Genomic DNA, 72,089 nt, shown 5'->3' on the forward strand with positions numbered 1-72,089 from the left:
CGGCACACGGGAAGCAAAGGGAAGCAGTTTAACCTACTTCTTTTCTATGGTCTGGGCCCCTTTTCATCGGCCTCTGGGCCCTTCCCATTGTTTTAGGGGCCCTTGCCACTGGTCCCAGGTCCCTTCCCACTGGACCTATCCCATTGGTCCTTGGTCCCTTTCCACTGGACCTATCCCTCTGGTCCTTGGTCCCTTCCCACTGGACCTATCCCATTGGTCCTTGGTCCCTTTCCACTGGTCCCAGAGACCTTACCCCTGGGCACTGATCCTTGGGCCCTTTAGTCCTGTCTCGGGGGCCCTTTATTATGGACCTGCAGCAGAACCCTTTCATATGTTCTGCAGTGGGCCCCCTTCCTGCCCTCTTGGGTCCCCCCCCCCCCCCCACAGTGGTAGAACGCAAGCGCCCAGTTGCAAGTGTGACCCTGGTAGTTCCTCCACTGTCCTAATCTTTTACTTTGTCACTTGCTCTTTATGGATCAATGCCGCTATCCTGAATATCCGATCAGGGAGGGCAGGGAGCTTGCACTGTAAAGATCACACGATCACTCACATCAGCAGTACTTGACCCCTCATCCCCTCAGGCCTACCTATGTCAGCTATACCTATGGACCCTCATCCAATTTGATAAAACAGCGCATATATACCCTATCCCATGTTAAAGTGCCTTTGTCACCACATTATGGTCACATGATCGCCTTCATCCTTAGTGCCATGATAAAGCACATGGGTGCTCCGTCACAGGAGGAAGCATGCACGTAAGGGTGGCTCATTGCAAGGCAGTGGAGCCACCCTCAAATTAAAATGGAAAAAAGAGAAACTTCTAAGGCAGAATGCAATCAAGTGAAATGCTGTGGAGAGAAAGCAAAGACAAGCAAAGTCTTGTAGTGTGCTGCTCTATATAAACATTTTACATTGAGGGTTTAATACCACTTTAACCTTTGACATGCATTCATTGTGAAGACTTGTGTGTAAAGTGACCCTTTCTATACAATGTTCAAAGGATGCAGACTGGCTTCGGTTTATTGAGAGATGAACAGAACTTGGTGCAAATGTTCTGTGGGCAAAGAAAGACACTCCCTACATTGTTCAATATACGTACAAACTATTTTAAGTAATGGCTTATTTAAATTAAAATAAACAATGTAGTAAGGTCAGACAGAAATATGTCATGAATTTATGAATCTGCCAGTGTATAAACTGGATTTTGTACTGATTGAGAACCTTTATTTTTATCTCAGAAATAACAAAAACAAACAGTTTTAAAAGAAAAATCTAATTTATCAACTGCTACCTAACAGCACCATTGAATAAAGGCAAACGCCCATATGAGAAAGGCAGTACCGGTTACTGGTCGTGGTCCCAAGCCTATACAGACAACATACTGTTAACTTTCAGAAGCTTATTGCTGGCCTGTTTAGGGTATTCAACAATTGTCATGATTGAAGTTACATTCATGAGATACAGTCTATTAGAAGCCAGGGAATCTTTTAGGCACTTGGTATCAGGCCATGATGTTCAGGAGGGCAGAGGAGAGAGTAATACCAGAATCGCACTGGTGATGGTCCCATGACTTAGAGATCACATGGCCAATTAGGCAAGGCTTTATTAAACATACAGCTGCCTTGTGTAAGCTCCAAGCCAATCCTAGTTAGAGCTTACACAGGGCTGAGAACTCTCTTCCTGACACCATATGACATTGCTGATGTCTGATTGGCCAACTACCAAGCAGCAGCACTCCCATGTGGAAATAAGAGAAGTGCATACATGCTCTCCTATATCAGAAAGTACAGGTATTTCTCATCAATCCCAGCAGTGAACATGTCCAGAGTGTAAAGGAAATGTGAGTATAAGCTGCTTAGCTTCACTTTAGGCGTTGTGTCAAATGGGCATTTCTATTACAACACCACAAATAGAAGAATGACATAACTTCCATTATAATTATAGAAGTCATTCTGCTTCTGCCAAAGTAATTGCCAGTATTGGAGCAGAGATAGAGCAAAAAGAAAGGTGCTCCATTGGACATTATAAATTAAATTTAGCAATCTCGTCATTGATGAAGTGTTGTTGGGCAGAGAGCCACCTATTCCATGTGGGCTTTAAGTGCCAGCTCACCCAAAATGACATTTAAATAAAGTCCGAATGCCGGTTAGCTGAATCGCCAATGGCTTCTTTTGGGGATTTGGGAGATTGTCTTCCACCCCCTGAACCCCCTGAATGGCTTCTTTTGGGGATTTGGGAGATTGTCTTCCACCCCCTGAACCCACAGAGTTATAAAAGCCAAAATTCCTGCCATTTAAGAAATTAGATAATGTATTTAATTGGGAACATAAGAGACCTTCATCATGACCAACCTTTTGGATTCAACGGTTGGATTCAACTTTCAGGTCTCAGAGAACCCCTGTTAATATTTACCTTCTACATCTCCTGGTACAATAGTGTAATAGTCACAGGGAAGAATACTCCTAACACTTATGGTCATGGGGAAGAATCTTATAGGAAGCTAAAAAGATCATTGTGGCCAGTAATTACTTATCTGAGAGGCAGAAATTACTACTCACTCAAAGAATTCATAGCAACCTCTAAGGCAGTGGTTCTCAACTCCGGTCCTCGGGACCCACTAAAAGGCCAGATTTGCAAGATAACTGAAATACAGCACAGGTGATATCATTTGCTGCTCAGTGATTGCAGTATTAGGCCCCTTTCACACTATCCGTCCGTCGGACGGATTCCGTTTTTCTCAGCGGGGGATCGAGCCGCTGATCCCCCGCTGAGCAGCAGGAGGACAGCTGTGTCTCCGCGCTGTGTGCGGAGACACAGCTGTCAGTTCCCCATGCATCTCTATGGGGGGAATCGGTCCGTTCTCATCCGATCCCATCCGATCGGGTTTCCGTCCGTCCAGATTTGACGGATCAGTTCGGGTCGGGTGTCAGCGGACATGTCTCCGCTGCCATCCGATGCCCCATAGGGATGCATGGGGGGACCGTTCAGATCCGCCACAAAAATGGACAGGCGGATCTGAACGGTCCGCCTGTGTGAAAGGGGCCTTATAGTCTGCTTCTCCCCAAGGTAATACTTAAAATCTGGGCTGTTGGTGAGTCCTGAGGACTGAAGTTGAGAACCCCTGCTCTAGGGAACCCTATTTGAGAATGGTCGATCAAGGCCAAGGCAGAAGGGAGCAGACTTGGATTCTAATAAGAAGAGATCTTACATAAAGTATATAGTCACACATTTGCTTTTTTTTTTTGGGAAATTGAGACTCTACATGTGTTCACATTAATGCTTTTGCTCTTAGATTTTGTTTTCTAGCCCTTAGACCCATCAGATGTCATTTATTATAGTCAACACCCACCAGCAGTCAATCTCTATCAAAATTCTATCATACTTCTTTATTGACATCCACCTACTGTCACTCCTCTTTGTTAATGCTCACTTGAAGTAACTCATCTTTAATTGGCAGTTGTCACATTTCCTTTGCAAAGCTCATTTACATTTTACGACTTTCATTCCACATTCGTTTCATCAATTACACATTCTTCTAATCCTCCTTTTAATTGCTTTTCCTGTTTCCCTTTCTTTAACCTTTTTTTTTTATTTAAAAAATAAATCCCACATTTTCTTTGTACAGCATTCTGGGACCTAAAAGGTTCAGCAGATTAACAAGTGATTTATTTACATAGCCTTGATGCAATCGGCTGTGTAGCAAAAGCAGGAACTGATAGAGGAAAGCATAATGCCCTTGGTTTGGGTATACCATCTGGTGTTACATTAAGAGTCTTTTATGTTTAAGGCTGAGATGTACTACAGAATCATTTATATATTCCATCAGTGCCAGGAAGACTTGCAAACCCCTGCATTGCAAAGTACTACAAGTCTTCCTGGCATTGTGAGTGTCATAGACACACAGAAAGCTCCCTGACCTTACTTTTGAGGCAGTTTATTACAAACCTACAGAAAACAAGTATAGATGTGAATTGTGCTATTTTAAAGTTCAGAGGTCCTCCTGTGCAGGGTTATTCCAGAGTTGCGTCACTTGTGGAGGTAGGCATCAAACCACAGGTCCCCTGACTTTCTCAGAGATCTAAAGACAGAAGAAAAGAAATACTATTATGGGATCCTTTGCTGATCAAAGCATAGTAAGAAAAAAAAATGTCAACATGTAAAATACGAACACAAACATTATAGCACAAATCAGCAATATTTACACTGACATTGGGATTTAATTTGTTGCAGTGGGTTGATGTACCTTGTACATCATGCATCTGAGTGCATATTGCCAGCACACTATGGATCTTTAAAGTAGAACTATAGACAAAACTTTTTTTTTTTTATTTTGGATAGACTAAGCAAGGGTTATAACCCCTGTTAGATTTTTATTTTGTCATCCCATTGCAGAGATTTACCTTCACTTCCTGTCCCAGAGCCAAACAGGAAGTGAGAGGAAATCCCTGCAAATTAAGAGATATCTTTGGGGACGCTTAGGTCACCCGAATTAGTGTCTCTATTGGAAGATTTCCCCTCTATTACTTTTCTGGGGACAACCAAAATTTAGGACTTTATTTTACTTTAACTTTCAATGATAATGATAAACAGTGCAAATAAAGAGGAGAGGGTAAATCTCCCTAACGGGGATATAGGCAGCAATAAAAACTGACAGGTGTTCTAATCCCTCTCCACTCTATCCAAAACTAAAATAACATTTTTGCCTTTAGTTCTACTTTAAGATAACACCCAGACATGTATTAAAGTAATCATATTACAGTATTAAAGGTGCAATATTTCAGGACTAAGCAGGACCCCTTCATCAGGCATGTGATAAGTGCATAGTTCACTTCCGTAGCATTTAGCCCCTTCTCACCCACCCTGTTATCCATATACTAGGGTCTGCTTGCCCAGAGGAATGGGAAGGATCAGAGATCATTTGGTCACTGTGATTGGCTGATACAGTTGTCACATGATTGGGAACTAGTCCTGCTGGCTTCTGATCATAAGGTCAGACCGAGGACTGTCTTTGACAGCTTTGTCTCTGTATGCATGCAATGAGTGCACTGTCAGGAAAGACATATCAGCCACCCAGTGATGTATATGTGCAGCTAGTGGGTGGTAAAGCCCACTGCAGCAAATATGTGTTATGCAGGCAACAGGTTAAAGAACAATCCATCAAATAAAATACAGAAAAAAGAGACAACGTCAACTCCTCACCTCTGACATCGAAATTACATCATAAACCCGCCAAAATTAACGCGAAAAAAACACAACACTAATATAACTTTAGCCATTATTTAAAATACTTCAGACACAGGGCAGCAAGTGTAGTGGGCTCTAGGGGAATGTTAATGAGGTTCCTTAGACTGCAAGCTCCTGAGATTGCACAACATGCCAAACAATAAAACCCATTTTCAAAAAAATAAAACCAATGATCATTTATAATCATTTGTCCAGAATGCCATCATATTAGCATTATATGAAAATGTCACATGATATTGAAATATAATGTTAATATATTATGGTGGGGAGAAGTGCTGATATATACAATTATAGTCATAGTTGAGAAGTATTTCAATAGTGTGTGAATCCACAGGGAGCGCTAGAATCCTATAGAAGCATCAAAATCGGTTCTTATAAAAGCATGGAGCAGAAAAAAAAATTGGAGTGCCAGTCTACTGATATTTGTCCAGAATAAATGTTGTTACTTGTTACATTTATTAAAACCAGTCAACATATTTTGGGTGTTCAGAGGTCCCCCTTTAACAAGGATGTAAAGAAGCAGGAACTAAAACTTTGAAATGAAGGATAATTGAGAGTTCATGAACAGTAAGAAACAGATATAGCCCCTACACCTTTGCATTGTTATGTATAAATTATCTAGTACAGGGGAGGACTGGGCCAGGGGGCAATTGCCCCCTTGGCCGCTCTGATGTCCCATAAAAAGGCTGCCCCACTTCTGCCACAGACATGCCTAAAGGATTCCTGAGTGTGGGTTGAAGGCAAGGACAAAGCGCAGGCCCCCCCCCCCCCCAGCATGGATGGTGTAAACTGTGTCTGAACAGAGGCCAGTTCCATGCCCCACTGGAGACTCTTCTGCCCTGTCCCAGCCCTCCCCAACCTCCCCCTACTGGCCAGGTCGGAAACCCGGATTCAGCCGATAAGTAGAAAGTATCTGGAGCAAGGCTTCACCTTGGAATGGGGGGTCAGGAGGAGGATTGGGAGAGTGGGGGAGGGGGGGGAGGGAGAGTGGGAGGAGGGCCAAGTTGCTGCACCATGGGCCTCTGGTTTGTACTTGCCCCCTGGGCTGAAAGTTGCCAGTCTGCCCCTGATCTAGTATAATAGTGTGATGATAAATTACCTAAATGTAATGGGCTATCCTATGCCAATGGAAAAGGTAAAGATAATTCAGTAAAGCAGTAATGACACAGTAACTCAGGAAAGCCTTGGAACAGTTTTGTAAAGCTTTCCGACACATGAAATTCCTATAATACTTAATGGTTTATTGGCCAAATGCAGTTTTTCCCTGTTAAGTCAACTTTCAATCACAACAGGAAATAGCCTACTGACATTCGTTTTTGTTTGCCCCATTTGCACAGAATGAATGTACATGAGTTTTCATTGGGCAAATTGCTATGCAATTTTTGATAAATTCACCCCATGTAAAATTGAAATAAACAGCTATATCTTTCATGACCATGCTTCAACAGCTAAACAAATATTGGCTGCTTAAAGGTTTTCTTTAAGTGCCAACAGACTGTAAGAAACATGTTGGGCTAGGAGTCAAGACAAAGCAGTCAACAAATTTGTAAAACGAAGAAAAAGATTCTGACCCAATAATGTCCTTGAAGGCTTTCCACATAGGTTTTTCTTCGTAGAATACATCATACTTTTTGCACAAAGAACGTACAAAGGGAGCAATCTTGTAATAGTTGTGACGAGGCATAGTAGGGAAAAGACTGTAAAAAGGAGAGAGAAAATACAAAGTGAATTCATTATTTTAGCACATGACGCACAGGTACAGTGAGTTTTTTTCCTTTCTCCAAAATGGTAACACTATGCCCTATGAATACAGTGTACTGTATATATGAGCTTAGCACAGTGCCACTTCTATGACCCCCAGATATGTTGTGTGTGCTGCACAACTGCTAGCATTAGAGCAGTGCTGTATAAAATAATATAGACTATTTATTCCACGTCAAGCCAAAAGTGACCAAATATATTCCAAACCCTCATCCTGCACCTGCAACATTAACAGGTTTGGGCAACCATTGGGTGGTGTAAAAATTGGCCTTTTTGCCCAATCAACCTTAGCTAAACAAATGCTGCACAATATTTTACAGTTCATTTTCTTATGAAAACAGCCACCGCCAGAGTAGAAAAGCCTGTCCTGTGCCATCATGTTGAAGAAGGACCCTTGCATTCTTTGTTGACTCTTTGCAGAAGATATTGTGCTGGGTCAGAACTAGAGCTCTGCATCCATCAAGGAGTTGGCCAATTGTAAGTTTGCTGATTACAGATCTATAGGTCAGGCTCTGCAGGGGGGATGTTGGACCCCTTCATAGAGACCACTGTTTCTGCAAACTTACAATTGGCCAACTCCTTGATGGATGCAGAGCTCTAGTTCTGACACAGCACAAGATCTTCTGCAAAGAGTCAACAAAGAATGCAAGGGTCCTTCTTCAGCATGATGGCACAGGACAGGCTTTTCTACTCTGGCAGTGGCTGTTTTCATAAGAAAATGAACTGTAAAATATTGTAAACCATAAAAATGGTCTTTAAAGCCCCTTTCACACTTGTGCGACCTAAAAGTTGTGTGATTTTGACTGGACTTGAAACGATGCCTGTGTAATCTTGAGGTCTATGGAACTTAAAACACATCAAAGTCAGACCAAAGTACTACTACTAAGTCGCTGAAACTTGAAGTTGCACAGTCTCTCAACCCAGGGATGCTGGCAATACCCATTCTAACCACTGGACCCAAATCTATTTGTTCCACAGATATGAATGGTACTCATTGAAAATCATGGAGTACCAGTTGTCATGCGACTTTGCAGTCCCAAGTTGCAGGGCAAGTCACACAACTGTGAAAGGGGCCTTACTGCTGGAAGGGGACAGGCTTTCCTACTTTGCCTGTGGCTACTTTCTAAAGTAAACTACCCCTGACACTAGAGGAGGGACAGGAAGGGGTTATGGGGAGAGAAAAGTAATGGAACACTGGCAAAAGTGTAGATTAAGCACTTATCACATTGGATACATTTCATTTGTATCCAATCAGGTTAGCAATTGAATCTTATAAGTACATCTGTAGTCAACTAGCAAAAACAGCATGCGGAAATGTGAGAACCTCTGTCAGCTTTCTACTGGTGTCTGTATCCCAGTTTGGGAGATCTCTCCTCACTTCCTTCCCCACTCTATCCAAAACTACGAACAGGTTAGAGTGGAGTTGGCCTTAAAGATAAACTGAATTATTGCTGTGATATTGTGGCCTCATCTTGTATATGCAGTTCAGTTTTGGTGAGCAATCCTCAGCAATGCTTTAAGTGGCCCAAAAGAGGTGACGGTACTCTATTATAGCCTATAAATTTTGTCCCCCCCCCCCACCCCACATCAGGGTCCCCACAGAGCATCCCCCCTGGCCTGGGCTGGGACTCCAGAGCAGGGGGACTCACTGGTGGTGACTGATCTGGCTCTGGAGAGGGAAATATTCTGGGGGGGGGGGGGGGGCAATTGAGGGCGCAGATGTCCAAAATGAGCATACTGGTATGCTAAGGCGCACGGAGAGGTGGTGGTATGCTCAAGAACCATATTTGGAAGTGGCGGTACTGTTTACCAGTGCATACCGGCCCACTTAAAGCACTGATCCTCAGGAAAGACGTCGTTGAATTAGAAAGAGCTCAGAAACAAAATGAATAGGGGTGGAGGACCTCAATTATGAGGATCAATTACATAGATCACACTTATTCCCTCTGGAGAAGAGGTTCTTAAAGTGGAGCTCCACCCAAAAGGGGAAACTCCGCTGGTCTGCCTCCACTGCCACATTTGGCACCTTTGGGGGGGGGGGGGAGCGGGAACCTGGTTGTGACAGGCACCTTCTCCCACTTCCGGCTCAGTTTGCCGCAGCAAAGTAAGCCGGAAGTTCGCCCCCCCTCCTCCTTCCCCTCGCAGCTGGCCCATTCACAGAGCAATTTGCGCATGTGCAGTATGAAACCGGCTGTGAAGCCGCAAGGCTTCACTGCCAATTTCCCTTAGCCAAGATGGCGAAGCCATCACCTGAGAGCCGATTCGAGAATCGGTTCGGGTGAGGACACCGCTGAATGCCTGGACAGGTAAGTGCCCTAATAGTAAAGTCAGCAGCTACAGTATTTGTAGCTGCTGACTTTTATTTATTTTATTTTTTTTTGGGGGGGGGGGTGCGCAGCTCCGCTTTAAGAGGGGGTATGATGTACAAATAAATTATAATCAAAGGTGACTTCAGAAACTGTTTACTCTAAGAGCACTGAAGAAGACACATGGCCACAATTTGAGTTGAAAGGAAAAGGAGGCTTAACTTTAGATTGCATAAAGTGTTCTTTACTGTTAAAGCAGTACAATGTGGATTGTAGAACTCCCTACCCCAGGAAGTGGTACTAGCTGGTAGCATTAACCACTTCAAAAAAGTTTTAAATGTTTTCCTATAGGAATTGTTATAGAATAAAATCACACACACACGTAGGTTGAAGTGGATGGACGTGTCTTTTTTCAACATTGTATACTGTGTACCTATGTAATGTAGGGCTGCATGTTGTATTTTCATTAGTAAAAGCATAAAATTGTGGGTTAGCATAAAACATCGACTGAATCTGAGCCTCATTATCCATTTATGACTGCAGGGACTGATGGCAGATATACATTATATTAAAGATATACTCACTGATGTTCAATCTGAAAGTTGAGATGTCCACTGAACCAGTCATTGAAGAAGGATTGTTCTATATTGCATGTTGCTGCCAGCTGTGAAAATGATGACAGATGTACAAGTTGGATACAGATAAAAAATAACTTCACCCCTTTTTATGTAATGTAAACCAAATAAGTATCACATAGCAGCCGTTTATCTCTGACATAGTTGTATGGAAAGTGAATGTGCTACTGTCTTGCTTGTGGACCTAGTTTACATCTCAAACTCTTTGATTAAAACTGAACTCTGGATATAAAAACTTTAATTTCAAAATAATCCTCAATAACCACTAGAAATCCACTTTGTGTGCACCAAATGCCATTACAAACTCTCATATTACCTTGCAGAAAATGCAGTGACATTTTCACACTGCTGCACATGGGGCAAAGCTGTTGGTGGGACTCAATAGGTCCCTACTAGGGATCGACCGATTATCGGCAAAACCAATATATCGAGGGCCGATCTGCACTTTCCCCGATATATCGGAATCAGCCCCTGAGGTTACTGATATTGCCGATATTTCGGGAAAGTGCTGTACCGGAGTGATGCCTGCAGCTAGAGGCATCACCCCGGTACCGGCATCCATAGTCAACAGTCGGCTGTCTTGTAATGACAACCGATGAGGCTGAGAAGTCTCTTGGCTTTCATTACAAGGAGCGGGAGGGGACGTTCCCCCCCCCCTCCCGCCACCTTCCGCGGCTCGCCCGGGTCTCCCGTCCCACCAGGAGACCCGGGCAACCAGCCTGCACGGCCGCCGAAGACCCGATGAAAGCCGCTTTCGGCTCTGATCGGGTCTCCATTTAAAAACCCAGGAGTAATGTCATGACATCACTTCGGGGTACTGGCGCCAAATTAAAAAAAATTACAGCATTCAAAACAGCCAAACTTGGCGTTTGGAACGCTTTTAAGTGCAGAGGAGGGGTTTGGGGGTCTTTTAGACCCCCAGATCCCTCCACAAGAGTACCTGTAAAAAAAATAAATGAATAAATAAATAAATAAATAAATAAAACATTTTTTCTTTAACTGTCCGAAAATATTGGCCGATATCGCCTGATACCGATATGTGATGACCAAAATATCGGTATCGGTAAAAAAAAATGATATCGGTCGATCACTAGTCCCTACACTACAGGATGCATGTAGAAAACTAGAGGAGGGGGGCATGGACAAGATCAGTAACTCTGTACAAGAAAAGAGAGCAGCAGTGACCGGTCTTTTTTCCAGGAAGCTCCAGCACAAATTAGAAGTTCCATGCTGGATTACTGCATAGATCCAGAAGAAATACACAAAGCACACCAAGATTTAAATAGAGTACACATGCTTCTTGTATTTAAACAATAGTTCCTTATGCTGGAATTTAGCTGTAATCTGTGTCCAAAATTCATTTTTTTTCTTATTTTTGTATGTTTGGATAGAGCATGGAATAGTTAGAACTTCAGCCATGATGAGAAATCCAATACTTTACAGATGTCACTGGAACAAGAGGTAAGGGGACATTTTACAACCTCGGACATCTGTTCCAGTGACAGCTGTCAAGGAGGAAATTTCCCCTCAATTTTGAGAGATTTCTCTCACTTTCTGGTTGTATCCCCATTGCAGGAAATAAGGAGATATTTCTCCAAGACAACACAGACTGCCAAAAAATTCTGGCAAATACTTGTTCTGTTAACAGTACCTTTCCGGCTTTCATCTTTAAAGTGGATTAAAACCCCTACAAATATTCAGTATATAAGTGACTAGCCTCAGATGATAAAGAGAGATGACACAAATCTTTCTACATAGGTTGTACATTTTTATCTGCAGCTATTTCTACTGTACAGCCCCCATAAGCACACATTGTACGCATCATTTCTGATGTCACACACTGCACAACAAAGAGCACAGAGCTGAGTGTAATCTGAGACCTGTGTGGAGAGATTTGACACCCACCCCCTACACAGTCTCATAGGGAGACATGCACAGCTGATGCTGTCTATTACCTGATGCTGGAGGGGGTGAGGCCATCTTTGGGGATTGCTTGGTGTCAGCATAGACTGTCAGAAGTGACTAATGCAGATAGCACATGAGGGGACATAAAGCACACTAGGTGCTGTGGATCAAGGTAAGTAAGTACACACTTTTGAAGGTTATACTTTGTTCATTTTCCATTTCAGAGGTTTGCAACCACTTTAAACACACTTTATCGTGGGCCAATTTTATAAGAACAAATGAATACAGCAGGACATATCTATTGTTACTTAACATGTGTGACATATGGTGGTCATGAAGGTGATGATATACAGAGATGTATAGTAACTAAGTAGAACTACTTCACTACTGTACTTAAGTACCGAAAGGAGGTATCTGTAGTTTCCTAGAGTAGAATTTTTTTCTCCTACTTCCACTTTTACTTCACTACATTTTTTCAATGATTTCAATACTTCTACTCCGATATTTTTTTTTTTTGTGCTGCATAGTTACTCGTTACTATTATAAAAATTACCACTGCCAGAACAGTAGATGACAGGTTTCATGAAGCTCAAAACATGTGTATTATCAGCGTATACGAAAATAAATGCTACTGTATGTATAAATAAAAGCTGCATTTGAAATAATAAAAAACAATATGATGTTCAAACTTTTGACTTCTTTCTTTAATAACTACATAACACAGTACTTGTACTTTTACTTTCAGTACTTGAGTAGCAATTTTTTTTCAGAACTACTGGTACTTTTACTTTTAGTACTTGAGTAGCAAAATTTTTTAAAAAACTACTTGCAATACTTAAGTACAAAAAATGTTGAATACTTTAGTAATTCTACTCAAGTCAGTTGTTGATCGAGCACTTCCACTTCTACTCAAGTCACTTTTTGATCGAGCACTTGTACTTTTACTCAAGTATGGGTTTCGAGTACTTTATACAACTCTGCATGTGTGATATATGGTGGTCATGAAGGTAATGATATAACACAGCAGTAGCATAGAGGTTTGGTGTATCTCTGCTGCTAGAAGGAGATATTAAATCAAAAGTGGGTGGAGCTAATGGCTGACTTGGGTGACCATGTGCCCATTCACAAACCTTTCATGGAATTACAGTTCACCTGTCATCAGTTAGTGACCTGCCATGGTGTTGGCCTCCTACCTGACTGCCCAGCCAGTCTCTGTACTTTTCATGGTCAATCTCCATGGGGATATGATTCATCTGTGTGACCCACACAAACCAGTGTGATTCAATAAACCTGCAAAGCATAGGGGACAATTCTCAGAAAGGAAGATGACATGGAAACAGCGATAAGGAAGAAACAAGCCCTTAGATTAGGTATCAAGGGAGAGAGTCTATTTAAGGAATCGCATCAACACTGAACAGACACTAAAGCAGGGTTGAACAGAAGGAAAAAAAAAACTGAAGGTGTGCCTTGCTTAGGAAAACAACGTTTATTCCACCACCAAACATGTAACATGGTTATTATAAAATTAGGATATTATAAAATTAGGATATTAGAATTCCAATGGTGGCCTAAAGCTTTATGATGGCCTTTTTGACATAAATATTTGCATTATGCAAGGTGCCATTTTTTTATTTATTGTCTGGGTGTGTACTTCTAATTGCTGGGACATGTGGGAGCATTTAGTACATAATGTAAGATAAATGTTTGTATTGCTATAAGCCTCAAGGGAGGCCATCCTGTACTGAAATAAATATAGCAATACGGAGGAGCATCGTTTATTATTTCATAATTAATGATTTAATTAAAGAAGCACAGCCAGATCCCCCCCCATCCCTACTCTAAAAACCTGTCAATAATAAATAGCAGGGAAATAAACAATAAGAGTTATATTAATAATAATAATAATAATAATAATAATCACCGGATTAAGACTTATATTGCAATATTGCACAAAGCACTTTATTTGAACTCTTTTTAGATGCAGGGACTTTATGAATTGTGATTAACACTATTTATTTCTATTTATTTATATGAATTTGCGTACATGTTTTTTTATAATTTTTTCAGTTTTATGATGTTTACACATTTTTTCTAGGAATTATTCTAAATGTTGATAAACCTGCATAATTCATGACAAGATAGGAGGTACTAAGCACGTATGTTATACACACTAATTAGGAGGATAGTGGCAGCACTGTAGTTCTCTGGAATAATACTATCGGTTTTCCAACCAATCATACAGCAGCAGCCCCACTTTAAAAATACAGTAAAACCTTGGATTGCGAGCATAATTTGTTCTGGAAACATGCTTGTAATCCAAAGCACTCTTATATCAAAGCGAATTTCCCCATAAGAAATAATGGAAACTCAGATGATTCGTTCCACAAGTCCTTCAGTTTATAGTCTATATACAAAGATTATAGCAATGTGATAGGTTGTGTAACCATAAAATGTCCATCCACAATATGCAGCCTTCCCAAGGGGATTAGAAGCAAAATCTAGCAGAGCTACAGAATATAAGAAGAGATGAGAGGCGCCTCTAAGTGCAGCAATATGGTTACATTTAATGAAGGTTCGACATTTAGCATCTCACATGGTTGATGATTAAAATAGGCACACCTAAGTATGCAGGCATCCGGGGTAAAGCTGTCCACATAGACCATCTTCTGAACCACCGGCTTTCACCACTGTCAGTCTGCAATCGTGACCGGGAAGAATAGCCTGCAGTAGAGTGATCTGAAAGTGAGGCTTGGAATCACTCGTGGAGCGCAGCGGGGAAGGGATGATGAAGATGGCTGTACAGAGGATGGTCTATGTGGACAGCTTTACCCCAGATGCCTGTATATATAGATGTGCCTGTTTTAATCATCAACCATGTGAGTTGCAAAATATTGAACCTACCTTCATTGAATGTAACCATATTGCTACACTTTAGAGGCTCCTCTTTTCTTTTTTTATACATGACGCTACTTGTATATCAAGACATCGCTTGTATATCAAGTCAAAATTTATTTAAAAAATGTGCTTGTCTTGCAAAGCGCTCTCAAACCAAGTTACTCTCAAACCAAGGTTTTACTGTATTTGGATTTATTTACATGCAACACAGTTATTATAAAATTAGGATATTATAAAATTAGGATATTAGAATTCCAATGGTGGCCTGAAGCTTTATGATGGCCTTTTTGACATAAATATTTGCATTATGCAAGGTGCCATTTTTATATTTAATGTCTGGGTGTGTACTTCTAATTGCTGGGACATGTGGGAGCATTTAGTATACAATGTTAGATAAATGTTTGTATTGCTATAAGCCTCAAGGAAGGCCAGCCTGTACTGAAATAAATATGGCAATACGGAGGAACCTCATTTATTATTTCATAATTAATGATTTAATTAAAGAAGCCCAGCCAGATCCCCTCCATGCCTCCATACCCCCCATCCCTACTCTAAAAACCTGTCAATAATAAATAGCGGGGAAATAAACAGTAATAGTTATAATAATATTAATAATAATAATAATAATAATCCCCGGATTAAGACATATATTGCAATATTGCACAAAGCACTTTATTTGAACACTTTTTAGATGCACGGACTTTATGAATTGTGATTAACTTTATTTATTTATATGAATTTGCATAAATATTTTTTATAATTTTTATTTTCATGATGCTTACACATTTTTTCTATGAATTATTCTAAACGTTGATGAACCTGCATAATTCATGACTAGATAGGAGGTACTAAGCACATATGTTATACACACTAATTAGGAGGATAGTGGCAGCACTGTAGTTCTCTTGAATAATACTATCGGTTTTTCAACCAATCATACAGCAGCAGCCCCAATTTATATATATTTGGATTTATTTACATTTCAACTAGTAGAGTGTCCATAGCACCGGTATACCAAAATAGCATTAAACAATAATAGTTGCCTATATCCCTATGGCTGTTTCTTCGTATTTAACTATTTTTGTCAGCCTCTGTGCTGCCTGGGTTCTCATTCCCACTCCACCATTCTGGAAATGTACGTGATACTGCACATGCGCAAAATAAAGTGCATGACATCATCTTCTGCATGTGCCATACCACGCTTAATGCCTCTATTGGAAAAAACAAAACCCAAGATCTCAGAGAGAAGCTTTTTTTCCCCAGCAAATTAATGTCATTTTATGCGGTATGACAATACAGTTTAGATACGGGATTTCCCTGGAGGCAATGGAGACGTTGTCTTTGTGCAGCCATGTCAACACTGCCTTCAGAGAAACCAGGAAGTAAAGCAAAAAAAAGTAAGTAAAGCAAAAAAAAAAAAAAAAGTGGCAATTTCACATCAGCATAAAGAGTTGCTGATGTGAAATTCAGGGAAAGGGGGAAAAATTCTGCTTTAACCTCTAGGCCCCCCGGAAGATTTACCCCCCCCCCCTCCTTCATGACCAGGCCATTTTTTGCGATGCGGTACTGCGTTACTTTAACTGAAAAGTGCACAGTCATGCAATGCTATACCCAAATAAAATGTATGTCCTTTCTTCCCCCAAAAATAAAGCTTTCTTTTGGTGGTATTTGATCACCTCTGCGTTTTTTATTTTTTACACTATAAACAAAAAAAGACCGACAAATTTGAGGGAAAAAAAACAATACTTTAATTTAACAATAAAAAATTGAAAAAAATCAAATTTCTTCATTTAGAGCCAGTCTGTATTTTGCTACATATTTTTGGTACAGAAAATCCCAATAAGTGTATATTTGTGCAAAAGTTATAGCATCTACAAACTATGGGACATGTTTGTTTATTTTTATAGCAGCAATGAGCGACTAATAGCGGGACTGCGACATTGTGGCGGACATTCTGACACTGACACTTTTTGGGGACCAGTGAAACTAATACAGCGATCAGTGTTAAAACTTATGCATTGTCACTGTACTAATGACATTAGCTGGAAAGGGGTTAACATCAGGGGCGATTAAAGGGTTAACTGTGTGCTTTTACTATAGTAGTAATAGTAGTGTTTTACTATACTGTGGGAGGTGTTGGTACCAGGGGAAGAGATGGAATTTCATTCCCTGCTTCGCAGGGACACAAACTCCATCCTTTCCCTCCTGTCAGAATGGTGATCTGCCTTGTTTACAAAGATAGATTGCCGGTCTGTCTCACTGCCTAACGATCGTCGGGTGTAACGGTTACCGATTCCACTGTGTGTATTCACAGTGGAAGCGAGCCGCCGGAGGTGCACAAGTGTGCCCCCTAACGAAGAGTCGGATCACGTGTGTGTATGTATATATATATATATATATATATATATATATATATATATATATACATGATCTGGCGCACAGGTGCCACACTGTAGCAGTAAAACTTAAGGGCAGACCTTAAGTGGTTAAGTAATAATTTTTATAGTTCATTATTTTATTTTGGTTTGTGAAACCATTTTTTTTAAATCAGAAAGTTTTTATTGAACAATACCAATCCGGTGCCAATACAGAACATTTCACAGCACTATCAACATTTTGACATCCATCCATTGTACATCACCAAACAAGGAAGTTCTTCTCAAAGATCAAGCATCAAATACCAGGGAAATGCCAGGGAAATGCACGTAGACAAACAATGTATTAGGGGCATTAAGTGACAAGCAGCAGTGATTATGCATCAACATTAATGGCATAACTTTGCAGTAATCCCATTTGGACAAGTTCTCCAGGACTAGGCGTATCAAGCCAAGGAGCCCAAAGCTTTTTAAACTTTCCCGGGCATCCCCAGTGTTGGTATAAAATCTCTCATAAATAAGAGTGTTGCCCATATGAGTCACCTATAACTTGTGAGAAGGAGGATCAGGGGATTTCCATTGAAATGGAAGCAGCTTATGGGCCTGAAAGTGGGCGAGGGTAAATGCCGCTCTCCTCATCTCCTCAGGTAGTGTCTAACCATTTTAAATTGGTAATTTCCTGACCTGCATGACATTTTGCTACCATGTACCAGGAAAAGCTGGACAAGCTTTAATAATAAATATAAGCAGTATATAAAATAAATTGGAAGATGTTTAAAGGTCAGTCAGAGCTACGTACCTGACCATGGTGAGCAGGGCAATAGATCCAAAAACTCCAAAGTAAGGAACAAATGTGAAGAAAAAACGAGAATAGTAAGACAGAGACCAAGCCAGATCCTGTAAAACATAATAATAGGAATATAAAATAGTGCAATGCAAAGAGGTGAGGTGTTAACATGCCATGGATTTTATTTACTAAAGCTATAGAGGGCAAATTTAGTCACAGCTCTCCACAAAGAAACCAATCAGCTTCTAACCTCAGCTTGTTTAATTAAGCTTTAGCAATAAAACCTGGAAGCTGATTGGTTTCTCTGCAGAATTGTGACTAATTTTTCCCTCTCTAGCTTTGGTAAATAAACCCCCATGAGATCAATACACTTGTGAACTTTCGTTTTTTCTGATACAGGGATGGAGACGCTGGGCATTACCTGCTGGTGTCTCACCTAAAGTCCCACATAGCCCACATTGTCTATGTAACCAGGGATGGAGGCGCCTTGCCTACAGGCTGGTGCTTCATTTAAAGTCCCACCGTGCGATTTGCGTTTTTTTGGTAGATGCAGTCTGATTTGACCCAGTTTTTTCATATATAGGGATGGAGACCTATAGCATGACCTGCTTGTCTCATGTAAAGTCCCAAATATTTTAGGAAATTAGGGATGGAGGCACTGTGCTTTACATGCCATTTGCCTCATATAAAGTCCCAATCTGTGTTTTACACTGCATCTGCCAAGGGGTTGGAGGTGTATGCTTCTCAGCTGGCCCTTTTCAGTTTGTACCATCGCTACAACATTGATATTATTTTTGAGATACTAGACCAGTCATGGATGGGGGTGGGTTGGGGGAGGTTTGGGCTGCTCCCTCCCACCTGCCTCCTATCCATCCATATAGCAGCCATGTGCTTCCATTGGGGAGACACTCAAATTAGAAAGTGTTAGGACTGCAGGTAAAACAGGGTGCCGTGTAGTGGCCCTGCCGCTTAAAAATGCGTGTCAACTAAACCCCTGTTCTTTATTTATATCAGGAGACAGGTCTACTTGGTTGGTGACAGACTGGAGGGTGAGTACATCAGACTGGGGGCTGGCTGGCTTCCATGCACCTCTTTTAAACCTTTTCAACTTTCGTTTTTTCTGATACAGGGATGGAGACGCTGGGCATTACCTGCTGGTGTCTCACCTAAAGTCCCACATAGCCTACATTGTTTATACACTTGTGAATTAGCACAATCTTCTACAGTCATGACAAGACAGGACATAACCTTCCACCAAAACTGCACCCAGATCCAAGTAAAGACCTTTCTGTTGTGAAATATTCTAAAAGTATTCATCATTAGGACCTGTCTCAATGGGCTTTGAGTATTCAGAATTCATTGAAAGCTGCATTTGACCTGCTGTTGACCTGCTTCAAGTGGATTTTGCAATCCTATAGGCTTGTACAAGAGTGCAAAAACCGTCTGACATTAACAAAAGATTATCGATACGAGCCCTTAGCATTTCTTTTTTTTTTTTATATACAAATATTTGTTATCTCATATAGTTGTCCAGAATTAAAGGAAATCTATATTACGAAATATGGAGGCCATTGTTGAAATCTTCTTAAAATGCTTGCTCTCTGGCTGTAATACTGACTTATTGAATCATTTCTAAGTCACAAATCACGTAGTCAGACCAGAGGTTCAGATGTGTCTGTAACTTTACCTACTGTATGCTTGTTATAAGACTGGAACTCAAGGTATTGAGGCCATATATAGCCAACAAGCAATTTCAGAAAGAGGCCAAGCCTCAATATTTCTATAAGACACTTTAACCCGACGGAAATAAATAGCACTTTTGGCATGCACCTTGTGGTTGTGGATCTTATTTTTGCAGCTACTTAAGAAGTGTATCTAAGACATGGGTCATTAGGAATGTGAGTGAATAGATAAAGGCTTCATATATTTTTTAGATTTGGCATTTGTACATCCTTCTTTTATCTCCTGTGGCTAAAATCAAGACAGTCCTAACAAATTACTAAAAAAACGATGTGTGTTTGTGCAAGTTAGGATGTTATCGCACTCCAAGATATCATCTCAAACATTTTTTTTAGTCAAATAAAAGATATGTGAAATTTTGGGATCATGCAAGGTCCCCTTCATCAAGCAACCGTGGGTGATCTTCTCTCTGAGTGAAATTCTTATGCTTAAATGTTTTATTGGGTATACAGTACATTGTTATGTGAAAGGGGGTAATAGAAATCACTTACCACCCAATCCTTGCGGGTTATCATAGTCTTCATAATTTGGACTGTGAAATACACTGGTATCAGAAGTGGGGGTCCAACTGCAGAAAAAAAATAATAATCCTCTTTAGAAAATTAAAGTTCAAGATCAGTCTCTATAGATCATGTTTCCTGTTAGTGTTCTGTTCTAAAATGCTGGTTGTTATTTTATGTTTTTAAGGGTAAACAGTGTTAGGCCAACTTTCCATAGTTTTAACATTTCGTAATTAAACATGAACTCCCTTTTCCAACCTGATGAAACCCCACCAGATGCATCCATTCTTAAGTAACATCATGACCATTGTTGGTATAGCCTCTCTGGGGTTGAATAAACTGGGACTATACTACAAACATAGTCTATTGTCTGGAGCAAAGCATGGAGGATGCCTCAAAATGTTAAGCAATTAAATCAAAGTGCACATACTCACTCAGGAAAAAATACTGATGTTGGTAATTATATGGCAGGTACTTTAACTTCTTCTTCCCATACTGTGAGGAGATGGGAGAACATAATTATTTACAAATCCATTTTGGATGTCATCCACAGCACCAAATTTGTTATTATGTTGAATAAATAAAATATGAATAAATTACATACTCAACTTAAAATATTTTTCATAAACTGTGATTATCAGAAAGTCTTAGTGCTGCAGATTGATAGGGCTGACCTCAATATTTGGTTTCATGTTAGAAAGCCATAATGCCTCGTTTCCACTGAGTGGTACGGTACGGTTCGGTTCAGTATGGTACGGTTTGGAACGGTACACCTTGCGTTTCCACTGCCAATAGTACCCTTTCATGATAGGCGTGGTGTAACAGGAAAGCTGTGATAGACGATTCTCTGTCAACCAATCAAAGTTCTGCAGAGTGTAGCTCCACCCTGTTGGTACGGTACTAATGTGCTTGGTACCCCAACGAAAGGGTCCCAAAAAAGTGGTACAGTACGGTTCGGAATTAGGGTACCATTCACAATGGAAACTGCAAAAATAGAGTACCGTACCGTACCGAACCGTACCGTACCGCTCAGTGGAAACGAGCCTGACAGCAGTCAAATATCATTCCAAAATGAAATAGATGAAAATTGTTCATAAACAAATTAAAGACTGAGACAGTAGGTCAATACCAGCAGTAGTATATCCTACGTACTGGTTCAAGTACAACTTATTTGATGTAAGGTAGTACAAGCAGTGCAAAGATTAGTTGAAGGCTAATTTATAGTGTCCACATAAATTTATATAAACCCTATACATAATAAACATATATCAGGTATATCATCCTTTCTCATGGAGTCCTACACATTTGTCTCCCCACCTTTGTAGGTCAAGTCACCAGTTTGGAACTATTGTTTACTTGATCCTTCTTGAAAAAGCTTTGATTGAACTTTGCTCCTCCTCTTTGGTAGAGATCATGAGATTGGTATCAGGGGGTGAAGACCAAGGACCGAGGATTGCAGTAGGAAGACATGTATTTCCAATATCTCTGTGAAATTTGTTTTATTCATTCTTGAGCATGGTTGGTGTAAAACAAGTTCATGTGGGTAGTGTGGGTCCTTTTTAGGACAGATCAGTTCTTGCACTTTGACCACATCAAAGTGCTCTACACAAGCTGATTGGAGTTAATTTATTTGCTCTTCAAATGCGCCTTTAGTTATGCCTAAAAGGCCTGAGATAAATTTATACTACTATGATGCCAGCTCTATTTAGTGTTAAAGATGGATTGCTACGCCCGGTTTGTTCCAGAGGGACAGTGCAGGGTATGCTCTACCAGTAAAATCCTTACCCCCGCTTCCATCTGTATCCTACCCCCACACACCTCCTTTCCCAGAACCAATGCCAATATGGAGAGTCCCTCGAGTACACGGCACTCATCAACCAGTTTTTTATACCAGCAGGCATTTACCTTTCAATGACAAGTCTCCAGGTCATGTGCAAAAAACCCTCAATGTGCAGTCTTCAGGCTATTAGTATGATCCCTGCAGTGCTCATTTATGTTTAAAAGTGCCTTAACCCTCCCCCCAGTGGCCAGTAACATTTATTTCTTAACAGATATAGTACATACACACAAAAACAAACTAAAAAATCTTATATTAAACATTACATTACACAAGCACACACAATTATAACAATTAACAAACTGCACCTATTCCAGAAATGACCCCAATAATGAACACGCACACATTTGCTAGTAGTAAAACCTTGGTTTGAGAGCGCTTTGCAAGACAAGCAAATTTTTAAAATAAATTTTGACTTGATATACAAGCTATGTCTTGATATACAAGTAGAGTCATGTATAAAAAAGAAGAGAGGAGCCTCTAAAGTGTAGCAATATGGATACATTTAATGAAGGTTCAATATTTAGCAACTCACATGGTTGATGATTAAAACAGGCATATCTAAGAATGCAGGCATCTGGGGTAAAGCTGTCCACATAGACCATCCTCTGCACCGCCATCTTCATCATCCCTTCCCCGCTGCACTCCACGAGTGATTCAAAGCCTCACTTTCAGATCACTCTACTGCAGGCTATTCTTCCCGATCAGGATTGCAGACTGACAGTGGTGAGAGCCGGTGGTTCAGAAGATGGTCTATGTGGACAGCTTTACCCCGGATGCCTGCATACTTAGGTGTGCCTATTTTATTCATCAACCATGTGAGTTGCTAAATGTTGAACCTTCATTAAATGTAACTATATTGCTACACTTAGAGGCTCCTGTCATCTCTCTTATATTCTGTAGCTCTGCTAGATTTTGCTTCTAATCCCCTTGGGAAGGCTGCATATTGTGGATGGACATTTTATGGTTACACAACCTATCACATTGCTATAATCTTTGTATATAGACCATAAACCGAAGGACTTGGGGAACGAATCATCTGAGTTTCCATTATTTCTTATGGGGAAATTCGCTTTGATATAAGAGTGCTTTGGATTACAAGCATGTTTCCAGAACGAATTATGCTTGCAATCCAAGGTTTTACTGTAAATGATTACATGACAAATTGCACAGTGATATATGGCACATACCTCCACAGGCTGGGTGTCACCCAACACAAAAATATGGACCATGTTCACATCTGGATCCTTGCTGAATATGTTAGGCTTGGCATGGTGCTGAAAATGCCGATGGTTCCACCAGTTGGCTGAAGCTCCCTGATGACAGATGGGCTCAAGTAAGCAGAGCAGCAAGATTAAGTATCAGTACATAGCTCTACATCTCCCACAGCTCCCTAGATGTAACCCATGTTTGTAAAAGACTTGTTTTCTATCACAAAATATGCCAAGATCTGCTGCAAGACCGTTTCATTGTGCTTGTAATAGTGAATAGACTATCAATAATCAATATGTTGATTAAAGTGGGGAAGCCTTTCATTGAAGAGTAATTAAAGTGGGTTCCTCTGTTCTAAATTGTGCTTCAGAATTGATAAACCACCTGGAGCATATGAGCCCTTTTTTAGCACTTTGAGTGCTCTGAACTCCTTAAAACAGAATCAAAAATAGCTCATGGGCTGGGGTCTGAATTCACTGAAATGTTATGCAATTTATTTTGAAAAAAAAAAAAAAAGGATATTTCATAACAAATTTGTGCACCAATTTGCAAGTGCTGTATGTGTGATTTCTTTCAAAGACCCCACTTAACCACTTAAGCCCTGGAAGATTTTACCCTCTTCCTGACCAGGGCCTATTTTGCGATTCGGCACTGCGCGACTTTAACGGACAATTGCGCGGTCGTGCGACGCTGTACCTAAACGAATTTGACGTCCTTTTTTTCCCCACAAACAGAGCTTTCTTTTGGTGGTATTTGATCACCTGTGCGATTTTTTGATCATGCGCTATAAACAAAAAAAAAGCATCAATTTTGCAAAAAGAACAATATTTTTCAAATTTTTTTATATGAAATTCCCAAAAAAAATTTAAAAATCAAAATTTTTTAACATTTTAGGCCAATTTGTTTTATGCTACCCATGTTTGGTAAAAAAAATTGCAAAAAGCGTATTTTGATTGGTTTGCGCAAAAGTTATTGCGTTTACTAACTAAGGGAAAGATTTTTGTCATTTTTGTTGTTTTTCTTTTTAACGAGTAATGGCGGCGATCTGCGATTTTTTTTGCGGGACTGCGACATTGCGGCGGACAGATTGGACCCTTGACTGACACTTTTGACACTTTTGGGGTTACCAGTGATATTACTGCAGTAATCAGTGCTATACATATGCACTGTTACTGTAAAAATGACAATGGCAGTGAAGGAGTTAACTTTATTGGAGAGGGAGGGGTTGTCCCTAGGGGCGTGTTTCTAACTGTGATTGGCTGTGGCTACTAGTGCAAGAACAGAGATCAACGGTCCTACAAAGTAAGACCGTGCGCGGGGGGGGGGAGGTTTTGGGGGTCCGTGGCCGAGCGGGAGCGCGCCTGCTCCCTAGAGCCTCACAGGCTAGCGACGTAGCCCTACGTCGCTCTGCCTGTGAGGGGCTGACTGCCAACGTAAATCGTCGTGCGGCGGTCGGCAAGCAGTTAAACTGGCACAAATGGAAAAATGCCATTTAAGCACACTCAAAAATACTCCTTGCAAGATGTTTATCCATAAACACTTGTGATGGAAAATACAGAAAATGTATGACCAACCATCTGGCAAGAACCTTTAATGAGAATATATAATGCCTTTGTATACATATTCTTAATTTTTCTGTATGTTTTACGTTTAGGGCAAATCATACAGAGCCAAAACTTCAATTTGGAGGGAGAAGTCAACAGGTGCAGAGCTAGTGCTGGGCTTTCTTAATAGAAAGTCTAGCATTCTCTGACAGAACTGTAATAAATGCATATTCGTGATATAGCAATTTTAAACATATGGGGAAAATATATAAAAGATATATAAAAGAATAGTTTCTAAACATGCTAACATTAAATAAAATTTAACAAAAATGAAATTAGATTGATCAAAACTTAGAAAAAACTTATACCAAACATTCCCTTTGATGAGACACTGTCACCTTGCTCCTGCAGGGCAAAGTGACAGTGCTCTGTCCTTTATACTCACCTTGCCTGTGCTACCTCGCTACCCCTTCTGATGCAAGAATTGCAAATATCTGTGTCCATAACTGCAACCCAAAGGACAGGTAATGTAACTCCCTCGGTCATGTTGATGGTGTTCAGGCCTTGAGATTGGCTGCTACACCTGAACACTGTCACAGGAGTGCAGGTGACATGCTGGGATTGCAGGATAGTGTCACCTGCTGTGATGGAAGAAGGATCAGCGAGGGAACATGGGCAAATTGAGTAAAAGGGGGTATTCAAAGGGACACACTGTCACTTTATTCTGCTTGAGCAAGATTACATTGTCTCCTTTACAAAGCAGAATTCTATACAAATCATCTAGGTTCACTTTTGGACACCAGTGAGAATCTCTTTTTTATTCCCCCCTGTTTTCGGAACTTTCCCTAAACAATTACTTATATGAGTCTGAAAAAATAGAACATCAGTAAATTACTAACTCCAATGCTGTGCTGAACCCACACAGAAAGGAACTGACTCATATAGGTATACTCATCTACGCATTACCCCTTAAACTCATAACATTATCCACAATATACTGTCTGTCTACCTTTTTGTATTTGCATGTGCAAATATATATACAGGGAGTGCAGAATTATTAGGCAAATTAGTATTTTGACCACATCATCCTCTTTATGCATGTTGTCTTACTCCAAGCTGTATAGGCTCGAAAGCCTACTACCAATTAAGCATATTAGGTGATGTGCATCTCTGTAATGAGAAGGGGTGTGGTCTAATGACATCAACACCCTATATCAGGTGTGCATAATTATTAGGCAACTTCCTTTCCTTGGGCAAAATGGGTCAAAATAAGGACTTGACAGGCTCAGAAAAGTAAAAAATAGTGAGATATCTTGCAGAGGGATGCAGCACTCTTAAAATTGCAAAGCTTCTGAAGCGTGATCATCGAACAATCAAGCATTTCATTCAAAATAGTCAACAGGGTCGCAAGAAGCGCGTGGAAAAACCAAGGCGCAAAATAACAGCCCATGAACTGAGAAAAGTCAAGCGTGCAGCTGCCAAGATGCCACTTGCCACCAGTTTGGCCATATTTCAGAGCTGCAACATCACTGGAGTGCCCAAAAGCACAAGGTGTGCAATACTCAGAGACATGGCCAAGGTAAGAAAGGCTGAAAGACGACCACCACTGAACAAGACACACAAGCTGAAACGTCAAGACTGGGCCAAGAAATATCTCAAGACTGATTTTTCAAAGGTTTTATGGACTGATGAAATGAGAGTGAGTCTTGATGGGCCAGATGGATGGGCCCGTGGCTGGATTGGTAAAGGGCAGAGAGCTCCAGTCCAACTCAGACGCCAGCAAGGTGGAGGTGGAGTACTGGTTTGGGCTGGTATCATCAAAGATGAGCTTGTGGGGCCTTTTCGGGTTGAGGATGGAGTCAAGCTCAACTCCCAGTCCTACTGCCAGTTTCTGGAAGACACCTTCTTCAAGCAGTGGTACAGGAAGAAGTCTGCATCCTTCAAGAAAAACATGATTTTCATGCAGGACAATGCTCCATCACACGCGTCCAAGTACTCCACAGCGTGGCTGGCAAGAAAGGGTATAAAAGAAGAAAAGCTAATGACATGGCCTCCTTGTTCACCTGATCTGAACCCCATTGAGAACCTGTGGTCCATCATCAAATGTGAGATTTACAAGGAGGGAAAACAGTACACCTCTCTGAACAGTGTCTGGGAGGCTGTGGTTGCTGCTGCACGCAATGTTGATGGTGAATAGATCAAAACACTGACAGGCTTTTGAGTGTCCTTGCAAAGAAAGGTGGCTATATTGGTCACTGATTTGTTTTTGTTTTGTTTTTGAATGTCAGAAATGTATATTTGTGAATGTTGAGATGTTATATTGGTTTCACTGGTAAAAATAAATAATTGAAATGGGTATACTGTATATTTGATTTTTGTTAAGTTGCCTAATAATTATGCACAGTAATAGTCACCTGCACACACAGATATCCCCCTAAAATAGCTAAAACTAAAACCAAACTAAAAACTACTTCCAAAAATAGTCAGCTTTGATATTAATGAGTTTTTTGGGTTCATTGAGAACATGGTTGTTGTTCAATAATAAAATTAATCCTCAAAAATACTCATTTGCCTGATAATTCTGCACTCCCTGTACTCTGTTTATATTCTCCTTATATATGTCTATGCTAGAAAGATGTCATATCTAGGCTCTGAATCATATTTTCATTTCACAACTAATCACCCCCTCCGTGACAGCACCTTCAGGTGGCCAATGACGAATTTATGGCCAATATGATTCCATTTTGACGTCTTGAAGACAGATAAGTGTCCAAAGTCATGTTGCAGCCAACCGGCCTGGGCCTGCAGAAAAAATACATGTAGCATGAATATATACATCCAGGGTGCTGAACTTTACAGTACAAAACTATTAACTAATATCTTTAAGAGTGTTAACCACTGGAGTGATGTATAAAACTAGAGAAACTGGAAAGTGATGATGTTGTTTATAGCACCCAATCAGATTTCAGCTGTAATTTTCCTGTCCATGTTAGCAAATTTAACCAAGAATTTTATTGGTAACATGTTCACACTTTGGTTTCCTCATATTTCTATACACCAAGTCCATTAGGTAACTTACAAGAATGAACGAATTCACCAGACAATTGATTTACGATGAATTGAAATGACCTGAGAAATTGAGAGGAGCAGAATGGTGATTATGGTTGGTATCCATCCGGTGCCAAGGTAGTAGAGGGTAGCCCAGGCGAGAACCTCTAGGACCAGGATATGTGATAGGTAAAGACCGAAAAACACCGCACTGCCTTTGAAAAGTCCCATATCTTCTGCTGTTTTGCGTAATTTCTGAAAGTCTTCCACTTGCTCCATCTGTGTGAAAACAGTATTGCATTAGGAAAGCTTAATACTCTGCAATAAGATCTGAATGATTCCTTAACATGAACATAAATGTAGCAATTTCTACATGGTGACTCTAAAAGCCGGTTCACATAGGCGCGACCCGACTTGCCGGAGGTGACCTGTGAAGTCGCGGTGCGCAGCTCGCACCGCGACCTCGGAGCGGCATGCAGGGACTTCATATCATTGAAGTCAATGCAGGTCGCTCCAGGTCGCCCCAAAGTAGCTCAGGACCCTTTTTCTAAGTCGGAGCGACTTGTGTCGCTCCTATTAGAACGGGTCCTGTGCTAATCTATGGCAGGCGACCCGCGGCGACTTGTCAGGCAACCAGGTCGCCTGACAAGTCGCCCCAGTGTGAACCGGCTCTAAACTAAACAAAAGTCGACAGTTCTTACCCACATGGTGTGCATCTGCTTTCTTAGATGAAACCTTCATATACTTGAATTTGTTTGCTGTTATTAAATTGGTTGTAAACCTCTGACATGAAATATGAACAAAGCAAAGCCTTGTAAAGTGTGTACTTGTCTCAATTAAGAGCACTAAGTGTTATTTTTGTTTGCTGTTTCAATCCTCTGCTATAAGAAGGATTCAATTCTGACAAGCTTTCCTGACACTAAGAGACAAATGGTGATGGGGACCTCCAGCTAATTGACAGCCTCAGCTCTGTTCCTGTGTGCTGTGTGGTGGGGGTGTGTGCTGTGTGGTGGGGGTGTGTCCCTTCTCTCCAATGAGCTCTCATAGCTCTCCTCACTGAGCTCTACAGAGTGTGACTTCAGCTCTCTGCCCCCTTTTTTCTGAACTCCCAGCACTTCTCAGCACTTTGAACATATGTAGAGAGAAGAAGACTGCAGGTAAACAGGTACAACTTAAAAAGGAGGATTTGTTTAATCTCTGTTTATCATCTGAGGCCAGTCACTTTACTGGGTTTATGTAAGGGTTTACAACCTCTTTTTTAAAACATTTAGAACAATCTGAGAATTTACAGATTTTAATTAGGCATACTTATTCCTCAGGGGCAGGGCAGATCCAATTGTTCTATTGTCAGCCAAATAGACTGTTCACTTTGCAAGGGAATTTTCCCCAGACCTTAGTATATGAGGTGAAGCTTGGTTGACTTCCATCATTTTCCTTGCACATGACTGGGTATTCTTTACCACATTCACTAAGCTTTGGGGAAATTCTCTTGCAAAGTGAACTGCCTATTTGCCTTTAGTAAATGAGCCCCTAAAAGGCTAATTGCAAAGTTAAATCAGGCCTCCATAAAGAAGACATTAAGGTCTATGGTCTTCACACCTGCAGTCATACACTGATTTTGACATCTGTCTGGAGTGTACAAAATCTAGTGCAGCTCTACACAGAAACCAATCAGTTTCCGGGTTTTTTTTTTTTTTTGTCAAAGCTTAATTTAACAAGCTGAAGTTAGAAGCTGATTGGCTACCATGCACAGCTGCACCAGATCTTGCACTCTCCAGTTTTGGTAAATCAACTCCTGTATGTTTTAGGGTAGGTTTGCACAATGATTGAGACATATATGTCTGTAAAGGGTTTAATAACCATGTATACAGTATCTCACAAAAGTAAGTACACCCCTCACATTTGTTTAAATATTTTATTACATCTTTTCATGTGACAACACTGCAGAAATTACACTTTGCTACAATGTAAAGTAGTGAGTGTACAGCTTGTATAACAGTGTAAATTTGCTGTCCCCTCAAAATAACTAAACTTACAGCCATTAATGTCTAAACTGCTGGCAACAAAAGTGAGTACACCCCTAAGTGAAAATATCCAAATTGGGCCCGAAGTGTCAATATTTTGTGTGGCCACCATTATTTTCCAGCGCTGCCTTAAACCTCTTGGGCATGGAGTTCACCAGAGCTTCACAGGTTGCCACTGGAGTCCTCTTCCACTCCTCCATGACGACATCACTGAGCTGGTGGATGTTAGAGACCTTGTGCTCCTCCACCTTCCGTTTGAGGATGCCCCACAGATGTTTAATAGGGTTTAGGTCTGGAGACATGCTTGGCCATTCCATCACCTTTACCCTCAGCTTCTTTAGCAAGGCAGTGGTCATCTTGGAGGTGTGTTTGGGGTCGTTATCATGTTGGAATAACTCCCTGCGACCCAGTCCCGGAAGGGAGGGGATCATGCTCTGCTTCAGTATGTCACAGTACATGTTGGCATTTATGGTTCCCTCAATGAACTGCAGCTCCCCAGTGCCGGCAGCACTCATGCAGCCCCAGACCATGACACTCCCACCACCATACTTGACTGTAGGCAAGACAAACGCTTGTCTTTGTACTCCTCACCTGATTTCCGCCACAGTATCTGAATCAAATAAGTTTATCTTGGTCTCATCAGACCACAGGACATGGTTCTAGTAATCCATGTCCTTAGTCTGCTTGTCTTCAGCAAACTGTTTGAAGGATTTCTTGTGCATCATCTTTAGAAGAGGCTTCCTTCTCGGACGACAGCCATGCAGACCAATTTGATGCAGTGTGCGGCGTTTGGTCTGACCACTGACAGGCTGCTCCCCCCACCCCTTTAACCTCTGCAGCAATGCTGGTAGCACTCATACGTCTATTTCCCGAAGACAACCGCTGGATATGACGCTTAGCACGTGCACTCAACTTCTTTGGTCGACCATGGTGAGGCCTGTTCTGAGTGGAACCTGCCCTGGTAAACCACTGTATGGTCTTGGCCACCGTGGTGCAGCTCAGTTTCAGGGTCTTTGCAATCTTCTTATAGCCTAGGCCATCTTTATGTAGAGCAACAGTTCTTTTTTTCAGATCCTCAGAGAGTTCTTTGCCATGAGTTGCCATGTTGAACTTCCAGGAACCAGTATGAGAGAGTGAGAGCGATAACACCAAATTTAACACACCTGCTCCCCATTCACATCTGAGACTTTGTAACACTAACGAGTCACATGACACCGGGGAGGGAAAATGGCTAATTGGGCCCAATTTGGACATTTTCACTTAGGGGTGTACTCACTTTTGCTGCCAGCGGTTTAGACATTAATGGCTGTGTGTTGAGTTATTTTGAGGGGACAGCAAATTTACACTGTTATACAAGCTGTACACTCACTACTTTACATTGTAGCAAAGTGTAATTTCTTCAGTGTTGTCACATGAAAAGATATAATAAAATATTTACATAAATGGGAGGGGTGTACTCACTTTTGTGAGATACTGTATACGCACCATTATCACAAAGTACCAGTGTCTGGGTACCACTATCTACCATGTTTCATCTTACACTACCAGCATCCTGCAGTCCTCTTCTCCTTACCTTATTATAATACAGGAAAACCATTCCTGAAATATAGAAATCACCCAACCCACATGCAAGGGACTCCTTGTGGATCCTGGTTGCAGTGGACTACATAGGACTTTGAGAAGTTTCTGACTTAAGCACAATGGCAGTGTTCTATCATCATGAAGTTTAGGGCAATGAGTGGCAAAGCACAAATACAAGCATTACTAAATCATGTTCCCCCAAGGACACAGGTATCGGTAGTATAGGTTACCTCCACTCCCTCATAAAGCTATGCAACTGAGAATGGTGAAGCAGCAGACAATACACAAACTTGTCAAGCATTGTGGCCCATTCCCCTGAGGTTGAGGTAAGAGACCCAGATGGCCTGCCCACCTTCTACCTGAGTGAGATTTACCTTACCATATGCTAAAAATAGTGAAAAAGACTAACTGATACAGGAAGAGTCTGCCGAATAACAATGGCCATTTAGATATGCCTACCCACTGGAAAAAGAACAAGCTTTGCAATTATCATAGATTTGCAGTCCTGGCTCATGTTTCTGAAGAGGTCAGGGACTCAGAAAGCTTGAGAATATTGTTAATAATACAGGAACCCAGAACAATAAGTACGCATGAATAATGGAGAAACCAGATTATATTACTCAGCAAATGACATGCACAAATAAATAAAGTATGCTGCGCTAATATAATCAACTCTGTGCTGAATTGTGCCACATATCACCAGTGCTATTTATCATACATGTGCACCAATTTCATGTGATAATCATTGCCACATATCCTGAAAAAAGGTGAAGATATTAAAATATTAAAGAGGTTGTAAACCCATAGATTTTTTTTTTTTGCAACCTGAAAGAGAAAGACATAATGAGCTAGTATGCACCGCATACTAGCTCATTATGAAATACTTACCTTAGAACGAGCCCCCGCCGTGCCGCCCGCTTACCTGTATGATGGGCGACATGTCCAGGCGCCCGTCTTCCGGGATCGCGGCATCCGGCCATCTGATTGGCCGGAGCCGCGGTGACGTCACTCCCACACACGCGCACGGGAGCCGACGGTCACGGCACAGGACTCTGAAGGAACGGTGTTCCGTGAAAAAACCATACCCATAAAAATTCCATACCCTCGTCACTTCCGGTGCACCTACATCAGCACCTACGTCAGTGAACAGCTGAGGAGCTTACTAGTGCGCATGCTCGGAGGGTATGGAATGTTCATGGTAGTGTGTTATAACGTTACACCGCATCACCACATTAACCGGTTGCCGACCGCCGCACGACTATATACTGCGGCGGTCAGCCCCGGCCAGGCAGAGTGACGTATGGATACGTCACTCGCCTGTCACTGACTTGCGAGCCAATTGCGGGCGGGCGCGCGCCCGCCGCGGCTCGTTCACAGACAAGTCAGTGCGTGTGACCGGCGGACTCGATGTCCACCGCTCACACTACGATCGCTCCTGTGAAGGGAGAAAGGCGGAGCGGCTCATGTAAACAAGCCGCCCGTCATTCTAACTGGTGTAAAAATGAAGATCAGACGGTTCTACTATGTAGAACCGTTGATCTTTGTTTTTACACCAATAGCAATGTCCCTGCACAGTAGAAAGCACGCCCCTAGGACACACTTAACCCCTCCCTGTCCAATAAAGTTAACCCCTTCCCTGCCAGTGTCATTTTTGCAGTAACAGTGCATATGTATAGCACTGATTACTGCAGTAAAGTCACTGGTACCCCCAAAAGTGTCAAAAATGTCAGTCAAGGGTCCGATCTGTCCGCCGCAATGTCGCAGTACCGAAAAAAATCGCAGATCGCCGCCATTACGCGTTAAAAAAACCCCACCAAAAATGACAAAAATCTTTCCCTTTGTTAGTAAACGCGATAACTTTTGCGCAAACCAATCAAAATACGCTTTTTGCGATTTTTTTTACCAAACATAGGTAGCATAAAACAAATTGGCCGAAAATGTTAAAAAATTTAGATTTTTACATTTTTTGGGGGGGAATTTCATATAAAAAAATGTGAAAAATATTGTTATTTTTGCAAAATTTACGCTCTTTTTTTGTTTATAGCGCATGATCAAAAAATCGCGCAGGTGATCAAATACCACCAAAAGAAAGCTCTGTTTGTGGGAAAAAAAGGACGTCAAAGTCGTTTAGGTACAGTGTCGCACGACCGCGCAATTGTCCGTTAAAATCACGCAGTAAAAAATCGCAAAAAAAACCCTGGTCTTTTAGCAGCCAAATCCTCCAGGGCTTAAGTGGTTAAAACATCTCGGCTGCAATACGAGTCATCTCCGCTCCTACCCCTGTCACTTCCCTGATCTTGGCTACTAAATGTAAAAGAGGATCACAGAGCCGACATCGCCGTGATTTAGATTTCATACACCCGCCGCCGCTTTTACATTTACTAGCCGAGATCAGGGAAGTGACAGTGGTAGGAGCGGAGATGACTCATGTTGCAGCCGAGCTGTTTTAATGTAACCGCCGCACAGCTGAGGCAGTGTAACATTATAACACACTACCGTGACAATTCCCTACCCTCCGAGCATGTGCAATGCTAAGCTCATCAGCTGTTCAATGACGTAACCTGGAGCTGTGAGCATGCGCACTGCTACGCTGCTCAGCTGTTTCTGACCGGAAGTGACGTGGGTATGGAATTTTCACGAGGTATGGTTTTCTCACGTTACAACGGCTCCAGCGGCCGTTCCTATAGAGCGCATGCGCCAGTGACGTCACTGGCTGCATGTAAGGTAAATATCTCCTAAACGGTACATGTTTAGGAGATATTTACAGTACCTATAGGTAAGCCTTATCATAGACTTACCTATAGGTACAACATGCAGAGGAGGGTTTACTTCCTCTTTAAAATGTATGTGTTTAGAACAATTGTAAGTGTTAAAAAACAAAACTGTCCAGAAATAAAAGTCCTTTGTAAACTCCATAAAATAATGAAAAACTTCCACAAGTGAAAAATTCTTCTGTTTTGTGTTCAGGTGTAACTCCACCACCACCTCTTATGGGCATGCGCTCACCTTATCTTATTGACCCCTAAATTAAAGGTCTAATGCACATATCCCTTTAGGATCCTGGACAGGACTGTCACTGGAAACTCCAATGTTTCCAGATCTTATCAAGCATTAAGGATCAATTTATAAAACCAGCTCAGATAGATACAAAAGGAAACATCATAGTGCCCTCTGCAAATTGAAATATTTACTGCTAAATATTAACTGCATTATTGAATAAAAATGCACTTACATGAAGACAGATCACTTTCACCTTAAATTACGCATGCTGGAGAGCTGCACTGGGGCAAGACAATAAGCCTGCCAATGCCGTGCAGCCTTCCACTCTGCCTGTCTTTCCTGAACCAATCAGTAAAATCCCTGCCTGCAATTAGAGGACTCAAGTGTGCAGGAGTAAGATATTCCAGACAATTTCCACTGATGTCCAACTTACAATTTTCCATTTGTCCATTGGCAAAACTCCTTGTTCTTTCCCCCTCTCTTTTTGATGTGTTTGTTTTGTATTGATTATCATTTTTTGTGTAGAGCTGTTTATGCCAATGTAAATGCAAGTTAATATATACAGATGCCAACACTATGCTATACTTATGCATGTTGAAAATGATCATCCATCCATGTTTTGTCAAATATATATGTTATTTATGGTTTATATGTTTTTTATAGTCATGTGCATACCAACCCACATGGAAGAAAAATATATTTACAATATATTTAAAAAAAAAAACATTTTTTATTTTTTCCCAAATATATTGGAAATATATTTCAAATGCTACAATTTTGGCCATATTCAATATATTTCAAAATATTTTTTCCCTAAATATATTGGAAATACATTTTTCTTCCATATGGGAATGTAGGTCACTTTTAACATTGATGCAAATATTATTGTTTATGTATACTGGATAACAGGATATGGTTAAAGACATCTGTGTGGCCACACCTATGGGGGAGGAACTTTCCCCTCCCCGAATTTTGAGGTTAATTTGAAACATATTTGGTATATATATCATGGGTTCAGACATGGCCCTCAGGCTCTGAGGAAGAGGCACCGCCTCGAAACGCGTCAGCCGATCTTCTGGACTTAGACAGTGGTCTTCAACACTATGGATGTTGTCTGTCGGAGTTAATATGCTGGTTTACATCACTTGTTTGTGAGTAGACACTTTTAAATTATTTATTAATAAAAGCCTACTGAGGATAATGCGCTAGGCTGGTGCGCCCTCTTTTTTTTTTATGTTTACAGTGTCTTTCCTGAAGCCCTGGGCCATTCCTGGGCCGTACCTCCTCTCACCATGACCTTCCTTTGTTTTGCAAACCTGTATGGTCCACTATCTGCTGTGTCGCAGCATCGCTGAGCTCAGAGCTCCTGCAGTAGTGGAGGGGGAGCACATGTGAGGGGGTCTGAATTGGTGATGGTGGGGTGAGCAGTAACAGCCGGGAGTGTCTTAGCAACGTCCAAGCAGCAAGGCAGGATGGGATGATGCCATCTTTGGGAGTCTTTCAACCAGGTTTCAGAAGGTAAGCAAATGGCCTCCACAGATAGCAAAAGTATTATTCAACTCTACATAAACCCCTTATCTGCATAGGCAGTGTGTTGGTAAAGGTGAACTAACCCTTTAAAGTAAACCTATCATGAGAGAGATATGAAGGCTGCCACCGCTGACATCTACGAGCAGTTGGGCATTTTTTTCAGGAGCCCCTGAACTCTCCCCAATGTTATCCTATGTCTACATATACACCCAGTCTGTTTTTTTATAAGCAGATAAATCGCATTCAGGACTGCAGTTCACCAGCATTTCCAACACCAAATGCTTGTAAATGTGTATAAATGTTAGGATACAGCGTTAAGCCACCTCAAGCAGTTTTTTTTGACATGTCAAAATCAATGGTTCCCTTTGAGAGCCGCCCTACCTGATCCGACTTTCAGCAAATTGATTTGAATGGAATTTGCATCCAAGTTGGATCATAATGATCCGACTTGTGATCTGACTTGTGGTGCGACTTGTGCTCTGAGGATCTTGAAGGGGAACCCCACATCAACATTTTAAAAAAAAATGGTGTAGGGTCCCCCCCCCCCCCAAGATCCATACAAGGTCCTTTGAGTCTGGTATTGATCTTGAAAGGGAAACCCACACCAAAATGGAAAACAAAAATGGTGTGGGGTCACATGATGTCACAATCGGCGGGTCTTATGGTGGCATCAGCAGATGGTCATGACCCATGGCTTTATAAGAACCGGCACAGAGCGGAGCTGGCACAACAACAGGAGACATTGTTGGAGGAGGACAGGGTTGGCGGTGGAGGACAGCAAAGAAGACTGGAGGAAGAAGACCAGAGGGAAAAGACCGGAGGGAGAGGACCAGAGTCTCTTCTTTTTATTGACACTACACTGCCTTTTTTTGGGGTGAATTGATAAGGGTACAATGTACCCCCTTTTCATTCACATAGGGGGGCAGGGATCTGGGGCCCCCCCTTGTTAAAGGGGGCCTCCAGATTCCGATAAGCTCCCTGCCCACAGACCCCCACAACCACCACCCAGGGTTGTCGGGAAGAGGGCCTTGTCCCCATCCACATTGGCACAAGGTGCTTGGCGTGGGGGACGCAGAGCCCCCCCTGCCACAAAGCACCCACACCCCCCATGTTGAGGACGTGTGGCCTGGTATGGTCTAAGAGGTAGAGGGGAACCCTCGCTCGCCCCCCCTTTCCTGACCTGCCAGGCTGCATGCTCGTATAAGGGTCTGGTATAGATTTTGGGGGACCCCATGCTGTCTTTTTCTTAAATTTTGACATGGGGTTCCCCTTCAAAATCCTCAGAGCGCAAGTCACAGCCAAAAGTCAGATCACGATGATCCAACTTGAATGTGACTTCTATTCAAATCAATGGGCTGATAGTCATATCAGTTAGGATGGCTCTCATAGGGAACTGTTGATTTTAAATAGAGGCAGAGAAATGCTGCTAAAAGCTAATGCATCTAAATGCGGATTAACGCCAATGCAAAAAGCTACTAAAAGTGCATTGTTACAGACGTTGGTAGTGGCTTTACAGCTCATTTTTTCTAACGCCCGTGTGCATGATGCTTTACATACTGTTCATACTCCCTCAGTCACTATGCGATTAATGTTCTGTATTCTGAAATAAACCTGGTTAATCATGCTGCTCTCTGTCTTCCCTTTTGTTCATGCCCCCAATGCTGTTGGGGATTTTGCAGAGCAGTGTTGGCAGTTCTGCACATGCTCAGTTTTCAATGAGTTTTTATGCCGAGCATTTCCTCCCTATCACATCTGAGCAGCCCATGTGACTATAGAGTCACACATGTGGGGATATGCACAGTGGTAAATGACAGCCCACTCCCTCCTTCTTCCTTCACGCCCACTAACCAGCTACACACAATGGGGGTGAGATATTACATGTAGATTGATGGAGGCTTCACCTCCCTGTTGTTCTAAGACACAGATTGGAGGAGTGTAGCACAGCCTGTAACTGGCAGAAATCCGCCCACACCATGTTATTGCCAAAAAAGAATAAAGATTTGATTTCAAATATATATATTTGTATGATGATTTAAAACAGTTTTTTGATTTAAATTGTTTTTACTTTGTATCACAAACGCTCCTTTTTTTTTTAAACGTGACAAGCAGCAGGGAAGCTCCTCCGGCTTATGTTTCCCTGCAGACAGGCTGTTAGATAGCTGGGTCATGTGACAGCTGTATATTGGTTAGGAGAAAGGTACTTAAATGTTTTGTTTTTTTTTTTAATTAAAATAATAGCAGTGCCATCATCCATATACATTTCCTCTCATTCCCCATTACATCTTAAGCCAGGCATTACGCAGCAATGTGATATGAGACTTACATTTTTTCCACGGTCCTGGCTGGGCTCATTATCGGCCAGTTCACCAATATACAGTGGCTTGAGAAATTTCCTCACAAATTTCAGATCCGGATGAAATGCATGGAAAGCATCCTGTGTGAATAAACAATTAATAAGTAATTTCTTGCCATTAAAGAACATTTCCAAGCAACAAATAGGGCTCCATTCCCACTTGTACCACTACACACTTGCGCCAACTTTTGAGTGCAACTTTGAAGCAACGTTGGATGGGTGCAACTTGCATACGACTTTGGCTTTGACCAGTGATAATGGACAATTGTTGCATTGTATAACAATGTATAAATACAGACAGTTTTTTTAATTTGGCATTGTTAGCCGCCAAGTAAACCAGAAGTGACATCATCACGCCGCTTCTAGGTTACTACATCAGAGACCTGATCAAAGCCAAATCCGGCTTTGTTCGGGACTCCAACCAGCTAGCAGACCTGCCGGCTGGTGGCTTGGGTCTCCTGGTGGTACGGGAGACCCGGGCAGAACCACGGAATGCGACAGGAGGGGGCGCTCCCTGGGATAATGGCCGATCAGCTCCTGAGCCGCATTGGCTGTTATCTTCTGAAACCCGACTGCTGGCTCTAAAGAACGGTACCGGGTTGATGCCTGCAGCCGCAGGCATCTCTCCCTTACAACCACTTCTCCCAGCCGACGTACAGGTACGTGGATTCGCGGGAAGTGGTTAAAGGGGTTAACATTGAAGTCAATGGCCCTCAAGTTGCATGAAAGTCGGACCAAAGCATGAACTACTTTGAAGTTGCTGCAACTTTAGGTCGCGCTTATATGAATGGTTATCATTGAAAAACATGGGGAACAACTTGGACATCAAATTTGCATGACAAGTCACACCAGTGGCGCCTGGTGCATATGGGGCACAGGGGCGCCACCCCCCCTATACATGCGTTCGGCCCCCTAATCTACATGCGGGGTGCCAGGCGCATGGACTTCAATGGTGCTTTTTTATTTTTAGCCATGTGATTAGAGCCAGAGGCTCTAATCACATGGCTAGAAAAACCCTAACCTAACACAAAATAAATAAAGAAATTATTATTATTGTTATTATTGTAATATTAATTAATTATTTTTTGGGGGTTGGGTGTTTATGTATTATTCTTTTTTATTATTATTATTATTAATAATAAAAATGTATTTTTATCTTTTTTAAGGTTAGGGGTTAATTATTATTTATGCATTATTACATATTCATTTATTTTATTTATTTATTATTTATGGTGGTTTTTGTTATTTCTGTATTTATTTTACATTTATTTATTCATGTATTATTACTATTTTATTTTTGACATTTTTTCATTTGAGCAGAAAATCGCGCAAACACGTACGACAAAATACCAAACGCGCACAAAAACATGCAAATGATGCGTTTCCATTTATTTCTATGGGAAAAAAAACGTGCCAAAATGCTCAAATCTGCCTGATTCAAGCTACAAAAAAGCTCCAGAATTTTTTCAAGCTTCAGGCATTTGGATCAGGCGACTTGGAGTGGAGAAGTGAACCAGCTCCATAGAAAATAATTCATTTTTTCTCCTCCAGCGTTTTGGAGCTTTGAGCTTCAAGCAGTTGCACTCTGCAAGAGCAATTGCTCCTAAGCTTAGTAAATTATTATTATTATTATACGGGATTTATATAGCACCAACAGTTTGCGCTGCGCTTTTTAACATTAGGGCAGCCACTGCAATTACAATACAATTCAATACAGGAGGAATCAGAGGGCCCTGCTTGTTAGAGAAAAGAGCAGAAGCTCTACTGACTTCCATCATCCAATCATGTCCAAGCAAAAATGCTGTTTTTTTTTAAATTTTTCCTTGAAACCCTATGGCAGGGGTCTTCAAACTATGGCCCCCAGTTGTTCAGGAACTACAATTCCAATCATGCCTAGTCATGTCTGTGAATATCAGAGTTTTACAATGCCTCATGGGATGTGTAGTTCCACAACAGCTGGAGGGCCGTAGTTTGAGGATCCCTGGCCTATGGTGTTGATTTACTAAAGGCAAATAGAGTTGCACCCAGCAAGTGCAGTTGCTCCAGAGCTTAGTAAATAAGGTAAAGTTTCACTTTGCAAAAAGTACCCAATCATGTGCATGGATAATAAAAAAAAAAAAAAACTGCAGTTTTGCTTGCACGTGATTGGATGATGGAAGTCAGCAGAGCTTCTGCTCATTTACTAAGCTCTGGAGCAACTTCTCATGCAGAGTGCAACTGCACAATCTATTTGTCTTTAGTAAATCAACCCCTTAGTGTATAAAGCCCTTTTCAGTTTGGGCTGGTGGGTATTTTCCTTAATTGCATGTTTATTATATACTGTATATATATATTTATATTTTATATTAATATTATATTAATATATATATATAGATATAGATATATATAGATATAGATATATATATATAACACAATATATAATATATATTTTTCATTATATCATAATATATATATATATATATATATTTTTTTTTTTTTTTTTTACAGTATGTGTATGTCATAGTATGTTGTACTATGTAGGTGTACAATTGAAATTTGATCATATCTGCTCAACTCTTCCTCATTAACGGTTTCCTTGACTGCGCCTCACCGCCAGTTGCCTGCTCTGCTGTGAACTGCAGTAACCCCGTCTTTGCATCTCTCTGCATCCCTTGTTCTCAATGAGCATCAGCAGAAGGCCCTCCTCCAATCAGAGCGCTTCTTTATTTGGAGCCCTCCTACAGGCAGACATGACCAGCTGTCTCTAACAGACGAGACAGCCCTCGGAAACCCTTTATGGCACGTTTCCTAATTTATTCACGGTTTGTACTCTGCGGGGACCATACCGGTCCCCGGGACTAAGAATCTGCACTTATATATATACAAAAGCCATGCATTGTAGGCTCTGGTGTCTAGTTGTAACATGACAATAATAATAATACAACGTACAATCAGATGCAGACAAGAAATGTAATGCGGACATTGTGCTGGCATACTGAAATCTGATCACACCTATTGAAGTACACAATACAATCTCCCAAGCCTTTATTGACTTAGGGGGAAAGCAATGGGCACAGTGCAGGCTCATGTCTATGGAGGACGTGTGGGGTTGATTTACTAAAGGCAAATAGGCAAGGAAATTCCCATTCACTTAGGCTGCATTCACACCTGGGCGTTCCTGGAAGCCACAGACAATGCACTCTTAAGAACCGCGTTGCAAACGCACTGCAAGCAAGTGTTGTACTTCCCGTGCCAGTAATTCAGGCTAGTACCTCAAACACCCGTTTTCGGGGGCTCCTTTGGGGTGTTTTTCACGTGTAGGGTAGTCTATTCAAATGGATTTGTTTTAAAACTGAGGACATTGGGCTCTGTCTCCTGTGCTCCTGGTCTACACGTATCATTCTGTTCAAACAAACAATGGTTTTAATATTATATCCAAATCCAGAAATTTGGATTGTTTTTGAGCAAATTTGACTGAATTTGGACCAGTCTTCAACCAATCCTCAAGAACTGTCTGTTTGATCCTAGAAGGAAGAGACCTAAATTGAACAAACCTGCAATTCAGTAATACCTACAGGTCTTGTGACCCTGTGACTGGACAGTGAAAGGAGTAGCAGCATGTGACTCATGAGTTTGTAGGCACATGGCCAAACCCTTCGCTAGTTAGCTACGGATATACAGGGCTATCCATGGGCCATCTTATCTGTACTGAAACCACCCCAAGCCCACACAGATCTTCATGTCTGCCACACACAAGCAGGGGTGGTGCAAGGATTTTTGACACCGTAGACCAGTGGTCCTCAACCCTGGCCTACAGGGCCCACTAACAGGCCAGATTTTAGGTATTACCTTGGGGAGATGACTAGAGTACTGTAATCACTGAGCAGCAAATTATATCACCTGGGATGTATTTCAGTTATCTTGCAAATCTGGCCTGTTAGTGGGCCCTGTAGGCCAGGGTTGAGGACCACTGCCCTAGACGAAACCTTATTTAACTGCCCCCGGCAGTTAAATAAGGTTTATTTGAATATGGCGGAGGGGTGGAGATTTTTGCGGCGTCATCTATTTCTTCAGCCTTGGGCTGCAGGCCCACACCTACTCCTCTGGCTTGAAGACAAATAGTGGCAGCTCGCTTCTTCACACCAGCCATGGTCTTCAGGCCCTGGGCCCACACCTGCTCCTCTGGACTTGGCCGTAAGACAAACAGCCCCAGCGTGCTTGCTTGACACGCCTGCGGTTTGTGTCACGCGTCACGGGGCAAGGCACCCCTGACTGATGTGCACTCTAGGCTGGCGTCTACCTGGGCCAGTGATGGTTAACCTTGGCACCCCAGATGTTTTGGAACTACATTTCCCATGGTGCTTAACTACACTGCAGAGTGCATGAGCATCATGGTAAATGTAGTTCCAAAACATCTGGGGTGCCAAGGTTTGCCATCACTGACCTAGGCTATAGGTAGTGCTGGCCCTGCACACATGCACAAATGTCTTAGACCCTGCAAACTACATCCTCCTGTTCTGCAAAACCCCTGACCCCTATTTACACCTAAAACACACTTTCTTGCAGGGCCCTGTATATTATGATGTTCAGGCTAGGGTTCCAAGGCTAGTCTGAACACCTGAGGCCCATGTGACATAAAGGCCCGGGCCACCAGGTGCCAGGAGATCCTAAACCATTGCTATGAGAGTAAACCTCATTTCAGCTAACCACTACCAGATAGGTAGATCAGGTTTGCACTGCACACTTTAATATATTTCTGCGACTCTTAACACTCCTAAAACATTCCCCTGGTATAGGCTGTGCATAATAAATTACATTTTCCTACCTGCACATTATTTATTACTCGCCATTAAGTCGACTGTTCAGCTCGCCTCCTAAAGGCACATAAAGAGGCATTTCAGTGGCCTCCCTAGAGGGGATTACAACCTACAGTACTAACAGCTCTTCCTGCTGACATCTCAGTTTTAGGAAGCAAAGCCATCCCTGGACAGGGCAGCCTCCCAGCTATATGGTGGCTGCTGCCCCTTCCACCTACCATGCAGGACTCCCAACAAAATATGATGGGCAAGATATATATACATATCATGCCCGTGAAAAAATGGCTGCCTAAATCTTGAGGGATTTCAGTGCCAATCACAGTCACCACTGGCTTTCCCAAAATGGCTGACTGGAGCTCATAACAGGGGACAACTTAGTCCCAAGTGAGTTCCAGCCAGATTGAAGAAGTGACACAGCGCCTTCTTCAGGTCAGAGAACATACTGCAACATTACATCTGCCTACATTTCCCCCCCTCTTGCTTGTGCCAAGAGCAAGCATCCAGCATTCCCCCCTGTGCAAAGATTATGACATAATAGGAGAAAAGCAATAAAAAACAGAACTTAAAAATACAATTGCTCTTCTGTGGCTTGGGTGCAGGGTCACCCAGTTTCAGATGCTCCACCAAGGACTGTCTTAACCCCAGGCTTCCAAGGGGAAGCAAGTCTGTAGCAGGGGACAACTTACTCCCAAATGAGATCCTACCAGCCTGAAGAAGTGACACAGCGCCCTCTTGAGGTCAGAGAACATACTGCAACATTATAACTGCCTACATTTTCCACCCTCTTAACTATGGAACATGCTTGTGCCAAGAGCAAACACCCAGCATTCCCACTGTGCAAAGATGACATAACATTAGTAAGGAAAAAAAAAAAAGCTGACAAATACAATAGATCTTCTCTGGCTTGGGTGTAGGCTCACCCAGTTCCAGCTCCACCAATCACTGTCTTAACCCCAGGCTCCCAAGAGGAAGCACACCCATACCAGGGGACAACTTATTCCCAAATTAGTTCCCACTAGCCTGAAGAAGTGACACAGCTCCCTCTTGAGGTCAGAGGACATACTCCCAAATGAGTTCCCGCTAGCCTGAAGAAGTCACACAACGCCCTCTTGAGGTCAGAGGACATACTGCAACGTTACATCTGCTTACATTTTCCCCCCTCTTAACTATGGCACATGCTTGTGCCAAGCGCAAGCATCCAGCATCCCCCTGTGCAAAGATGACATAACAGTAGGAAAGCAATAAAAAACAGAGCTGAAAAATACTATAGATCTTCTCTGACTTGGGTATAGGTTCACCCAGTTCCAGCTCCACCAAGGACTGTCTTTACCCCAGGCTCCCAAGGGGAAGCACACCCATACCAGGGGACAATTTAGTCCCCAATGAGTTCCTGACAGCCTGAAAAAGCCACACAGCTTCATGTCGGAGGACATACTGCTGCATTATATTTGCCTACAAGCTTACCTCTCTGTTCCTCTATTCCACATGTGTCAAACACCAGGCCCGCGGGTCGAATCCGGCCCTTCAGGCCATTTCATGTGGCCCTCGCACCTCTCCTGCAGCTACGGTACCCCCCCTTATGCAGCTGTGAAGAAGCTCATCTCTGCCCTCCCATCTCAGCAGTCAGCAGCAGAGAGAAGGACAGAACTCTCCCTACAGATCCTGTCCCTTTCTGTGCAGCCACAGCACCCCTTTTTCTCTGTCTCCTCTGGTCTCAGCATTCAGCTGACTCCAGCCCTCCCCTGGTCCTCCTCCAGACCCTGCATTTTCTGCTTTCCAGATCTGCCCCCAGCTTCTTCCCAGCAGTAGCACAAAGTAAGGGGGGTGCACTGTGATTTAAGGGAGGGTCGGGACTCATGACTTCTGATGGTCGGGGGGGTGGGGGGCTTTTGATATCTGATGTAAGGAGGGGGATGCTCCCAACATGTAGTCTTACAGACACAACTGGCCCCATAATGCTGGTGCGGCCCACAATAAAATTGAGTTTGACACCCTGCTCTACTCTTTCCTCCCATCAGTATGCTCCTTGGACTGATGCACAGTTTGTTTGCTCCTTGTGCTGCTTATCCCTTCCCAATCTGAGCTCTGATGTGCGGAGATTCAAGGGGCCGATGTCAACACATACTGAGCATTTAACAATATTTTAATAAATGGAGATCTGCGTCAATGTGTGTTTTATATCTGGCTAGTTCAGCTTTAATTAGAATGTTTTTAAAAAAAAAAAAAAAAAACAATGTTCTTTTATAGCAGCCAATCAGTTTGCAAACCGCTATAGTATGAGCAATAGAATAGGACAATGCATAGAGCATAGTTGCCAACATTTAAAAAAAAAAAAAATTCCAGGGACACTTTGCAGCACAGCTATCAATTACCACACCCACTTCCCTGAAGCCCCGCCCACTCTGCATAATTAATCTCACCTATTTATCAGATTATAAAGGTCTACTCAATAAAGAGAGAATTACAGGAAATTAAAAAGTGAATTTTAAACTTAAGGCCACAGTAGCAGAGTTGGAATAATTCTCCCATTCAGCTGCACTACTTCTGCGTAACATTTATGGGCAGCCCGATAAACAGGCGCTTGGAGGGACAATATAAATGACCTGGGACAGGCTCCTATTTGCAGGGACTGTCCCAGGAAAAAAGGGACAGTTGGCAAGTATGATAGAGGTGATGATAGACGCTGTCAAAACCAATATATTTGTATATAATATCCTGCGTTACACGGACTCTTTATGCCTTGGAGCAGAATATAATAAATCTAGTAATATTTCCCTGTCCAAGGTACTCCAGACTCCCCTTATTTCTAATCCATTGACACAGATGGATTAGTTCAATATCTAGGTCTGACTACTATGCAGTTCTCTGTGGATGAGGATCTGAAAAGAAGAGGCATGTCAGCAATGTGAACATCTTTACTGTGAGTGACCAGATGAGGCAGAAGTCATTACTCATTACAGCGCCGGTCAGCCTTTAATACATCACCGGTCACGCCATGTCATTTGTGATCTTAAAATAAACTGAATTTCATTCTAAAAAAAAAAATGAATCAGTATGAAACCACAATTCCCCGGCACAATTACAATCCTTTTATAGTCTTTTATTCCTTGCAGTAATGAAGACAAAGAATCAGAATGTGAATGTAATACATTGGAGTGATGGGTTTCTGATATACAAAATGGTCACACTGGGTGCTACTGGCTATTAATTAATTTTCATTTAATTTCTATTTTATTTCACAGGTGTATTTAAACATGCAAACTATGTTAGACCACATACAACTATTTTTAAATGCATGTTGATTTTCTGTTTCATAATTACTAGTTATGGGTGAACAGACCCTTTATTTTTTTTTCCATTTTACTGCTTGTTTGCCAACTCAGATTACTGCATAACTTACTCAGGCACAAGATGTATTACCAATGTTCAAACTGACAATCAAAACAGCCTCCCCCCTTGTCTACCTAAGCCCTGTCCATTTCAGCGAACCCTCCCATTGTGGCAGTGGGACATTCCTGGGTTTGGGGAGTGTTGCCAAGTAGGCAGTTGGGATATGTTAATTAAAGCTGATAGTTAAAGGAAATGAGCTACTAGTGTTTCCAGCAAACACCGGAGCTATGCTAAAATCAGAGGATTAACAGAGTTAAATTTAATCCTAGTTATCTTTGACCCACTGCAACAAGAATTCAGACAGCACCTCACAGGGTTGCTGGGAGTGTACATCCTGAAACCTCTGCTATATAACTTTCCTGGGTTTGGGGAGTGTTGCCAAGTAGGCAGTTGGTTGGGATATGTTAATTAAAGCTGATAGTTATAGGAAATTAGCTACTAGTGTTCCAGCAAACACTGGAGCTATGCTAAAACCAGAGGATTAACAGAGTTACATTTAATCTTAGTTATCTTTGACCCACTGCAACAAGAATTCAGACAGCACCTCACAGGGTTGCTGGGAGTGTACATCCTGAAACCTCTGCTATATAACTTCCTCTATGTACTCCCTATATACCTGGTCACATTCAGCCCTCCAGAGCAGGTTTGAATGTGATTGGAGGTTGAGAGAATATTGTTACTGCATGTGAGAGGCAGCAAGCAGATAACAATTGGTGTTACATAGTTACATAGTTACATAGTAGGTGAGGTTGAATAAAGACAATAGTCCATCCAGTTCAACCTGTGTAGGTGTGTGTGACTGTAATCATCTAACATAGCCCTTTATCTCCTGATCCTTGAGATGTAAGTCTAAGAGTCTTTTGAAAGTCACCATACTACCCGCAGAAACCACCTCTTGTGGTAGACAATTCCACAATCTTGTAGCCCTAACAGTAAAGAACCCCCCACGTTGCCTGAGGTTAAAACGCTTCTCCTCTAATCGCATTGTATGTCCTCGAGTCCTCATGCAATTCCTTCGAATGAACAGCTTTTTTTCTAAGCTGAGATCCCCATTAAGATATTTATAAATTGCTATCATGTCCCCTCTCAGACGTCTCTTCTCCAGGGAAAATAAATCGAGCGATTGCAGCCGCTCTTCATAGGTAAGGTCCTCCAATCCCCTAATTAGTTTAGTTGCCCTTCTCTGGACTCTCTCCAGCTCCAACACATCCCTCCTGAGGACTGGCGACCAGAACTGGACAGAATACTCCAGATGCGGTCGGACCAGAGTTTTATAAAGTGGAAGGATTATAGTCTTATCTCTGGAATACATCCCTTTCTTTATGCATGCTAATATTCTGTTGGCTTTGGAAGCTGCCGCTTGGCATTGCATGCTGTTGCCTAATCTATCATCAACCAAGACTCCCAGATCTTTCTCCATTTTTGAGTCCCCCAAGGGTTCCCCTCCTAACATGTATTGTGTTTTTATGTTTTTGGTCCCCAAGTGCAAAACCTTACACTTCTCCACATTAAACCTCATTTGCCATGTCGTTGCCCACTCCGTAATTTTGTCCAGGTCATTCTGTAGGATATCTGCTTCATGCTGTGCAGTTATTGCCCTGGCCAATTTTGTGTCATCTGCAAAAATTGATAACGAACTACTGATCCCGTCCTCAATGCTGTTTATGAATAAATTGAACAAGGTTGGTCCCAGGACTGAGCCCTGGGGCACCCCGCTTACTACCTCAGCCCAGTCTGAGTATGCGCTGTTTATTACCACCCTTTGGACACGGCCTTTTAGCCAGTTCCGTATCCAAGAGCAAACCCTGCTGTCGATACCTGCAGACCTTATTTTATAAATTAAGCGCTTGTGGGAAACTGTATCAAACGCCTTAGCGAAATCCAAGTACACCACATCCACTGGTCTGCCCCTATCTAGCTCACAGCTCACTTCCTCGTAGAATGTTAGGAGATTGGTTTGACAAGAACGCCCATTTGTAAACCCGTGTTGGTTACTACTGATGATGTTGTTGTCTTTAGCATACTCTACGATATAGTCCCTTATCATCCCCTCCAGAAGTTTACATACTATTGATGTCAAACTGACAGGCCTATAATTTCCCGGGATATGTCTCTGGCCCTTTTTGAATATCGGAATCACGTTAGCCTTCCTCCAATCCCCTGGTACATCTCCTGTCCTAATACTGTCAGCAAAGATTAGGAACAGTGGTCTAGATATAACCATACTGAGTTCCTTGAGCACTCTCGGATGTACGCCATCCGGGCCTGGTGATTTGTTTGTGTTTTAGAATACATTTCCTACATCACAAGCAGGGCTTCTCAGATCAACAGATCACCAATAGTAAAAGTTTCGAGGAACAGTGAACTGGTAGGCTTCATGTTGGCCTTTCAAGACTTTATTTTCTGTTCTGCTTTTGGCAATATATTTAATGAAATATTAATAAAAATTAGAATTTAATGAACCGTAGTACTTGGAGACCAATCAGAAATAAGTCCCTGTTAGTGTAGCTTCTAAAAGGCTTTGCCTTCCTCTGGATCAACTGTGGGTATAGGATTGTGTATATGGGATTGTATGGTTGGGTTTTCTTTACTGGTTTTTCTTTTTTTTTTATTGGTTGAGCTAGATGGACTTGTGTCTTTTTTCAACCTGACTTAACTATGTAACTATATATGTAAAACGGACATGTGATTGGCTGCCAGAGTTTACAGCAGATCAGCGACCTTTGTACTAATATTAAAAAAATATCTACACATGGGTTTACAAACACAAATCCTTTGAAGCCAGCCACCTACACATTCCATATCCAAATTTTATATTTGCATGTATATTTACTAATTTCTTATGATGACCATATGCAAACATGAGCAACCTCACCTCTTCCAGAGAACCATAAATGACAAGAGGCTTGAGAACTGACATTTATTAAATAACATTTATTAGGAGTCTCACTTCTGATGCTAAAGTATAGCACGCTGAGTGGAGGACTTTACAATCTACTTGTATCCTCACCGAAATAAAAAAAACCCTGCAGGACAAAGGCATAATGTGCTAGTATGTATCGCATACTAGCTCATTATGAAATACTTACCTTAAAACGAAGCCCTGACACGGTCGCCCGGACAGCGCTGAGGGAGCTGTCATGTTCCCTTGGCGTCTCTTCCTGGTTCGGCGGCTCCGGCACTGTGAGTGGCCGGAGCCGCAATGACGTCACTCCCGTTCATGCGCGCGGGAGTTAACTTGTCGGCAAAGAGCCGGACCTTCAGAGCGCATGCGCCGCTGGTTTTAGCGGCTGCATGAAGGGCGAATATCTCCTAAACAGTGCAGGTTTAGGAGATATTAAATATACCTACAGGTAAGCCTTATATAGGTAAAAAGCGGCGATACTTCCGCTTTAAAATATTTGATGGGACATTGTTTTGTCACCAACAGTGTGGTGGGATTTGTTTTGTGGAAGTGCTGCATATATTATATTAGATTATTATTATTATTATTATTGTTATTGTTATTATTATTGTTATCGTACAGCATTTTTTTACACTTCTGACATTATTTGCTGGGTCACAGTCCAGGACAGTATTTGTGTTTCCCATTAAAAAATATTATTATTATTATTATTATTATTATTATTATTATTATTATTATTAATAATAATAACAATAACAATAATGATACTATAACACATGATTTACTGTATATTCTTATGCCCTTATTTTGTTGGTCATGTAATCCTGGATGTTCTTTTTGCAAAGTGTTCTTTTGTGTTTCAGACTAAAAACTTTATTATTAATATTATATTATACAGGATTGATATACTTGTGACATTATTTGACAGATTAAATAATCAAAATAAACCCCCCTTTCCCTTACCCTTTCCCCTTCCTTTCCCTCCCCCCCCCCCCTTCCCATCCCTTTTCTCACCTTTTCCTTTTCTTTTTCTCTTGTCTTTTCTTTCCTTTCCTTTTTCTATTCTCTTATTGCATTTTCCACACGTACTTTCCCACTTTTCTCCCCCCCCCCCTTTTTCTCCCCTCTCCCCCCCCCCCTTTGGACCCCTTGCAGTCATATGCCCTATTGTACAAATTTCAATAGTTTTTATACTTTTTTGATTAATACAATATTATGATCTTTCAGGCAGGTGTTCTTGCCCTGGCTGGGTGGGCTACTTTTGTGGCTCCTTGTAGTCCTATTATTATTATTATTATGATTATCATTAATAATATTAATATTGATTCATTCTTTTTTTTTTTTTTTTTTACTTATGACAATATTTTGACAGTTTATTTTATATAGGATTTTGTTTGTTTCCCACTAAAAACATTTACAGAAATGTTCATGTTTATATAAAAACATAGAGATGTTCACATCCCTGAGATATGAACACTTAACAGATCTTATACTCCACAGTGACACGTCCTATAATCATAGTATTACACCATAGTCAGGGGTTGCAGTGCATTGTATTGTCACCTGGCATGCTAGCACACAAGCAACAGCCGATTTTGCACCGCTGGGTTATTCTTCTGTGATTAGAGGTGTGTTTTGGACTGGTGAATTTTAATACATTATTCTTCCCTGACTTGAACTATAATTAAACAATTGCATTCGCATCTCTTACCTGGATGTTCTTCATCTTATAACTGATTTTTTTAAATTTTGACATTTTGCAATAAAGGATGTAAAGCACACAAAAAAGCCATATTTTTGTAAAACGGATGCTAACCTTGTGATTTGGTGTTAATCATTCTGGTGAGAATCTAATAACAGCTGTATGATTGCAAGCTCTGCAGGTCATAGAGAAAAAAGAAAAAACCCGGGGGTGACCCCAGGACTTACCGAGGCATCTTCGCCGGCGAAGTGGCTGATAACTCTCAGGCCCCCAGGATGTCTCTTCACCCAGTCACTGATGTTGTAGACTTTGCGGTCTATCACCAGCCACTTATCAGTCCTCGTGTTGTGCTTCTGGATTTCCTCCCAACTGTAGCGAGGATCCGACTTGACGCAGCCAGAACTGCACCCCTCTCCGTTCTGGCCCCCCTTGCCCATGGTAGCTCCGTTCTTGGGGGGGCACTTGGTGCCAGCTTCCCTGTCCACCTCCTCTTCGCTCTGCCAGGAAATAAAAGCAAAAGTGTCATTTATACTTTAGAAGCTCACAGTTTCTGGATTGTGTCTGTGTTTCTTGTCACTTCCCCTGTGCCCCCCCCCCTCCTCCTCGCTCTCTATCTTGTCACCTCACCCCCTTCTTCACCATCAACTGCCTCCCCCCCTCATCATCAACTGCCCCCCACCAACAACTGCCTCCCCCCCACCAACAACTGCCTGCCCCCCTCATCATCAATTGCCCCCCACCAACAGCTTCCTCCCCCCCACCAACAGCTTCTTCCCCCCCACCAACAGCAGCCTCCCCCTCCACCTGCTGCTCCAGCTCACCCAGTGGCTGCCTGCCTGTTCTCTCCTTCAGTCTCTGAGGCTCCACATGTAGCCGGCTACATGTATTTCCCCACCTCTCCCTCCACCTCCTCCTCCCTCAGCATCCTCCTCTCTCCTCCTCTCCCCTGTTTAGGGTTTCCAGGGCAATCAGCAGAGGGAGAGGACTAATCCAGGGCCCGGGACCAGGGGCAGCCTCCTTGTCATTGGCCCTCCTGGATCTTTCGAAGCTGTAGGACGTGAGGGAATTATCTTTGAGCTGGGAGGGGAGCCAGAGAACACCCCCAACAACCTGAGAGAGAGAGAGAGGAGAGAAGGGAGATGACAGGAGAGGGGGGGCAGACATAGGGAGAGAGGGAACTCTCATATATAGGGGGGGGGGGCACAATGTGGGGGGATAAGAGGCTTAGAAATAAATAAAAAAAGAGGTGGGGGTCAGCAAACAGCTGTTGATTTGAGCAGGTTATTGTAGCAGGAGGCAAGGGAAAAGAAGGATTATTATATAGACAGATGAGAAATAAATAGGTGTGTGGGAGTGAACTCGAAGGCAGAGAACATGAGCTAAGCATCGCGGTGGTTCCCAATCCTGCCGTGCAGCACTGGGGTCCCCGGTTTGAACCTTGTTCGGGACAGATCTCCTCTGCATGTTCTCCCTGTGCTTGTGTGGGTTCCTCCGAACACGGGCTCATTCACACAGGCCATTATTATTATTATACAGGATTTATATAGTGCCAACAGTTTGCGCATCGATTTATAAAATGAAAGCAGACAGTGCAATTCAATACAAGAGGGCCCTGCTCATAGGAGCTTGCAATCTAAGAGGCAGGGTCAAGTGATAAAAAGGTAAATCAGCAGATTCTTGCTGCTGGAATCGCCGGTGAGCAGGGCGCGGTGTCACATACTCACATACAAGAGAGGCAATTTAGGCCTCATTCACACAGCGAATATTGGTATTACAGAGGATTTATATAGCGAGTTGGCGCTTTCATTTATAAAATGAAAGCAGACGGTGCAATTCAATACAAGAGGGCCCTGATCATAGGAGCTTGCAATCTAAGAGGCAGGGTCAAGTGATAAAAAGGTAAATCAGCAGATTCTTGCAGCTGGAATCGCTGGTGAGCAGGGCGCGGTGTCACATACATACAAGAGAAGCAATTTAGGCCTCATTAACACAGGTGAATATTGTTTATACAGGATTTATTTAGCGAGTTGGTACTTCAATTTACAAAATGAAAGCAGACGGTACAATTCAATACAAGAGCGCCCTGCTCATAGGAGCTTGCAATCTAAGAGGGAGGGTCAAGTGATACAAAAGATAATAACTGTTGGGGATGCGACGATGGGGAAAATAAAAATATATTTGTTAGGTTAGGGCGGTCTGCGAATTCCAGTAGCATAAATTAGCAGATTTTTGCAGCTGGAATCCCCGGTGAGCAGGGCGCGGTGTCACATACATACAAGAGAGGCAATTTAGGCCTCATTCACACAGGCGAATATTGTTATTATAGAGGATTTATATAGCGCGTTAGCGCTTCGATTTACAAAATGAAAGCAGACAGCCTCATTCACACAGGCAATTATTATTATACAGGATTTATTTAGCGCTGACAGTTTGTGAATGGATTTACAAAATGACAGCAGATGGTGCAATTCAATACAAGAGGGCCTTGCTCATAGGAGCTTGCAATCTAAGAGGCAAGGTCAGGTGATACAAAAGGTAAATCAGCAGATTCTTGCAGCTGGAATCGCTGGTAAGCAGGGCGCGATGTCACCTACTCACATACAAGAGAGGAAATTTAGGCCTCATTCACACAGACGAATATTGTAATTATAGAGGATTTATATAGTGCATTGGCTCTTCGATTTACAAAATGAAAGCAGACAGCCTCATTCACATAGGCGATTATTATTATACAGGATTTATTTAGCTCCAACAGTTTGTGCATTGATTTACAAAATGAAAGCAGACAGTGTAATTCAATACAAGAGCGCCCTGCTCATAAGAACTTGCAATCTAAGAGGGAGGGTCAAATTATGCAAAGGGTAATAACTGTGGGGGATGCGCCGATGGAAAAAAAAATGTAATTGTTAGGTTAGGGTGGTATGCAAATTCTGGCGGCATAAATCAGCAGATTCTTGCAGCTGGACTCGCTGGTGAGCAGGGCGCGGTGTCACATACTCACATACAAGAGAGGCAATTTAGGCCTCATTCACGCAGGTGAATATTGGTATTATAAAGGATTTATAAAGCGCGTTGGCGCTTCGATTTACAAAATGAAAGCAGACGGTGCAATTTAATACAAGAGCGCCCTGCTCATAGGAGCTTGCAATCCAAGAGGGAAGAGCAAGTGATACAAAGGGTAATTACTGTAGGGGTTGCGCCCATGGAAAAAATAAAAGTTTAATTGTTAGGTTAGGGCAGTCTGCGAATTCTGGCGGCATAAATCAGCAAATTGTTGCAGCTGAAATCGCCGGTGAGCAGTGCGTGGTGTCACATATATACATACAAGAGAGGCAATTTAGGCCTCATTCACACAGGCGATTATTGTTACAAAGGATTTATTTAGCGCTGACAGTTTGTGCATCAATTTAAAAAATGAAAGCAGACGGTGCAAGTCATTACAAAAGGAATCAGAGGGCCCTGCTCATAAGAGCTTGCGATCTAAGAGGGAGGGTCAAGTGATACAAAAGGTAATAACTGTGGGGGAGGATCTGATGGAAAAAATGAAAGTTTAATTGTTAGGTTAGGGCGGTCTGCCAATTCTGGTGGCATAAATCAGCAGATTCTTGCAGCTGGCATCACTGGTGAGCAGGGCACGGTGTCATATACATACATAGGAGGGTAAGAATTTTGGCCTCATTCACACAGGTGATTAGAGACCGTCTGTGAATTCCAGCAGCAAATGTAAGTTTAGCTGTTGCCACTCTGCCCCTGTAAATGAAGGACAAGCCCATAGTGGTCGGATTTGTCAGACGGAAAAGGCATATACTGCTATTAGGGACGGATGGTCAACCCTGGATGCAAACATCAGCGTCCAGGGGCGATCATCCATCTCTAACCTCAGGTAAAAGCTGATGTGTGTTTATCCACAGACATAGGTGTGCGCAGCCTAATACATTAGGGTGTGCACCCCAAAGCTCAAACACACGTCTTTCTCTGCAGCCTCAGCTGCAAGGAGCAGTGAATGAATGGGAAGTGCTGTGTGCTGAGCGGCTTCCAGTTCATTCACAAACTGAAGCATAGTAAACACAGTTTACTATGCTTTGGTTATGAATGAACACCGTGAGTGAATGTGTTCACTGTGTTCATTTAGAAAAGCAAGGGGCAAGTAAATTACATACTTACTAGCCCCTTCTCCTGCTCTCCATCCTGAAACATCCCTCGCAGAAGCTGGGGGGAGAGGAGAAGTGGGAAGCCAGCAGCACTGCGGGGCGGAGGGCCAACAAGGGGAGTGGGGGGAAGCCCGGGCAGTAGGGGAAATTGGCACCACACATAGTGATGACACTGCCTGCACACACCTATATCCACAGATAAGTGGTCACTATCAACTTGTCATTTATTTACACCAGGGGTCTCCAAACTTTCTAAAAAAAAAAAGGGCCAGTTTACTGCCCTTCTGACTTGGGGAGGGGGGGGCAGACTGTGGGCATTGGGAGTAGAAAAGGTCCCGACATCAGTGGGAATAAATAATGTCCCATCTTTGGTGTCCATGGGAGGAATAGCACCCAATTGTTGGTGTCATTGGGAGGAATTGTGCCCCATTTTTGGTATCATTGGGAGGAATTCTGCTTCTTCATTGATGTCAGTGGGGGAATTATGCCCCATTGTTGGTATTAGTGGATGGAAATAGTGCCCTACATAGGTGTGCCCAGCCTATTGCATTAGGGTGTGCACCCCAAAACTCAAACACATATGTGTGTGTGCATGTGTATATATACTGACGGTGTCAGTAGAGAAGTAGACGGTGTCATTAGGGTAGAGATTGGTGTCAGAAGGAGAGTGGATGGTGTCAGTAGTTTTTATTTTTATTATTTTATTTTTTACAAAAACATTTTTTACAATATTTTTTTTTACTATTTTTTTAGGAGTCCCATCAGGGGACTTTGGTGAAATATCAGTGGTCTAAACCAGTTTTTCTCAACTCCGGTCCTCAGGGCACACTAACAGGCCAGGTTTGCAGGAAAACTGAAAATACATCACAGGTGATATCATTTGCTGCTCAGTGATTGCAGTATTCTAGTCTGCATCTCCCCAAGGTAATACTTAAAATCTGGCCTGTTAGTGTGCCCTGAGGACCAGAGTTGAGAAACACTGCTCTAAACAAGGGAAATCTGCGCCACACAGGGTGACTAGGGTGTGCCCAGGCACACCTTGCACATCCTGTGCGCACACCTATAGTGCCTTAAGGGCCCAGATAAAAGTAAGCAAAGGGCCACCTTCTGGCCCCTGGGGCAACAGTTTGGAGACCACAGATTTACACAAACAGAGCAGCCACAGCTAAATGTAAACAGCATTGGTAATCACTGCATGTGCGTTTATTCGCAGACAGACCCTGACGTATCCATCCCAAATCAACGTGTCGTTCATTCTCGCTGGCAGAGCGCCTGCAGCTAAACATAAAATCTGCTGATCCTTCCTGCCGGGATTCTCAGACTGGCCTTAATCGCCTGTGTGAATGAGGCTTTCATAAGCTGTAGTATGTATACCTGTGAGATCGGGACCTTAGATTGTAAGCGCCTTGAGAGCAGGGACTGATGTGAATGTACAGAGTACGTAAAGCTTTGCAAAAAATGTCAGAGCTTTATAAACGCCTATGATTAGTAGATATGAATGGGTTAATACAGACACGGTTGGATTTATTTCAGAAGATAGGGGGCGATAGAGGGACAGAAAAGAGCACACTGAGCAGTCACTGTGTGTGTTGTGTTGCCAGGTTAATCCAGCAGATAGGGTTATCAGAGGAGATCTGTCAGTCAGGGTCACTCACAGACCTGAAGTGCTTACATAGCTAATAACTCTACACAGATTGCAGCCTGACAGATTAGGAGCTGCTAGACTGTCAAGTGTCCTGTTCACAAGTCAGTGCGTAATCTTCATACTGCTCTACACACTTATCAGCGCCATTAATTACTAATGTAATTGAATGATACCGATAGGCTCGCCAAGCGTTGGCTCGCTGGCAACTTTCTAATCAAGTTGGCACTGAGGTTTTTTTTGGAGTTATAAAGAGTTCAATGGCAATCCTTTGAAGGACTCATTCACACCAAATCCATTGAGCGAAGCTGATCTACATAGACGTAGGCCCAATCTAATTTCTTAAACACGTCACATGCACCTTTATACACTCACTGGCCACTTTATTAGGTACACCTTGCTAGTACCGGGTTGGACCTCCTTTTGCCTTCAGAACTGCCTTAATTCTTCATAGCATAGATTCAACAAGATGTTGGAAACATTCCTCAGAGATTTTGGTCCATAGTGACATGATAGCATCACGCAGTTGCTGCAGATTTGTTGGCTGCACACCCATAATGCAAATCTCACGTTCCACCACATCCCAAAGGTGCTCTATTGGATGGAGACTGTCCGGTGACTGTCCCTCTTAGTACCCAAGGAGAGGCTCATTGTCTCTTTCACCTTCCTTCTTCCTATATCCCTTTCCTTTTCTCTTTCTTCTCCTTTTCCTCTTTTTCCTACTTATTAAACTCTTTTTTGAGGAGTGTTCTAGGACGGCTGGTCGACTGCCATTGGTACAAATATGCAAAAAGAGAGGATGCGGCACTTCCAAATGCAGGAAAATCGTGGAGTTTATTGCACATAAAATCATCCGACATAGACCATAGGACAACACACCATTCAGCAATTGTGTTTCACACGATAGTGCTTGACTAAGGCACCCCAGATGAAATTTGGACACTTACCATAACCCTTATCTCAAATCCCAAACCCTTTCAATGAACTTCCTGCAATAAATACACGGACACCTTTATTGGAGTAAAATTGGCCAACGTGGCCATTTATTAACCAATAACAAAATATATATAACACGTTCCTTAACCACTTTACCACCGGAGGATTTTGCTGTCTTCCGTCCAGGCCACTTTTTGCGATTCGGCACTGTGCGACTTCAACTGACAATTGCGCGGTCGTGCGACGCCGTACCCAAACGAAATTTACGTATTTTTTTTCCCACAAACAGAGCTTTCTTTTGGTGGTATTTGATCACCTGTGCGATTTTTACTTTTTGCGCTATAAACAAAAAAAGAGCGTTTATTTTGAAAAAATAACAATATTTTTAACATTTTTTTATATGAAATTCCCCCCAAAAAAGATGTAAAAACCAATTTTTTAAAAAATTTTTGGCCAATTTGTTTTCTGCTACCTATGTTTGTTAAAAAAAAATCGCAATAAGCGTATTTTGATTGGTTTGCACAAAAGTTATTGCGTTTACTAACAAAGGGAAAGATTTCTGTCATTTTTGGTGTTTTTTTTTAACGCGTAATGGCGGCGATCTGCGATTTTTTTTGCGGGACTGCGACATTGCGGCGGACAGATCGGAACCCTGACTGACATTTTTGACACTTTTGGGGGTACCAGTGACATTACTGCAGTAATCAGTGCTATATATATATGCACTGTTACTGTAAAAATGACACTGGCAGGGAAGGGGTTAATTTTATTGGAGAGGGAGGGGTTAATGTATGCCTGGTGCTTACTGACGTGTGGGGGGGGAGGTGACTGAGTGAGTCATGGACAGATCGGATGTCCAGCTATGCTGAACACTCCAATCTGTCACTCCCTGTCACTATGGAGATCCGCCCGCTGTGTTTACACACAGCGGGCGGATCTCCAGACTCGATCCCCGACGATCGGGTAAGAGCAGCGGCGATCGCCGCTGCTCCTCCCCTGGCCCGACTCCCGATGTGAATGAAAACAGCGGGAGCGAGCCTCCGGCGGCGCGCAAGCGCCGCCCAGAAGGGGGAGTGTCTGACGACGTAGTACTACGTCGTCAGACGATAACGAGCCACTCTGCCGCAGTAATATTACTGTGAGCAGTCGTAAAGTGGTTAAAACTGGAACCAAAATATTCAAATAAAAGATCACATAAGGTTGCCGATCTTTGGAGGCCCCAAATAACAAGTACCATTTTGTGTATCTGTGTAACTCTTAACTGTCCCCAGCCGCAGCACCGGCTCGGGGACGACCTCAACACACAGCAGATACCTCCCAATTTAAAATACCAGTTAACCCATCTATTAACTGGCATTCCACCGGTGACTCCATACCTTAGATGGGTCCCTCAGCTGCTAAGTACAGCAGGTTTTACCAGACACACCTCCAAAGACCCCCAACCGAAAATCAGCACATAAACACATGAAACAGACATCCCAATGTAGGGGCGGGCGGGCGGGAATGCTTCTTCACCCACGCTGGAACTGAAGCCCGGTGTTGTAAAATTTTGTCGGACCCGTGAAAAAATCGGACCTCGTCACTTCCGGTGATAGAGCATCACAAAACAGCGGATGGGAGTCGTCCGTGCGCATGCGCAGAAGACATTTTTCGAGGTTTGGCAAAATTATAACAGAGAGCGGACAGCTGATTGAGAGGAGGCGGGGCTGAGGTGCGACGGAGGACGGAGGACACATATGCAGAGCTGGTGGAGGAGGCGGGACGGAGGTGCGGCCGTGTAATACATGCAGGACTTTAGCGACTCCATATGTTTTATTATCTTTAGCAATTATCGTATTATTTATCCTTAGGATTTCATTACATTTAGTATTTCTTATTTTGTATTATATAAATAGTAAATGTAATGAAATCCTAAGGATAAATAATATGATAATTGCTAAAGATAATAAAACAAGGAGTCGCTAAAGTCCCGCATTTATTACACGGCCGCACCTCCGTCCCGCCTCCTCTCCCGCCTCCTCTATTCAGCTCTGCTGGTGACGCGGCGGTGTCTTCCTTCCCACCTCAGCCCCGCCTCCTCTCATTCAGCTGCCCGCTATGTGTTATAAGTTTACCAAACCAAGATAATGTCTTATGCGCATGCGCACTTGAGACTCTTATCACCGGAAGTGACGAGGTCCGATTTTTTCACGGGTCCGAGAAAATTTTAGAACACAGGGAAAGACTACAGTGAGCTCACTTCCCCCCTTCTACAGCCCCTCCCTTAGCTGCCCTGACCAATAGAGGGAAATACTACAGTGAGCTCACTTCCCCCCTTCTACAGCCCCTCCCTAGCTGCCCTGACCAATAGAGGGAAAGACTACAGTGAGCTCACTTCCCCCCTTCCACAGCCCCTCCCTTAGCTGCCCTGACCAATAGAAGGACAAACCCCAGACTGCCTAACATGTTAACCCTTTCAGAGACAATTCCACTGATGGCCAAGTCATGCTCTCCCTCCGCCTATTTCTTTGTTCTTTTTGCTCCGGGCTGTACTTAATCATTGCAATGATTTAGCACTATCGTGTGAAACGCGTTTGCTGAATGGTGTGTTGTCCTATGGTCTATGTCGGATGATTTTATGTGCAATAAACTCCACGATTTTCCTGCATTTGGAAGTGCCGCAACCTCTCTTTTTGCCTATTTGTACTCTCAGGGCCACGGACCTCAGCGAGCACCCTGCATGGGTTTTCTCCAGCCTTTCTGGGATCACAGCTCTGCATTCTGTTTTGGAGCGGTGGGTTCATTCCTTTTCGCTTCCCGCTTTAATCTATTCGACTGCCATTGGTCCCACTCCCAGTTTGCGGTCTGTGTATTCAAACATAATGACTAGCACTAGCTACCATAATCAATTCATGGCTGAGATGCCCCCTTGTCTTAGATGGGGGTGCCTCTGGTCATGCAGTTCCTCTTCGGAGGATGTATCTTCTGTTCTTCAGAACTATAGTCATTGCCCTGAATAGAGCTATACCATTTTCTTAATGACCAATGCTTGGTCAATAATGTTGTCATATACCGGTACTTCTCATTACTGTAATGTACAGTTTTATATCTGTATGGTTTATAAACTTAATAAAAAAAACAACTGGAAAAGAGATCTGGGGACTGTGGAGGCCATTGGAGTGCAGTGACCTCATTGTCATGTTGAAGAAACCAGTGGTGAGATGATTTGAGCTTTGTGCATTATCCTGCTGGAAGGAGCCATCAGAAGATGGGGACACCGTAGTCATAAAGGGATGGACATGGTCAGCAACAATACTCAGGTAGGTCGTGGCTTTTAAATGATGCTCAATTGGTACTAAGGGGCCCAAGAAAATACCCCCCACACCATTACACCCCCACCAGCCTGAACCGTTGATACAAGGCAGGATGGATCAATGCTTTCATGTTGTTTACACCAAATTCTGACCCTACCATCTGAATGTCACAGCTGAAATCGAAACTCAACAGACCTGGCAACGTTTTTCCAGTCTTCCATTGTCCAATTTTAGTGAGCCTGTGGGAATTGTAGCTTCAGTTTCTTGTTCTTAGCTGACAGGAGTGGCACCCGGTGTGGTCTTCTTCTGCTGTAGCCCATCTGCTTCCAAGTTCGATGTGTTGTGTGTTCAGAGATGGTATTCTGCATACCTTGGTTGTAACGAGTGGTAATTTGAGTTACTGTTGCCTTTTTATCATTTCGAACCAGTCTCAAATTGGAGGATGGGTCTGATTGCCCGTCTGATTAAGCCCTTGCCTAGCACACCGCTTTTAACCGCATGTCACTGCACTGCAGCACCTTGCAACATGTTGAGGAGCATAAAGTTGAATAAAGTGTCATTTTGTAAGACAAAGTTAGAAAAAAGTAACAATGCATCGCACGTTCCCATCACTGCCACTACATAACATACAGCGGCACAGAGGCGTTATAGGTGTTAAAAGTTTGAAAATCAACCATGATCTCCTACCTGCGAGCATGAAAAGTCCCCATAATAAGCAGTGTCATGTCCAGGAGGGATGCCACCCCAGGCGGCCATTTTTGTAGGAAGCACAGTAACACTGGGGATGCGGTATGGACAGTCCAGCCTCAGTACCACCCCAAACCGCGCCACCTGAGAATTGCTTTATACATGCTAAAATGGAATTCAGATTTCTGGGATGGGCAATCAAACAGTAATCTTGCCATCCAATTTTTTTTTACAGATAGGCTGCAGCAGGATGAGTGAGACTATTTTGTTTGATTTTACAGAGGGCAGTACAGGTAAATCCAGAGTAGAGAGTTTAAAGTGCTACAAATTAAACTGGTTCTAAAAGCATAAGTTTTTTTTTTTTTTTTCTTTACCTTAGGGTCCTTTCACATGGATGCCTCTCTGTTACGGATTCCGCTTGATCAGCGGGTGATTGCTCTGCTCATCCCCATTGAGCAGGCGGGTGACAGGTCCGTGTCGGCTCACTCGGACAAAATCCCGTTCTCCTCTATGGGGAAATCGGATGGAAACGGACCACCCGTCTGTTTTCATTTGATTCTTTCCGATCCGACCCGCCAGACAGATGAAAAATATGACCACCATATGTCTGGTTTTTGCAGGCAGGATCGGATCGGATGGCAGCAGGTTCCGCCGCTTCATAGAGGAGATTGGAGAGTCCGATCAGGTCCGCCTGAAAAACTGACAGCCAGACCTGATCGGAGAGCTCGTATGAAACCTTCTATAATGAGCTCCCCCCATTCCATCTTATCTGGCTTCTCTCCCGATCCAGCGTTGTACCCCACTTCACAGACCTCCCCCTCTTCACACAGGAGACAGAAACAGAAGCGGCAGCCATTGGCTCTTGCTGTTGTCAATCAAATTCTGTGAGAAGGGAGCTGGAGGTGGGGCCGAGCCGCGCTGTGTGTCTATGGATGCACACAGCTTGGCTGAAGAGTGTGCCTGCATGAGTGCCCCACAGCACACAGCTTGCTATGGGGTAACTCAGAGAAGAGGAGGAGTGAACAGTGCCAGCGAGGGCCCCAGAAGGGGAGGTAAAGGGCTGCAGGGGAGCAGATAAGTATAACATGTTTTTTATTTTGCAGGAAAAAAAGTGATGCCTTTACAACCACTTTAACCTCCTAGGCGGTAATCCCGAGCGTGACTCGGGGTTGGTTTTTCATATCAGGAGCGGTAACCCCGAGTCACGCTCGGGGTGGATTGCAGAGAGCGCAGCGGTGTTCTCTTACCTTATCCTGGCGATCCAGCGATGATCTCTCATTGCTGAGATCGCCAGCCGAGAGTCCCGCCGCTCCTCCGTCCCTCCGTCGGTCAGATGACTTCCTAGTTCCGTTCCCTGCAGCAGCAATGCTGCATGGGAGCGGAACTAGGGAGGGAAATTCAAAAAAAAACAAAAAAACGTTGCACAAAACACAAAACACATTTTATATTATATATATATATATATATATATATATATATATATATATATATATATATGCATATATATATATATATGCATATATGCATATATATATATATATATATATATATATATATATATGCATATATATATATGCATATATATATATATATATATATATATATATATATATATATGCGCATATATATATATATATATATACCGGTATATATATATATATATATATATATATATATATGCATATATATATATATATATATATATGTATATATATATATATGCACACACACATATATATATATATAAAATTATATTATTGATTCAATTATAATTCATGCGTTATATATTTTATATATATATATATATATATATATATATATACACACATATATCTATAATATATAATGCATGAATTATAATCTAATCAATAATATAATTTTATTATATATATATTATATATTAAATAATAAAATAATATTATTGATTCGATTATAATTCACGTGTTTGTGTTTCAAATTTATCACATCTGGGATGTCTACTAGAGTCTTATTTTGGTCAGATTTAAGTCAGTAATTACTAAGAATTATAGGCCTATAATACATAACGCCAAATTTCCATGAAAACAATTGTATCGCTTTTGGTATGTAATTCCTGACATAATCATACCGCCAGGGTAATTGCCTGGGTTCCTGGACACACCAAAGGTAAAATAATTTCCTCTGTTTCCCTCTCTCAGCAGCTCAGAAAGGACACACACAGTAAGGCAAAAGTAGCTGGAAAAGTAATCTGCAGCCAGATGGGAGGCTCTCCAATGTCCAAACTGTGTGTGGGCAAATGGGCCAAAGCCTAATAGCACACAGCTTTTCCAGAAGACCCAGCTACTGTGGGGAGCAGCTCCCCAACTGATACCAGAGTATTCTAGTTCCAGTGGGGTGACCCCCCTTTGGCCTTGGATCCCTCCAGCTGTTCACCTGTTTTACTAGACTTCTTCACAGGCAGGGTCGTTGTTTATGCAGTTAATTACAAGTCGCTGTTTGCATTCTGAACTGTTTTACTGAAGTAAGGCCCGTACACACGATAAGAAAATCGGAAGGGAAATTTCGTCCGACGAACGATCTGCCAAATTTTGGATTGTTAGTATAGTTCTTTCGACAACCGATTACGGATTTTCGGACGACAAAAACTGGATGTGCAGGCTATAAAATTTTTATCGTATGTCAACACAACGTCCGATTTTCGCTTAATTAGTACAGTTTTTAGTCTGAAAAAAATCTTAAGAACAAGACTAGGCATGCTCAGAGACCAAAGAACACATACAAAACAATCCAACACATGACATCACTTCTGAAGTAGAATTCTGTCGTATGCAGAGTTGTATAAAGTACTCGAAACCAATACTTGAGTAAAAGTACAAGTGCTCGATCAAAAAGTGACTTGAGTAGAAGTGGAAGTGCTCGATCAAAAAGGGACTTGAGTAGAAGTACTAAAGTATTCAACATTTTTTGTACTTAAGTATTGCAAGTAGTTTTTAAAAAAAAAATTGCTACTCAAGTACTGAAAGTAAAAGTACAAGTACTGTGTTATTTCGTTATTAAAGAAAGAAGTCAAAAGTTTATTAAAGTTAAAGTTATTAAAGTTAAAGTTATTAAAGAAAGACATTATACACATATTTTTGCGCTTCATGAAACCAGCCATCTACTGTTCTGGCTGTGGTAATTTTTATAATTGTAACGAGTAACTATGCAGCACAAAAAAAAAATATCGGAGTAGAAGTATTGAAATCATTGAAAAAATGTAGTGAAGTAAAAGTGGAAGTAGGAGAAAAAAATTCTACTCTAGGAAAGTACAGATACCGCCTTTCGGTACTTAAGTACAGTAGTGAAGTAGTTCTACTTAGTTACTATACATCTCTGGTCGTACGGGAAAATTCATATGAAAATAACCTCTTCACTTTCGACATGAGACTAACGTGCAACAAAAAAAGGACGACAGATCGTTCGATAATCTGATCGTGTGTACGAGGCTGTAGTGATTCTCAGCTAGACACGCTGTCATCTGTGTACTCCACGATGGAAATGTAAGTTTCAGCTTGACTGTATTGTTTGGAGAGAATGAAAGTAAAGTTGGCCATTGACAGATGAAAATTCAGCTAGTTTAGCGGGGACTGGCTACATTTGGATTTGTGTGTGGCTATCACTGTTTGACAAAAGTTAGATTTCTGTCGAACAGACAAGTTGGAAAATTTTTGTCAATTAGCGGGTGCAGCCACTGATCAGTGTATTCTGAAAGTGCTGGGTCCTGCTGTCAGAATACAATGTCCCGGCAGGGGCGATTTCTTCATCCACCTGGTTTGTGTAGATGGAGAAATCATTTCATTTTTTTTCAACCCGCTAGCTTAACAAAAAAAAAAGACTTATCAAACCTAAAGTGGTTGTAAACCTCAGACATGAAATATGAACGAAGCATATCCCTCTATAGCAGTGATGGCGAACCTTGGTACCCCAGATGTTTTGGAACTATATTTCCCATGATGCTCATGGAAATGTAGTTCCAAAACATCTGGGGTGCCAAGGTTCGCCATCGCTGCTTTATAATGTGTACTTGTCTCAATCCAGAGCACTAAGTGTCATTTCTGTCTGCTGCCTTGTTCCTCTGCTATCTGCATGAGTCACTTCTGACAAGTTTTCCTAACACTAGGAGGTAAAAAAGTGACAGGGAAGGGAGTTCCAGCACACAGCTTATGATTGACAGTCTCAGTTCTGTTGCTGTATGCAGGGTAGGGTGGGGTGCCACTTCCCTCCAATCAGCTCTCAGCTCTCCCTCACTGAGTGTAACTCAGCACCCCCTGCTTTCTGAAAGCTGTGACAAGCTGTATAAATTCTGGATATTGAACAGCTGTAGAGAAGGAAAGACTGATGATAAACCGGTACAACTTTTCTTCTTGTTAAAAAAACCAGGTACAACTTATGGAGGACTTGCTTCATTTCTATGTATCACCTGATGCAAGTCACTTCACTTGGTATATGTGAGGGTTTACAATCATTTTGAGAGTATTACATAACACAACAGAGGTGCAAATAGCCAAAAAATGTGTCTTGTTTTCTTTATGTAACGAATAGCAGTACTGTATAGCGATGAGGAAATTGTGGGTTTTGATTTGCAAACCTTGCTGGAAGCTCAAAGCTTGCAAACTTTTCAGTGACCCCTATTGAAGTCTATGGGGAGGGAAGTGAAACTTGTTATTCAATTCTGGCCATTTGTGTGGCTAATAATGAATTTATTGTCAAAGAAAAGGCATGGGAAGCTGGGCACTGCCATGGGGGACATGTACCAATGGCAAAATATAGATGGGAAGCTGAGCACTGCCATGGGGGACATGTACCAATGGCAAAATATAGATGGGAAGCTGAGCACTGCCATGGGGGACATGTACCAACGGCAAAATATAGATGGGAAGCTGAGCACTGCCATGGGGGACATGTACCAATGGCAAAATATAGATGGGAAGCTGAGCACTGACATGAGGGACATGTACCAATGGCAAAATATAGATGGGAAGCTGAGCACTATCATGGGGGACATGTACCAATGGCAAAATATAGATGGGAAGCTGAGCACTGCCATGAGGGACATGTACCAATGGCAAAATATAGATGGAAAGCTGAGCACTGCCTTGGGGGACATGTACCAACAGTAAAATATAGATGGGAAGCGGAGCACTGCCATGGGGGACATGTACCAAGGCAAAATATAGATGGGAAGCTGAGCACTGCCATGGGGGACATGTACCAACCACAAAATATAGATGGGAAACTGAGCACTGCCATGGGGGACATGTACCAACGGCAAAATATAGATGGGAAGCTGAGCATTGCCATGGGGGACATGTACCAACAGTAAAATATAGATGGGAAGCTGAGCACTGCCATGGGGGACATGTACCAACGGCAACATATAGATGGGAAGCTGAGCACTGCCATGGGGGACATGTACCAACAGTAAAATATAGATGGGAAGCGGAGCACTGCCATGGGGGACATGTACCAAGGCAAAATATAGATGGGAAGCTGAGCACTGCCATGGGGGACATGTACCAACCACAAAATATAGATGGGAAACTGAGCACTGCCATGGGGGACATGTACCAACGGCAAAATATAGATGGGAAGCTGAGTATTGCCATGGGGGACATGTACCAAGGCAAAATATAGATGGGAAGCTGAGCACTGCCATGGGGGACATGTACCAAGGCAAAATATAGATGGGAAGCTGAGCACTGCCATGGGGGACATGTACCAACAGTAAAATATAGATGGGAAGCGGAGCACTGCCATGGGGGACATGTACCAAGGCAAAATATAGATGGGAAGCTGAGCACTGCCATGGGGGACATGTACCAACCACAAAATATAGATGGGAAACTGAGCACTGCCATGGGGGACATGTACCAACAGTAAAATATAGATGGGAAGCTGAGCACTGCCATGGGGGACATGTACCAACGGCAACATATAGATGGGAAGCTGAGCACTGCCATGGGGGACATGTATCAATGGCAAAATATAGATGGGAAGCTGAGCACTGCCATGGGGGACATGTACCAACAGTAAAATATAGATGGGAAGCGGAGCACTGCCATGGGGGACATGTACCAAGGCAAAATATAGATGGGAAGCTGAGCACTGCCATGGGGGACATGTACCAACCACAAAATATAGATGGGAAACTGAGCACTGCCATGGGGGACATGTACCAACGGCAAAATATAGATGGGAAGCTGAGCATTGCCATGGGGGACATGTACCAAGGCAAAATAAAGATGGGAAGCTGAGCACTGCAATGGGGGACATGTACCAAGGCAAAATATAGATGGGAAGCTGAGCACTGCCATGGGGGACATGTACCAACAGTAAAATATAGATGGGAAGCGGAGCACTGCCATGGGGGACATGTACCAAGGCAAAATATAGATGGGAAGCTGAGCACTGCCATGGGGGACATGTACCAACCACAAAATATAGATGGGAAACTGAGCACTGCCATGGGGGACATGTACCAACGGCAAAATATAGATGGGAAGCTGAGCATTGCCATGGGGGACATGTACCAACAGTAAAATATAGATGGGAAGCTGAGCATTGCCATGGGGGACATGTACCAACGGCAACATATAGATGGGAAGCTGAGCACTGCCATGGGGGACATGTACCAACGGCAAAATATAGATGGGAAGCTGAGCACTGCCATGGGGGACATGTACCAACAGTAAAATATAGATGGGAAGCGGAGCACTGCCATGGGGGACATGTACCAAGGCAAAATATAGATGGGAAGCTGAGCACTGCCATGGGGGACATGTACCAACCACAAAATATAGATGGGAAACTGAGCACTGCCATGGGGGACATGTACCAACGGCAAAATATAGATGGGAAGCTGAGCACTGCTATGGGGGACATGTACCAACAGTAAAATATAGATGGGAAGCTGAGCACTGCCATGGGGGACATGTACCAACGGCAACATATAGATGGGAAGCTGAGCACTGCCATGGGGGACATGTACCAACGGCAACATATAGATGGGAAGCTGAGCACTGCCATGGGGGACATGTACCAACAGCAAAATATAGATGGGAAACTGAGCACTGCCATGGGGGACATGTACCAACGGCAAAATATAGATGGGAAACTGAGCACTGCCATGGGGGACATGTACCAACAGTAAAATATAGATGGGAAGCTGAGCACTGCCATGAGGGACATGTACCAACAGTAAAATATAGATGGGAAGCTGAGCACTGCCATGAGGGACATGTACCAACGGCAAAATATAGATGGGAAGCTGAGCACTGCCATGGGGGACATGTACCAACCGCAAAATATAGATGGGAAGCTGAGCACTGCCATGGGGGACATGTACCAAAAGCAAAATATAGATGGGAAACTGAGCACTGCCATGGGGGACATGTACCAACGGCAAAATATAGATGGGAAACTGAGCACTGCCATGGGGGACATGTACCAACGGCAAAATATAGATGGGAAACTGAGCACTGCCATGGGGGACATGTACCAACAGTAAAATATAGATGGGAAACTGAGCACTGCCATGAGGGACATGTACCAACAGTAAAATATAGATGGGAAGCTGAGCACTATCATGGGGGACATGTATCAATGGCAAAATATAGATGGGAAGCTGAGCACTGCCATAAGGGACATGTACCAACGGCAAAATATAGATGGGAAGCTGAGCACTGCCATGGGGGACATGTACCAACGGCAAAACATAGATGGGAAGCTGAGCACTGCCATGAGGGACATGTACCAACGGCAAAATATAGATGGGAAGCTGAGCACTGCCATGGGGGACATGTACCAACGGCAAAATATAGATGGAAAGCTGAGCACTGCCATGAGGGACATGTACCAACGGCAAAATATAGATGGAAAGCTGAGCACTGCCATGGGGGACATGTACCAACGGCAAAATATAGATGGGAAGCTGAGCACTGCCATGGGGGACATGTACCAATGGCAAAATGAAGAAAAATAAAAAGTATCTTTCCTCTACCAGAATTGTTAATTTTGACTAACGGCTCTCATTTATGATGACAATATGGCTGCTATGACCCCAAACATTTATAGAAAGAGGACTACGTATCTATTCCTGCAAATTATTGGCTCGTGACTCATTGCATTATAGGTTGTTCCTTCTCTTCTGGTTTGAAACTTGCAAAGTTTTCATCCAAAAATGTTGCAATTCTGGAACCTCACAAATCTTGGGGATTCGCTGAAAACCTATGGTAACGGCAAACCTGAACCTCATCCCTAGTTGGCACGAAGTGTAGGCAGCTGCATGGCACAGTAACGCAACTGTCGGCATTAATGTTGCCAAGCCCACCTGCTGTACAGAGTGGTGTTCCTTTTCACAGACAAGAAAAAGCACTGGCTGGCTGCAGATCACACTGTAAGAAAACATGTAGCACCTGTCAGAGCAGGTGTGTGCAGGTAGCTTCAGGCAGTGTAATTCTTGCACCAGCCCCACCTGATAGGATTGCTATATACTACATGCATCTACTGATTGTAAGGGAATATCCCCACATACTGGCCTAATACAATATACATATCAAACATTCTATAAACTTTATGTCATTTATGCAATACCTATTTTATATCTGTACATTGATTTCAATATATTGTATTTTAGAGTTCTTTATACCAGTGTTTTTCAACCTTTTTTCAGTCAAGGCACCCTTTAAAATTATAGACAATCTCAATGCACCCTTTAAAATTATGGACAGTTTCGAGGCACCCCATTCTAAAACATAAAAAAATATTCGAATAGTTTTTTATATAATGCAGCAACATCAATAGGTCGGACACCCAGCGTTAGAGGTGATTTGTTACTCCAAAGCAAATACACTTTTGTACACTGGTACTGACTAGTAATCCAATGTTTCTCTTCTCCCTCAATTTCTCTCCATCAGTCAGCTAATGTGACTCCAAGTACTGAGGGAGAAAGGCAAAGGAGGGTCAAACAAGGATGCCGTGAAGGCAGCAGATCAACTGATCAACTTATCAACTGATGACGTCATTGCTTGTTAGGATGCCAGTGTCTAGAAAGTTGTAATGGCGCACAGGGCTGGCCCTGCCATGGGTCCCGCTGGGTCAACTGGACCCAGGCAAAACTTGGAGAGGGGCAGCAAATTGACTCCCAAGATTTCTTTCCCAAGAAAAAATTCCCAAGAAGTATTATGTGTCACCAGTTTGCGGCGCGTTTAGGGGCGGCATTTCCCCATCTCATACTGCTGCCTGCAGTGCAAATTGATGAGTATGAAGAGGTGGAGTGTCTCCTCCAGGGAACATCCCTAATGTGATTGTGGTGTGCGCAATGACGTCAGACATCAGTGCGCTCCATCTCAGGGCAGGCTGGATCTTATAGAGCGGTGGGCGTGGCAGACACAGGAGTGACAGGAGGACTGAGGACAGACAGTGGGTGTTTGGTGGATCGAGTTATGGAAGAAGATAACAGTATATATAATATTTTCTAAATTTTATATTGATATAAAATAATGCAGGGGGCCTTTTGTTGGGGGTGATTTTTTTGGGGAGGGTGGGACAGCATTTCATTCTTGGACCCAGGCAGCACAATGTCTTGGGCCAGCCCCGATGGCGCATAATGAAAACCTGTGGCTTTGTGTAACTAAAAGGTAGGCTTTATCCACCCACTGGCTTGTATACAATTTTTGATCAATATTTAGGCATTTTGCCAAGGCACCCCTGGGTGCCTGGACACCCTGGTTGAAAAAGCCTGCCCTTTGAAGAAGGAAATCTTCCAAAACATGTCGGGCGCATTCAAGAAAAAGTAAATACAAATTCGCCAGCACAAAAAGGATCTTTCAAAAAAAGTCTAATTTTATTCTAAAGAAGATCACATCAAAATAATATATAGTGCAACATTTTGGTGCCACGCAGGGCCCCTTCATCAGGGCCTGACGAAGGGGCCCTGCATGGCTCCGTAACGTTGCACTATATATTTTTTTGATGTGATCTTCTTTGGAATAAAATTGTTTGGACTTCTTTTGCAAGATCCTTGGTGTGCTGGCGAATATGTATTTACTTGTTACTGATCCAGTGGCCAGCTGGTGATCGCTTCAGCACCCAGTATACATGTGCCTACAAACCAGTAAGGTGTGCGATAGGAATATGGACTGTACTGGGCGCATACAAGAGTCTCCCAAGCTGGGGTACATCTTGATGTAAATGGGTAGACCTTGTATATGAACAGCATTGTCTGTTTTTTTTATAAAAAATGTTTGTTACATGTTATATTTATATTTACATTTTATTTTTATCATTTTTAT

At 42.4% G+C, this 72,089-nt stretch overlaps 1 protein-coding gene across 1 annotated transcript; it reads right to left on the reverse strand.

The window, feature by feature from the left end:
* Positions 1-3,365: 3,365 nt before the first annotated feature.
* FADS2 (fatty acid desaturase 2) lies at positions 3,366-52,027 on the reverse strand. The gene is made up of 13 exons (XM_082271151.1): positions 51,892-52,027; positions 51,298-51,567; positions 38,248-38,358; positions 27,871-28,068; positions 27,442-27,543; positions 23,176-23,301; positions 20,583-20,643; positions 20,140-20,216; positions 17,921-18,018; positions 13,045-13,141; positions 9,896-9,975; positions 6,816-6,941; positions 3,366-4,078 (listed from the first exon to the last, which is right to left on the reverse strand). Exons 2-13 carry the CDS (start codon positions 51,505-51,507, stop codon positions 4,027-4,029), a joined length of 1,338 nt encoding a protein of 445 aa, XP_082127277.1. The 5' UTR covers positions 51,508-51,567; positions 51,892-52,027; the 3' UTR covers positions 3,366-4,026.
* Between the last annotated feature and the right edge of the window lie 20,062 nt (positions 52,028-72,089).

Source organism: Pelophylax lessonae (genome assembly GCF_965119305.1).
Source record: "Pelophylax lessonae genome assembly, chromosome: 10".
Taxonomy (NCBI): domain Eukaryota; kingdom Metazoa; phylum Chordata; class Amphibia; order Anura; family Ranidae; genus Pelophylax; species Pelophylax lessonae.

Coding starts and splice junctions, on each gene's coding strand:
- FADS2 (XM_082271151.1), bottom strand. CDS start 51,507: ATGGGCAAGGGGGGCCAGAACGGAGAGGGGTGCAGTTCTGGCTGCGTC. Junction 38,359..51,297: donor TCGCCGGCGAAGATGCCTCG/GTAAGTCCTGGG, acceptor TTATTCACACAG/GATGCTTTCCATGCATTTCA. Junction 28,069..38,247: donor GCCAGGACCGTGGAAAAAAT/GTAAGTCTCATA, acceptor GTTTTCACACAG/ATGGAGCAAGTGGAAGACTT.